General features: G+C 41.1%; 5 protein-coding genes and 1 non-coding gene across 8 annotated transcripts; 2 read left to right on the top strand and 4 right to left on the bottom strand.

Annotated features, from left to right (window-relative positions):
* Positions 1 to 269: 269 nt before the first annotated feature.
* Positions 270 to 15,485, top strand: LOC139422940 (TBC1 domain family member 8B-like). Of its 2 annotated transcripts, XM_071174433.1 has the most exons (21): positions 270 to 551; positions 4,086 to 4,196; positions 4,399 to 4,517; positions 4,934 to 5,159; positions 5,331 to 5,571; positions 5,731 to 5,938; positions 6,039 to 6,206; positions 6,991 to 7,152; positions 7,334 to 7,484; positions 7,623 to 7,837; positions 7,934 to 8,051; positions 8,202 to 8,487; positions 8,656 to 8,788; positions 8,872 to 8,970; positions 9,064 to 9,132; positions 9,292 to 9,532; positions 9,686 to 9,751; positions 11,860 to 11,952; positions 12,243 to 12,290; positions 12,410 to 12,507; positions 12,684 to 15,485. In XM_071174433.1, the coding sequence occupies exons 1-21, from the start codon at positions 425 to 427 to the stop codon at positions 13,095 to 13,097; spliced, it is 3,393 nt and encodes a 1,130-aa protein (XP_071030534.1). In that variant the 5' UTR covers positions 270 to 424; the 3' UTR covers positions 13,098 to 15,485. The 2 variants fall into 2 exon arrangements, with proteins under 2 accessions (XP_071030534.1, XP_071030535.1); XM_071174434.1 differs by lacking the exon at positions 11,860 to 11,952.
* A 1,440-nt stretch (positions 15,486 to 16,925) lies between these two features.
* On the top strand, positions 16,926 to 38,065 carry LOC139422939 (zinc finger MYM-type protein 3-like). The gene is made up of 25 exons (XM_071174432.1): positions 16,926 to 17,025; positions 17,944 to 19,019; positions 19,272 to 19,330; positions 19,416 to 19,482; positions 19,610 to 19,994; positions 20,180 to 20,360; positions 24,728 to 24,940; positions 25,044 to 25,194; positions 25,315 to 25,427; positions 26,019 to 26,105; positions 26,292 to 26,442; positions 26,570 to 26,742; positions 27,078 to 27,243; positions 27,505 to 27,554; positions 27,776 to 27,932; positions 29,362 to 29,477; positions 29,681 to 29,828; positions 29,928 to 30,077; positions 31,857 to 31,957; positions 32,548 to 32,695; positions 32,841 to 32,980; positions 33,110 to 33,224; positions 33,304 to 33,561; positions 36,022 to 36,136; positions 36,296 to 38,065. Exons 2-25 carry the CDS (start codon positions 17,951 to 17,953, stop codon positions 36,480 to 36,482), a joined length of 4,500 nt encoding a protein of 1,499 aa, XP_071030533.1. The 5' UTR covers positions 16,926 to 17,025; positions 17,944 to 17,950; the 3' UTR covers positions 36,483 to 38,065.
* trnav-uac (transfer RNA valine (anticodon UAC)) lies at positions 36,603 to 36,678 on the bottom strand. Its single transcript has one exon. It is a non-coding gene; the product is annotated as a tRNA-Val (tRNA).
* A 1,729-nt stretch (positions 38,066 to 39,794) lies between the features above and the next one.
* LOC139422941 (gap junction alpha-3 protein-like) lies at positions 39,795 to 46,136 on the bottom strand. The gene is made up of 2 exons (XM_071174435.1): positions 46,059 to 46,136; positions 39,795 to 41,434 (listed from the first exon to the last, which is right to left on the bottom strand). The coding sequence occupies exon 2, from the start codon at positions 41,383 to 41,385 to the stop codon at positions 40,312 to 40,314; it is 1,074 nt and encodes a 357-aa protein (XP_071030536.1). The 5' UTR covers positions 41,386 to 41,434; positions 46,059 to 46,136; the 3' UTR covers positions 39,795 to 40,311.
* Positions 46,137 to 49,398: 3,262 nt separating this feature from the next.
* LOC139422944 (gap junction beta-1 protein-like) lies at positions 49,399 to 52,726 on the bottom strand. Of its 2 annotated transcripts, none has more exons than XM_071174438.1 (2): positions 52,570 to 52,726; positions 49,399 to 51,097 (listed from the first exon to the last, which is right to left on the bottom strand). In XM_071174438.1, exon 2 carries the CDS (start codon positions 51,081 to 51,083, stop codon positions 50,361 to 50,363), a length of 723 nt encoding a protein of 240 aa, XP_071030539.1. In that variant the 5' UTR covers positions 51,084 to 51,097; positions 52,570 to 52,726; the 3' UTR covers positions 49,399 to 50,360. The 2 variants fall into 2 exon arrangements, with proteins under 2 accessions (XP_071030539.1, XP_071030538.1); XM_071174437.1 differs by lacking the exon at positions 52,570 to 52,726 and adding an exon at positions 51,520 to 51,607 and having other exon boundaries at positions 50,136 to 51,097.
* Positions 52,727 to 53,016: 290 nt separating this feature from the next.
* LOC139422943 (immunoglobulin (CD79A) binding protein 1) lies at positions 53,017 to 56,775 on the bottom strand. Its single transcript, XM_071174436.1, has 6 exons — positions 56,342 to 56,775; positions 55,728 to 56,030; positions 55,281 to 55,476; positions 55,113 to 55,189; positions 54,805 to 54,914; positions 53,017 to 54,657 (listed from the first exon to the last, which is right to left on the bottom strand). The coding sequence occupies exons 1-6, from the start codon at positions 56,551 to 56,553 to the stop codon at positions 54,509 to 54,511; spliced, it is 1,047 nt and encodes a 348-aa protein (XP_071030537.1). The 5' UTR covers positions 56,554 to 56,775; the 3' UTR covers positions 53,017 to 54,508.
* Positions 56,776 to 60,430: the final 3,655 nt, after the last annotated feature.

Consider the following 60,430-nt stretch of genomic DNA (forward strand, 5'->3'; position numbering starts at 1 on the left):
TTCTCGGCTGGTTTCTGGAAGAAATTACCAGTCCTCACTGTCCGAGACTGGTTTTATGCGAGACCGGTCTCGAGTATTACAACACTGGTGTTTGTTTACACTGTATATACATCATTGTGCTTGACGCTCTAGTTATTATGTCGCAGTACTTTGAAGATATGACATTTGATACTTTTCGACCGAAAAGGACTATGGGAAATCACGTCAACAGTATCAAGCGAGCTCATTCTTGTGCATACACGCACCAATGTCAAGAAACTACAATCCCCAGAAGCCCTTGTATCGTTGACTTTGGCAAGGTTTCTGTGGACGTGGGAAAGGGTCTGCTCAGCGCTCACACAAACAAATGTCCATGGGTAAAGGTTGCAATCGAAATGAACAGCTTGACATGCACATTTGATTCAACATATATATGTGAATTAAAATGTGGCTTAAACCTGAAGAGATATTGCTGAAAAATGCATTAAAGTTATGGGTGGCAGAAAAAGGCAACGAATATTTCGTATTACAAAGGAGGCGAGGATATGGAGAAGGAGGAGGAGGTTTGACAGGTATGTGTTCTGTTCTTTGCTGGGCTGGTAAAACCCAGTGCCATTCTAGCAAAGTGTGCATGCCATCGGACAATAGTTAATATTTCCGGTCTATTTTCTAACGTCTCCCTTCAGATTCTGTCATGTAAACATAGGGGTGGGAGGCAGACAGTTCCTCAGATCCTCGTGTCAAATGGACAGGCTGGACCCCAAACGTTAGTTTAGATCGCAATAGGAATTGCAATTTAACAGTTTACAGCTGGGATATTCAACCGAGGGTTTGCAGCGCCCAATGGGCCTGCGTAGGTACTGCAGGGGTTCGCCAAAATGTTAGATTTTTTTGTGTGGATCCCCCCCCAATTATAAATATTGCTAGCAACAACAGAATAAACACATTTTAAATGACATACCTACTGTAGATCTAATTTCTTTTTCCACTCCTAATATTGACCAAATGACACTAATTGGTGCCATTTACACTCACTGGAGTAACTGACATAGGCTACCAGTGCGAATAGGCTACCAGTGCTGCTGGTAAGCTTTCTTGACTTGGACATCTTTTTTGGCCAACACATGGCTAACCTTTACTTAAACGGCTGCTCTTAGCGAAAATGTGTTTAGAGTTGCCTTTCTAGCTAATAGGCAATGTTGGAGTCCTATTCCAAACTATCCACCAAATCTATTAATTTGAAAATGTTGATTACATCTCCTTGCCATTATCATTCACCTGCGTGAACGTATGATGGGGTTCCCTGGGTCGCTGGTTTTCCTGGGATGGTGTCCCTAGGCAAGAAAAGGTTGAAGATGGTATAGCCTGCCTACGATACAGATGATTTACTTTGTTACCACTAACTAAGCCATCAAGAAAATTGCCTCTGTTTAGGCTGCAAACCACTGTCACAACACTTGATGATGCTGTCAGATTTGGTACACACACACACACAAAATGACACAGTAGTGTCATATTGGGTTGCTGACATTTGCTTTAGCTTTATAGGTGGAGCAGTAGGTTATACTGAGGGCACACAGCACTTCTGTATGATAATGTACTCAGGCATGATGCCCTAGAGAGGCAGAAGAGCCAGGTCAGTGCTCATCCGTTCCACAGTCCCTGTCTGTCTGGTCTACTGATTCCTAACTTTTGAAATGGGATGGTCCTATTCTACATAATGAAAATAGTGTTTGTTGATCTTTGAGATCAATGCTTCCCTATTTTATAACACATTGATCCTCCTTAAACATGCAAGTCAGCAGTCCGTGAACACGTTTACATGTGCCCAGTGTTCTGGATAGTAGCTCATATCCCGCTTAGTCTTATCTTATTCGGGATAAGCGGTTTACATGCACCTTTGATATCCCGCTCACGACTATCCCTGTATCCATGAATAAACAGAATAGTCCTCATTTCAGTTCATATGGGGTACATGGAATAGTAACTGAAATATGGACCCCTGATTGTAGGCCTATAACCTCTCACATGTAGCATAAAATAATATTTAATTTCTTACAGTAAAATTCTACAACAAATGTAGATTTTTTTCTTGGGACAGGAGTTGAGAAATATTATTTCTTTCTTTCAACATTTCTTGAGAAAATGCAAATGCACATGTAATGTGTTATCTTTGACACTGTTATGCAAGCAGACAGTATTTCAACCACATAAAATATGTGCCCAAGATGAACTGAGATCTTTTCATTTCCCTTAATGGTTAAAACCAATATTTTGCACATGACCAATCTTTCCGCTGTTTTGGAGTTTTCTCCCTGGACCCTAAACAAAACAGACAACTTTACTGGTGTTAGATTACTAATGCATTCATTCTATCGATGGAAGACATTATTCTGGTGAGCACTACTTTATTTACTCTTTTAGGGCAAAACGTTATGACAGAAGTGAAGCTACATGTATCTAACTATAGTTGACAAATGGCCTACCATGTCCAAAATTATAATATGGCCTACCAAATGTCCAAAATTATAATATGGCCTACCAAATGTCCAAAATTATAATATGGCCTACCAAATGTCAGAGATTCTAAGAAGAAACGGTTCAGTACGGAGGAGCCTACCAGCAAAATAAATTATGAAATTTATTGGTTTGAACTGCACAGGTAGCCTACTTTTTGAAGTGATTTGTTTAACAATCAGATAAAAACATCACACAATATGTGAAACTGAGCCTGCATAAACCGCAAAAAACATCAAACAGGATAAGATGTTTACATGCCACAGTATCCCGTTTATGATCAGTATATCCCAGGCATGTTATCCAGGTTTCTCATAACCGGGATACAAGCCTTTTCGGGGTTATTGTAAACAGGATATGTTTATACCCGTCAATACAAAACAGAATACTTGAGTATCCCGAATAATAGTGGGATATTGGTGTGCATGTAAACGAGGTAAAAAAAATGAATAAATTACACCAAGAGTGAGTAGGCAGGCTAACTTGTCTGCAATAATGCAATCAGTGAATGCCAGTTGTCCGTTTTCCAATAATAGTAGTTTCCCAATAATAGTAGTTTTTCTTGCACATGGTCACACAGCCTCCGACAAGCCAATTATCAGCTGTTGATCACAGTAATCCACTTGACTGAAACAGAATAGCTAACTTTCACATTTGCCACATCTCTAAAACAAAAAATGGCAATCTGGTGTCCTTCTAGTCTATTGAAGCTGCCGGTGCCAGTGGCTGTAGTCTACCGATAGTATTGGTACATGTCTCCGTAAAAAAGAGGGACACTGAGAACACCATCTAGCTCTGTCCCTCAGAACATCAGAGCTATAATTACAGGTAAGTAATGTGTTTGATGAAGTGGAACACAATAGCTTTCTCTTCTGACTGGGCTAATGATGGTGGAGGCCCCCCAGGGTCTGCTCTCCTCCTGTTCAACGTCTCCCCTGAAGCCCCCTCTAACTCAAGGACCTTTTTATCCTGAAGTATCCAGATGTAAATCTCAAATGGCCACAGGGCAGAGGACAGGCTATTATTTAGGGATACCTGCTCACTTAATTGGGCCCTTGCAGATGCACAGGTTTTTTACGTAGCAATTCTGCCAAACTTTTATAATGGATGATTAACAGAGGAAATGAACTCTGTGTCATCAGTTCATAGATGTGGTCTAGTCCACCAGCCAGCTCTTGGTAGCAATTAACCTGGGGGCGAGGTTAAGGCCACTGCACAGCTGTGTCATGATCCCCCAGACCAGCAGCCATAGATGCTGCTGATGCAGTCGGGCCGGGATAGCAGTAAAGGCCTAGCTCTGACCTTGTTAATAATATATGAAGGCAACTACGGTCCTAGATAGATAACACAACACTGTTGGTTTGAACCACGACAGGCAGGACACTTGAATGTGATGATAATCAGCACAATGAGTTATCCACTATTCTATGTTACATGATTGACAACCCAGGTGGGAGGGCTGTTTTGTTTGCTAGATACTGTAAAATCAATAGGCATGAAATTGCCTCATGATTTTAAAATGTCTTACCATGCATGTCTAATGTCTGACTGTTAATGGGAAGTATGATTGTTACTTACTTTTTTGACAGGTCTTCTGGTTGGAACTCTTGATACGATGATGGATTCCACGTCTAAGGTCGCTCCATTTCGCATTCTACACCAGACACCGGACTCTCAGATCTACTGGTCAATAGCATGTGGTGAGAGTTTTTGCTCTACATTTTCTCAACTATCCCCATTGTCAGAATAGCCACAAGTAAACATTAAAGGCTACAGTCATGTAATAACTACAATCATGTAATAACAACCTTTTCGAATTGTATTTTAGTCAACACTCATTTCCCATTTTGTGACAATAGATGGCTTAGTCATGCATTGTGACTGAGTTTTCCCTGTGATTAGGTGGCACCAAGGAGGAGATCAACCAACACTGGGAGTGGCTGGAGAAGAACATCATGAGAACCTTGTCTGTGTTTGACTCCAGCGATGACATCACCAGCTTTGTGCAGGGCAAGATCAGAGTAAGTAATCGCTACAGATAATTAAACACACAGTTTACACAGACACTACTATTGTTGATCTCTGCCACTCTCACAGGGAGATGGAGGCCTCCTACAGACTTAATGATGTATTAATATAGTGAAGCCTACTGATGCAGCAAGCGCTTACTCTTTGAAAACAGTTGGTGGTGATTATGGTCTTTCACTGATTACTGTTTCTGATATGAAAACCTTTGACTGTTTATTGAAAGCTAAGAAAATGATAGTAGGTTTGTAATAAAAATGTGAATTTAAGAAACGATATGATGCAAATTTTTATGCCTTGACATAAATGTTACAGAATGGAGATGGCATGCTGACGTGTTTAGACTGCTAATTATATTTGTTTCCTTCAGTGACCATGAGAGAGATGTTGTCCTCCTCTTCTCTCTATAAAGGGGCTGATTGCTGAGGAAGGGAAGGTGTCAGGCGTGCAGGAGGACGACCCTGAGAAGTTCCGTGAAGCACTGCTGAGGTTTGAGAAATGGTTTGACCTCCCTCAGAAGGAGAAGCTGGTCACCTACTACTCCTGTAGCTACTGGAGGGGCCGCGTGCCCTGCCAGGGCTGGCTCTACCTCAGCACCAACTTCCTGTCCTTCTACTCATATCTGCTGGGCTCTGAGGGTGAGACGAGACAGAAACCTGAACAAGCCCTCACTGTTGACTAACAGTCACTTAAATGCAGGAACTGTCAGGCTTCATCCATTTACTTGTATTTAGATACAGTATTATCATTCCATGTCATGACAGAAGGGCAGCGAGTTACTAATTAAAGATAATCTTTTTACACTTCAGTGAAGCTTGTAGTCTCGTGGAATGAGATCTGGAGGCTGGAGAAAACGTCCAATGTCATTCTGACGGAGAGCATTCATGTGTTGGCCAATGGGGAGGACCACTACTTCTCGATGTTCCTACACCTCAGTGAGACCTTTCTGATCATGGAGCAGCTTGCTGACTACTCCATCAAACGCCTATTTGATAAGGAGACCTTCCAGGAAGAGCCCTCCCTCTCAGACCCATTACAGATCACCAAGAGGTATACTGCCTTTCACTGTTCTTTTTTTACTCATATTTGACAAGTTATTTCAGGACATCATAGTGAATGGAGATGATATTTATTTTTATTTTTTTACTACCTCCATGCTCTCAAGCTGTCCTCCCTTTTTCACTACTTTCCTTTTTTGCTCTCCTTCAGAGGCTTGGAAACTAATGCTAGAAATGAGCAATTCCGGGCCTTCTTCAGGCTGCCTAAAGAGGAGAACCTGCTGGAGGTTTATGAGAGCTTCCTATGGGTTCCATTCAGCCACTTCAACACGCTTGGGAAGATCTGTCTGTCTGAGAGCTACCTGTGTTTCGCTAGCCAGGATGGCAGCCAGTGCCACGTCATCATCCCCATGAGAGAGGCAAGACACAGCACACTACCTTGACACTAAACTAATTTAATAACCTTGGTGGCTCAGTGATTTTGCTCAATGTTGTTGACCCAAACACCTATCCTTGCAGGTGATTGGTGTGGAGAAACCGGACCGTAGCAGCAGGGCTTTGACTGTGTGTGTGCGGGGTAAGAGAGCTCTGAGGTTCTCTGAAGTTCGGGACTTTGAGCGTCTCGGCAATGCAATCCGCAGGAGGTGTGGGATGACTGCCAGTCCTCAACACTCTGCATCAACTGAGGTGACTAACTTCCTGTTTTGGACCTTCTTACTGCTAGGTCTCTGCCCCAAGGGGACAATTCCAATCCGTCTGCAACCCTCCAAATGTGTCTTAAGGGGGCTTTCACATCAAATTGGTTAAACCGTTTTTTCCTCACTCTGGTGCGTTTACCCTCTTGGTTCGGTTAATTTGAACTGGTGTGAACACTCTAACTGCACTCTGGAGCGCACCAAACAATGCACCTTCTCTCAAAAAGGGTGATCTCGGTCCATTTCCATTCGTACCGTGGTGTGTTTCACTGCAGGTGTGAACGCAGTTTGGACCAAGCACAGGAAAAGAAGCAGAGATGTGCAGTATTATTGGTTGTTTGACAATGAGCATTTGATCAAATGCACGCATTATCAGAACTTGGTTTCTCTGAAACATTTTGTGAGTAGCAGCACATTTATGAGCACATCCTATGCAGATTAGGATTAGACCGGGGCTATACATGGGATATAGGCTACTGAATACATTCACTGCACGTCGTAGTTAGAGCAACTATTGCACAATTTCCTCCCAAATGTTGTTGGAAGACCTAAGCTAAAGTATTATAACGATTGGCTGGGACACACAAGTGATGCTCCATGATGATCATAGATGGATTTAACATGAGCATTTTTGCCCAATAAACAAAATACTTTCATGAACATGTTAGTTCGTTTGACATTTGGCAGTGTGTAACCAACTGGACCAAATGAAAAATATCTGCCAGGCTATAATTGCTGCCATTGAAAACAAACTGTGGGTTCACTGTGCCTTGCAGGGCATCAGAGGGGAGTGCCAAAACCTCATCAATCACTTTGAGGACAACCCAGAGGAGGTGGCAATGATGGTGGGACAGAAGGAGAGCAGCAAGACTGTCAGCAATGAGGCCCTCATGACTGTGTTCCACCCCCAGGATGCTGAAAACCTGGATCCCAAAATGGTGGGATTTTACTCTAAAATATGACCTTCTCTCCTAATATGAAGAAATATACCATTTCTGGTTTCTCCAGGAGTGCTGTTTTTTCCACCCAGTGTGAGAATGTGCTCTCCTTGTACTGTCTAGATGTCTCAGCCTTGACAGCTCATTTCTTATTCCGCTGTTTAATCTCTGTGCCTGACAGCTAAAGGAGAAGATGAAGGAGCAGTCATGGAACATCCACTTCTCAGAGTATGGCCGTGGCACCAGTATGTTCTGTACCAAGAAGACACGAGACCTGATTGTGCGTGGTGTCCCTGAGGCCTTAAGAGGAGAGCTCTGGATGCTCTTCTCAGGTTCTGTTTGATATGGCTCTTTCACTGTTATTTGGCTCATATGTCTCCTTCACTGATGTGTAAAAGTTTGGTATCTTTAATGTTTTGCAATATGTGTTTTATTTAAATATGGTGTTGTGTTTTGCCTTGGTACCATAGGTGCAGTCAATGACATGGCCGTTAACCCTGGGTATTACAGTGAGATAGTGGATAAGTCTCTGGGGACCAGCACCCTTGCCACTGATGAGATAGAGAGAGACCTGCACCGCTCCCTACCAGAGCACCCTGCCTTCCAGAGCGACACAGGCATCTCTGCCCTGCGCAGAGTCCTCACTGCATATGCCTACAGGAACCCCAAAATCGGATATTGCCAGGTGCTAAGCTAGAAACCCCTATAACACTTCCCTGCGTTCGTTCTCTCAAAAAGCTCATAGGCATCTTTACATCTATCCTCCTTTTCTCTTGTGAAGGCCATGAACATCCTGACGTCGGTCCTGTTGCTCTATGCTAAAGAGGAGGAGGCTTTCTGGCTGCTAGTGGCTGTCTGTGAGAGGATGCTGCCTGACTACTTTAACCGCAGGATCATTGGTGAGAGACGCAGCTGAATAACAATATAATTTTCAGTGTTGCATCACGTTAAATATATGTGTGTATGTGTGTTTGATACTGAATACCTGGCTTACACTTTCTCCCATAACTGCTATAAATCCTGTTTACAAATATTTTGTATTTCCTCAGGTGCCCTGGTGGACCAGGCGGTGTTTGAGGAGCTGATCCGAATGCACCTCACCCAGCTGACGGAGCACATGACAGACCTGACCTTCTTCTCCTCTGTGTCCCTGTCCTGGTTCCTCACCCTGTTTATCAGTGTCCTGCCCATAGAGAGTGCGGTCAACGTGGTCGACTGCTTCTTCTACGACGGCATCAAAGCCATCCTGCAGCTGGGCCTGGCTGTGCTCGACTACAACATGGAGGGTTTGATCAGCTCCCATGACGACGCTGAGGCAGTCACCATCCTCAGCAAGTGAGTGTCAACACAGAGAGGGCGAGATCTGAAGGTCAACTGAATTGGTTATTTCAAAGTACTGTATTAGGTTTATGATGGATTGTGAAGTAACAATCTCCAAAACAGTGAGTTAATTCTACAGGAATGCCCATCTTGTTCATGTTACTTAACTGTTTGCCCTGGCAGGTTTTTCGATAATGTGACCAATAAGGACAGTCCTCTACCACAAACAGTGCAGCAAAACTCAGTGGGGAACAACGACAAAGCATCATCCCTCTCCAAGGTGGACATCAGTGATCTCATCAAAGAAGCCTATGAGGTACTGTAACGGTCAGTGTTGCTAGGACTGACCCCATGTCTCAATGTCAGGCTTGTCATTTAGCCTTTTTAATTTGCTTATAGAAATATGGAGACATGAAATCAGAGGAAGTAGAGCGCATGCGGAAAAGAAACAAACTGTATGTAATCCAAACATTAGAGGATACGACTAAACAAAATGTGGTGAGTGGCACATCCTCAAACTTCCATCGCAACCTTTTGGCATTGTTTACAACAATATGATGTAGGATTAATTGATATTTACTTTTTCCTCAGCTACGGGTAGTGTCACAAGAAGTAAAGTTCAGTGCTTCCCAGCTTGATAACCTTTATGCATTGTTCAAGGTATCATAATCACTACTGCATACTGCTGCATACTGTACACTACATGCATTAATATTCCTTCTCATAGACACAGAGTTGACATGACTGGCATGAAAAATTGAAATTTGTTGAAAAGACAGATTTAACTGCTGGAAATTGAGTACTTCAATGTGTTTCCAGAGGCAACATTTCCTCAGCTGCTACTGGACGATGAACAGCCCAGTGCTGCTACACCACGACCCCAGCCTGGCCTATCTGGAGCAGTACCAGCTGGGCTTCCATCAGTTCAGGGTGCTCTTCTCCCTCCTGGAGCCCTGGTCCCTCTGCAGCGGCAACGATGCCCTCTTCCTCTGGGCCTTCCGCCTGCTGGATGAGAACCAGGATGGCCTTGTCAACTTCAAAGAGTTCTGCTGTGCCCTGGGTAAGGCTAGACCAGTGCTCTGATGCATTGCTACAGGTCTATGATCGCTGTGCCCATCCTCCGTTTTCACCATTATCTGTGTGAACGGTATGTCACATCTAATTCTGCATCAAACTCATACAACCTTTCATGCAAATGTTGTTCTTTCTGCAGACATTTTGTACAGTGGCACTTTCACCAACAAACTGAAATTCCTGTTCAAGCTTCATCAGTCACCAGGTAAGTAAGATCACCAGAAACTGCATAAGCACCTTCTCTCTCACTTGTCATTCTAAATCCATGATACTTTTGATCTGTATTCCTTCTGCTTGAATACATCATTTAGAATAAAAAACGAATCTAACTCCAAATTCGCCAGGTCGCAGTTGTAGTTGCTGTGTACATTTGCAAATACTGTGCCAAATCATATGGGAAGATTGCAACAATGATGCAGAATCATCTGGCCAAGTGTGTAAAGTTCCCTCAGCGCTCACAACAAGCAACCTCTGACAAAAGTCCCTCTACTTCTATTCGAGGTGAAAATGATGAATCAGACACCTTATCGATAGCAACAGCTCATGGTTCTCCTGGAATCAGAAGTTTGGATGAACGTAGTCAGAGAAATGGATGAACGTAGTCAGACAAATGTATTGGAAGAGATTTCTGAATGTTCTTCGCCCAGCGTACACCTCTCCAACCAGATATGCTTTATCTACTCATTTGCTGGATGCAAATGCACTTCAACCGAGTTCAAGTGAAGGTCAAGCAAATCATAGAGAAAGCAGCCTGTATTGCAATCATCTCTGATGGGTGGACGAATGTTCGTGGGCAAGGAATAATTAACTACTTCATCTCCACCCCTCAACCAGTATTCTACAAGAGCACAGACACAAGCGACAACAGACACACAGGTCTCTACATTGCAGATGAGCTGAAGGCAGTCATCAATGACCTTGGACCCCAGAAGGTATTTGCACTGGTGACAAACAATGCTGCGAACATGAAGGCTGCTTGGTCTAAAGTGGAGGAGTCTTACCCTCATATCCATTGGCTGTGCTGCTCATGCATTGAATCTGCTCCTCAAGGACGTCATGGCACTGAAAACAATGGATACACTCTATAAGAGAGCCAAGGAAATGGTTAGGTATGTGAAGGGTCATCAAGTTATAGCAGCAATCTACCTCACCAAGCATAGTGAGAAGAATAAGAGCACCACATTGAAGCTGCCCAGCAACACCCGTTGGGGTGGTGTTGTCATCATGTTTGACAGTCTCCTGGAGGGGAAGGAGTCTCTCCAATAAATGGCCATATCACAGTCTGCTGATATGGACAGCCCCATCAAGAGGGTCCTCCTGGGTGATGTATTTTTTGGAGCGAGTGGTAAGCAGCCTGAAACTCCTGAAAACTATAGCAGTAGCCATTGCACAGATTGAGGGAGACAATGCCATCCTGTCTGATGTTCAGACTCTGCTTGCAGAGAAGAAATCCGTACTGCCCTGCCCACTTCACTGTTGCTCCAAGCAGAGAAAACTGTAGTTCTGAAATACATCAAAAAGCGTGAAGACTTCTGCCTGAAGCCCATACACGCCGCAGTGTACATGTTGGACCCCAAGTATGCTGACAAGAGCATCCTGTCTGGTGCAGAGATCAACAAGGCCTATGAGGCTTTTTGAGCCTGACAACGAGCCATCCTCCTCAAGGTTGGAAAGTGACAGTGAAGATAAGGCCTCAGTCTGATGTTCAAGAGGTGGATATTGAGGAGGTCCAGGGAGAAGACATGGAAACCTGAGAGGAAGACAATCAAAGCTTTAGTTTCTAGACTATCATTTTACAGATGTATGTTTAAAAAAAGAAATGGGAGATGTGATGGATTATTGGGGATCATTCAATATTCCCTTTTGTTGTTCAGTGAAAGCATCCCATGTGAAGAGTCAACTCATTTCATTAAAGCTCAATTCATAACTAATTTTTTGTTTTTTTTCCTATTGTAAGGATTTAATAATTTTCAATTATGTCTACTTATGATAAGGTAGAAGGATTATGTTTGTCTCCATATGATATGGTAAATATATCCAATGCAAAAAAACATCTACATTTTAAATGGTATTAATATGAATTTGCATATATTTCCATTAATTCCCACGGAAAGTTTCCACCTCTGAATATTCCCCAAAATGTGCAACCGTAGTCCCAGTATAGTTTTGCTGTGGACTGTGCCCTTCTAATTTCAACTGTACTGTATATTTCGTGCTACTCTTCTACTCACCAACTAATCTCTTTGGTAACTGTTTCTTACGTCTGTCCCTACAGTAATGTTGCATGCTCTCACAGACAATGTCTTCTTCTAGCTTTCACAGGGAGTCCTTTCCACTCAAAAGGCCAAAGACTTCCTCACTTTATTCCAATGACTGACGACCTATCCCACTTGAGTCGATTGACTGGTCAGCTTACTTTGCTATTTTCTTTCTCTGCTATAACCATTTCACTATTGGCTTCTCTGTGCTTTTCTCTTTAGTAAATGGTAATCTGTCTGTTTGTCTTTAACAATTTCTTAAGTTGGTCTCTTTTTTCATGTACAATTTGTTTCACTACGATCTAGATATGTGTTCTTGTAGACAAGGTTTATATATGATATAATTTCTAACTGGTTATGGTTTAGAATAGCAAAATGTACTTTACAGTTACTGTATGACTTCCTTTGACTTATATGAATGTACTTTACACTATGTAGTGTCTGATCTCCCAGAAGATGGCGTGATCAGGAAAAGCCCTGAAAGAGGTAATTTATTTGGCCTGTCTCTTTTTTTCTTTTACCAAGCTCTTCACAATATTGCTAATTTAAACAGATGATCGTTGTACACATGACCCATTTGTGTCTGAAAACTGCACTTTCCACAGGCAAAGGGAAAGTGGATCTGCAGGCCTACCTGAAACAATGGCAAGATGAGATACTAAAGAAAGAGGAGAGCATCAAGGATTTACCCAGAATTAACCAGGTAAATACACCCATATCTAGGTTAACATTTAGTCAATCAGGTGAATATGCAATGCAGATATCTTTCCAACAGATCAACTTTGAACAATTTAATCCACATGTTATGTCATTACTTTATGCAAAAAGAAACACAATGACGAAATCTTAATTGTATTCATCCCTTTTTTTTTGTGTCAGGCTCAGTTCATCCAGTTCTCCAAAACGCTCTACAATCTGTTCCATGGTGACCCAGAAGAGGAGTCTCTGTACCGTGCTGTGGCTCGTGTCACCAGTCTTCTGCTGAGGATGGAAGAAGTAGGGCGCAGGCTCCAGGAGCCCACTAGCCCCACCCAGGCTGCCCCAGAGGGGGCTCTACTCAACAGGGAGGCCTGCAGCACCCCTGAGAGAAGCTCAGACACCCCTTGCGCTACCATCACTCTGGAGTCAGGCTCCATCCCACAGGAGGTGGAGTGGTCATTCGCCTTTGAGCAGATCTTGGCATCGCTGCTCAACGAGCCTGTCCTTGTGCGCTTCTTTGAGAGGCCTGTGGACATTCAGGCCCGACTGGACCATGCCAAGGGTGCTCAGTTGAAAGCTAAGACAAACAAGTGAACTGAAGGATACACTGTGGTTCTGAACTTCTCAAAGCCAATAAGTCTCTATGTTCACCATTCTCTACTGTTCTTTCTCCGCCTGGTTAGGTAACAGGAGTAGATTCTAAGCCAAACCTGTTCACTGTAACCAAACGCAAGGAATACACACGTAGAGAATACATTCACACCTTTTAACGCCTATAGATTCCAGTCGTATCTGGTAGATTCATTGTTTTAGTCCTGTCATCTGCACCCCAGCAAACCTGCTCAAGCATCTTGCTTCTATGTGCCAAAGTGTTTTTTCTCATGCAGCCTTAAATCGCTTCGCTAATTTTTAGAAACACCAGGCTTTCAAATTGGGGTAAGTGTGATCAGTTGACCTGTGTGGAATATGTAGGGAGCAGCAACACTCCAGGGTAATCACTTGAAGTCAACAATGGAAGTCAATCATTGCATGAAACCAGCACATGTAGATGGGATAGATAATTGTATATGATACCTTTACTGTTGCTCATCCATAATTATGCAATGAATGAAACCTAGAATGGAGAGAGGAAAGAGACATCACCATGTTATTGTATTTCTGGGTTTACTTTGTAATGACGGGAAATGGCTCATTTATTTCTGTTAATTTTGTGGAGAGGGGCTTTTGAAAACGATGGGGCCACTACTTGTTAAAGGCCCAAGGATGATTGTCGGAATTCTACATTTCAGTTTTTTTACAACCTATATTATGCTTTTGACTTCAGATTCCATTTGTTTTGTTGAAGTATCATGAGTGAGGGAAGAAGAGGATGTTGTAATTGCCATTTCAAATCACTGTCAGGACACAAACTAAAAACAAATTGGATAGTTGCAGTTGAGGCAACCAATGTTGACAAATGAGGACATTGTGCAATATTTTTTATCTGACTACTGTCTTGAGTCTTCAAGGGAAATTAAGTAATGTATATATCATTTGATATACAGAGGAATGGACAATAAACATGTCTTTTGATTGTTTTCTTTTGATTGATATTGTATAGTTTAATTGATTTTCAAAGGGATTACTAAATATTTTTCAGAGTAAATGTTATATTCATATGTTTGTTTATCATGTCTTGTAAAAGGAAATTCTTGTTTGATTATATTTGTGAGACTGAAGATGAAATGATTTGATAGGTGTAACTGGTAGTGTGGCCTGTTAAACATTCCTTTGTATATGGTTTTCCTTTTTTGAAGTCCTTTAAAGCATGAAACTGTGCATGGGCATGGATACCTTATGATGATAACTAATCATTCCAAATGCAACACAGTTGGTTCTGAATGACTTTATTTCTTGGTTTGATGTGGACTGTAAAATGCAGACTTTTTGTCATTGTTTATTGAAAAAACCTGCTTTAATGTTCTCTGTGTATTATGGATATTCATATTTTACATAAGCAGTTATAAATGTTTATTTATTTTCAAAATTAGTCTGTCAGGAAAAGGACAGCTGAGCAACTTTTACATGGTTTGTATTTTCTGTATTTGAGCGTTCTTCCTCAGTGCCATCTGCGTGCAAAATCAAACCTTGCTGTTATATTATAGTCTCATAAATAGACCCCTTATCCCACACCAATAATCACTTGGCTTAGTAAATATTTCTAAAATGCTGTTCCTTGTTATAATAGTTGCTAAGATGAATATACGTATTTGTCACTTTAAAGCCTTTACTTGACAGCACAATATTGTAAAATATCATAGAGAGGTAGCTAAAAATCAATATAGTAAAGTTATAAGAGCCCATATTCATTGGAGAACAAGTGTTAGTGTTGGAAATTAGCAGTTCACTCTTTACACTGCATTAGTGGTGACTTGAGTGGGAAGTTAAATTCACCCGTGAACAAGTCTATTAAAATATTTGCAGGGCAATTACCTTTTGAAATGCCACAATTCTCAATTTGTCATGATAGATTGTTGTGGACTACACTCACATTTAGAAATAAAGAGATTGTGTATAGGCTTTATTGGTTACGCTCTAGATGTGTAATCAGATCTTTATCAACTTGATGCAATACATAGGATAATTGCGTATTACCAGTGGAACTATATTATGTTACCTTTTATTTTACCTTTAAGCTATTTACACTTTAAGATGACTCTCATAGCACAAATGTATTTGGGCCTACTTATTGTAAATGTAATTGCTTAGTTGCCAATTAATGGTCTTAATTACAATAATCACAGCTAACGTAAATATAATTTAAGTCTATACTGCCTGTTTTTGTTGGGGGAGGGTGCGGTTCTGGAGGAAAATTAATCCTTTGGAATGTTATGTAGTTTTTGATCTGCCTGTGCCTACCACAAGTGGCACTTTATGTGAATGTCAAACATCTTGAAATGAAATAAAATGTTACAATGTAATAAAATAATCTTAGACATCAAATGTGTTTCTTTGAATGAAAGAGTTGTTTTACAAATAGACCAAGTGAATGAATGGAACAGCCAGGATGGGTTTGAACCACTTCTTCAGGTCATAGTTTGCTATGCTTACGTAGAGAGATACACCTACCATGTTTCCCTCTTTATTGCGCCTTGCCTATGACGCTCATCCATATATCGATATGTACATATTCTTATTCAATCCCTTTAGATTTGTGTGTATTAGGTAGTTGGGGAATTGTTAGATTACTTGTTAGATATTACTGCACTGTCGGAACTAGAAGCACAAGCATTTTGCTACACTCGCATCAACATCTGCTAACCATGTGTATGTGACCAATTTTTAAAATTGTTATTTGATTCTAGATACCCGCATTATCCCCTATTCCCATGTTGAGACTGCTGCTACATTTTTTGACAGGGTGGTTGTCAGCCTCTGCTACCAACACCCATGACTAGTTAGCCTCCATAAGTCAGAATACTGGAAGTGCGTGAGAAAAGCTAATAGGTCTACAAAACTCTTCTAAAATCTCACTGACATGAAGATGACCCTAGGTACAGGACCAAATGACCATAGTCAGATAGGGCCTTTGATAATTGTGATTGGCTCATTTGTTGTAGCGTAGAGAGCTCACGAGAAAGCTGTAGCTTGTGGATTTCCCTCCGTGGTCACTTTTGACACCTGTTGTTGATTTAACATTGGTGGAAAAGAGAAAAGATTGGTTGAAAATGACATTAGTAGTAGCTTTCATGCTAATTTAAAAAGTGTTTACAGATGGTTCCAAGGATCCTGATAGTGGATACACGGGAGCGGGAGTTTACATTGCTGAATTTGATGTGCAGATATGTAGAAGACTAACAGATGGACTGTCTGTATACTCTGTCTGTATGCTGAACAGTTGGCAATGGTAGTTGCTCTCCAGTGGGTGAGGACGCTCAACCTATTAGAATTGTATTATGCTCAGATTCTTTGTCTGTACTGTGTAGTTTATCCTCTGGTAACTTTAATATGAGTGATCTACTATTGGAGGCATTGACTCTATTAAGGAGACTTGAGAGAGTGGTTGTAGTAGTGTGTTTCTGCTGGGTCCCAGCCCATTCAGGTGTGGGAGGGAACGGACTTGTAGACCAAGTGGAACAAGATTCAAAAGGCGGGACAGGGTGGGGGTTTGTTAGAAGTTAGTAGGGCTCTTTTTTTCATGTTCTTAGGTTGGCATTTATATGTCCTCCAAAGAAAGGTCAGTGGAACACGATTCAAAAGGCTGGACGGGGACGGGGGTTTGTTAGAAGGGCTCTTTTTTTCATGTTCTTAGTAGTACATGATTAGGTAGAAGGGTTTCGTGTTTTTGTTTGTTTTGATCATTGACCATTGTTTTTTGACAATACACTCCAGTACAGTAGGTGGCGCTATGCACTTCTAACGTCTGTTTGCAGACCGCCATAGAAGAAGAGGAAGTTGTAGCTTGAAACTAGCCACACACCGCAGTTTGGTGGTGGTTGCATGCAACATTTTAGCTAGCTACAGCAACATTTCATATTTACAGGTAAATGCACCATACTTTGTAGAAGTCTATCATAATTTATGTTTGAATCATTAATATTATATTTTAATAAAGTTACTGTATTAGAATTAGTTAGCTAGTGATTTAGTTTGACTGCTAGTTTGCATAAGGCAACGTTAGCTTCGTAACGTTAGCTAGCAGATAGCGTATTGGAAGCTAGCTAGCTATTAGCTAACGTTAGCCAGTAACGTTATTAGCGGTCTCTTTGCAGAGTCATAAAACATTATATGCTTACCATGCAAATAGCGAGTTATGTCTATTGTATAGATAGTATTGAGATTCTATATATAATAATGGGCTAACATGTACCTATCTAGCTTTCCAGGTAGTTAGCTAAATAGCTAGCATTAGCTAGCTAGCATTCTAACTTGCAAAAATGGAGACGCCAGGTGAGGCGCGCCAAAAGGCAGCAACGTTGCCATAGCCAAACTAGCTAGGGGTTATTACTAGTTACCACAGCCACAGAGTAAAAATGGCTATATCGTAAAAAATAATGAAAACAAAAATGAACTTTTTGGGCTTAAATTAGGGTTAGGCATAAGGTTAGCAGTGTGGTTATGATTAGGTTTATAATCAGATTTTACGAGAAATTGTATAAATAGGCGGGGTTTAGCCATAAATGTAATTATTCCATTGTGGCTGTGGTAACTAATGACAACTGCTAGCTAACGAGTACCAAACTTTAGATAAATTGACCTAGCTAGCTAACTAGATATATGCCTTCACTCGTGTGATCTCGTGGTCTAGAATAGCGGATCCACAATAAACTAGCAACTTGTGGCTGTAATTTCTCAAACCTACCACCACATTTGATTTGACATGAGTACAAATCGGTTGTCATGTGAGACTGAAGCAAACCATTGTTTTTGTTGTTTCGTTTCTCTTAAATTGTGATGTTAGGTGCAGTATGGAACCCTCAGAGCATCCAGAAACCTCAGCCACTTTTCAAATGGCCAATGAGAATGTACATCTAGACCTGCTATCCACACAGACTGATATGGACCTGTTTTCTGGGCACACTGATATGGGCCTTCTGCCTGCTCAGACTGATGAAGACCTACTGTCTGCACCGAGTGATATGGACCTGCTGCCTGCTCAGACTGATGTAGACCTACTGTCTGCACAGAATGATATGGACCTGCAGCCTGCACAGACTGATATGGAGGTGGCCTACTCTGGCTCACTGGGAACAGAGGGACACAGTGGGGAGCAGCAGGCCATTGACGAGTTGACAACCTTTCTCACCCAATCTGAAAGAGAGAGGCTGAAAACTCAGGACAGTCTGAGCATCCTGGGGGACCCAGACTCACTGGAACTGTCCAAAGTCCAGGTGGAGGACTTTTACAGCCGCACAGTCCTTCCAGAACCATCAGACTTTCAGGAACCCTCAGTCTTTCCAATGCCCTCTGTCCTTCCAGAACCTTCCGTCCTTCCAGAATCCTCATACCTTCAAGAACCTTCGGGCTTCTCAGAGTCCTCAGTCTATCCAGAACCCTCATACCTTTCAAAACCCTCAGGCTTTTCAGAGCCCACAGGCCTGCCAGAACACTCAGACTTCCAAGAGCCCTCCGGTTCAGCCACAGGCCTCAGTCAGGATGAGTGGGGCAGGCAGGGTCACACAGAAGCCTGGTCAGAAATGGGAGCTGTGCCTGGAACAGACAGACTGGAGGTCACCGAGGGAACTCCGACTGTAACTGGGACACAGATGCCAGAGACAGGAGAGGAGCAAATGGACATAGTGCATGAAGATCCCACTGCATCTGTTCAAGATGAAGTTGATCCAAATATGCCTTCTATAGTCAGCGTAGAGAGCTCACACTCTGAGGATGGTCCAGGCAAAGAGGAAGCCTTATCATTCTATGGATTGGTGCCAAAGGTAGAGGGCACAGCAGAGAAAAAGAGTGAGAAAGAACAGCCTGTGGGGGGCGGTATGTCCCCACTATCATCCTGGGCCCAGCCATTGACACCAGGTGAAGGTGTGTAGTAAGGAACTTTAGGTTTTTAGGCTCATAAGTTTATTAACTTATGTCACACATACATAGAAGTCTCAGTGCCACAAATAGTTTGAGAAGGATAAAGGGAAATGCAAAACTTGATTTAGGCTTAATTACACATCTTTGAGAAACGATTAGCAATCACCTCTTCAAATAGCCATGTCAGTTTACATATAGTCTGCATCTACTATGTCATGAACAGCCTTTAGTTACTGATGATCGATTGTGTTTCAGCTGAGGAACAACCTGAAACTGAGGTCGCCGTCGAAGATCCAAATGGTCAAAAGACTACGGTAAAAAAAAAACTTTCCATGAATTCTAAACATTTTCTGTAAAATTAAGTTAATTACTGTTAGTTACTCTTCTCATTTATTGTAGGGGAGAAAGAGAGGTCGTCCTAATCGTGGAGAAGGGAGGAAAAATACGCAAAACATGTCTGATGGAGGTAAAACGTCTTTCGTAAATCTGCTTAGCTAATTCGTTTTACCTCGGTCTCAACTATCATTTTGTAGGACTATTTTTCCAATTATATGATTATCACGCTGATCTAAATGCGTTGTCTTCTGCTGCAGACCAGCTAACGGACAGCGGTTCTGACGATGCAGCTGATGATCCGAGGGACACAGACTTTGACCCCGCACGGTTTGGCCTCCGGCGCTCCACCAGGGTCTCCCAAAGGAGCCAGAGCACTCCGCCCCCCCGCCTAATTTCCCCGAAGTTGTCTGGTCCTGCCTCTACCCCTGCGTACACTCAGAGGTCTGGAGGACCCCCTCCACCCCGGCCGCCACCCCCTCGCCAGCCTACTAGGGTCCTCTGTGCCAACTGCAGTGGGATTCTGCAGAGCGGACAGACTGCCTACCAGCGCAGGGGTCAGCCTCAGCTCTTCTGCAGCTCCACCTGCCTTAACTCCTTTGGCAAGAAAGCCCCCAAGAAAAAGCCCTGTGCTTTCTGTAAAAGGTAAGCCTCTCAATAGATATTCAATGAATGTGTTCTTAGTTTCTGCTATTCCTTCCAGTAAGGACAGTGGATTTTATAACATTCCTCATGCTATTTCATAGTAAAGTAAGTGTTAACGTTGTGCATCGTTTTGATCTCAACAATATTTGTGAAATTTACCTCAATGTTTGTGTCTTCTATTTTAGGGACATGGGGAATAGAAAGGACACCATGCTTGCACAGGTTGGCCAGTCACAGTCCTTCCAAGAATTCTGCAATAGCACTTGTCTTTCCCTGTATGAGGCCCGGCTGGAGAAGGGCCCGACACAGCCCCCAAAACCAAGTGCCCCTGCCCAAAGATGCAGCGTGTGCAACCACATGCGTGAGGTACCAAAGCTTTCGCCATAACATTTTAGATGATGAGCTCCCAGCCATAGCATATCTCTTAGTTGTCAATCAAATGTATTTGGCTTCAGTCAAATGGGTGGGCAGGCAGGCAAGTTCCCATTCAGTTGTCAAAACGTGGGTTGGGACAAGCATGCGTTGACAGGCAAGCTGAAGAATGGTGAGCAGGTTACTTTTTCCCCATCGTTTATCTGTGCAATTTTGACGGCCAACTACAAGCTGAAAAAGTTTGAGGGTTTATCTACTGTTCCCTCATTAGATTTTTAGCTCATCTCGCTCTGGCTAACATTAGTTGTTGATCTGGTTGTTTTTGATGTACATAGGCACTTGAGGGGGAGAGAGCCTACCTTTTCATGGTTGTTTGATCAATAGGGCTGTAAAGTTCACAAATGTAAGAGGACTCCCGTCATGTTTACATATTTGCAGAAATCCATTCAGGTGGCTTTTGGCGAAAGCTTTCTAATAAACTTAAGTCTCACTGTTGCTGCTGCCTGTAAACACACAGTCCAGTTCAAAGTGAATGATTAACCTTTATTTAACTAGGCAAGTCTGTTAACCTTTCTAGCGCGCCCCTCGACAACATTCCGCTGAAAGGGCATCGCGCAAAATTCCAAAATATTTTTTAGAAATATGTAACTTTCACATATTAACTTGTTATGGCTGCAATCCCACTAACGGGATAAGTGTCATCAACAACCGCTGAATAGCATAGCGCTACATTCAATAAATGGGGTGGCAGGGTAGCCTAGTGGTTAATTAAGAGCGTTGGACTAGTAACCAGAAGGTTGCAAGTTCAAACCCCCGAGCTGACGAGGTACAAATCTGTCGTTCTGCCCCTGAACAGGCAGTTAACCCACTGTTCCTAGGCCGTCATTGAAAATAAGAATTTGTTCTTAACTGACTTGCCTAGTTAAATAAAGGTATAAAAAATGTACAAAAAAAAAATAATACTACAAATATTTATATTCATGAAATCACAAGTGCAATATAGGAAAACACAGCTTAGTCTTTTGTTAATCCACATGTCGTGTCAGATTTTGAAATTATGCTTTACAGCGAAAGCAATCCAAGCGTTTGTGTAAGTTTATCGATCGCACGACAAAACATTAAGTACACTTAGCATCAGGAAGTTTGGTCACGAAAATCAGAAAAGCAATCAAATTAATCGTTTACCTTTGATCTTTGGATGTTTTCACTTAACGAGACTCCCAGTTATACAACAAATGTTCCTTTTGTTCCATAAAGATTATTTTTATATCCAAAATACCTCAGTTTGTCGCGTTATGTTCAGAAATCCACAGGAAAGAGCGGTCACGACAACGCAGACGAAAATTCCAAATAGTTTCCATAATGTCCACAGAAACATGTCAAAAGTTTTTTGATAATCAAGCCTCATGTTGTTTTTAAAATATATAATCAATAATATATCAACCGCAAATGTCTTTCACAGTAGGAGAGGGAAAAGCAATACCTATTCAGACTCTGTTGCGCGAGCAAAACTCATATGACCACTTGACGCGATGTTATCGTTCTGGCTCATTTTTCATAATAAAATAAACTATGTCTGAAGACTATTGTCAAATGAAAGATAAACATCTTGTTAATCTACCCATCTTCTCCGATTTAAAAAATGCTTTACATCTAAAGCACAGCATATGATTATGTTAGGTCACCGCCAAGTTGAAAAACACACAGCCATTTTTCCAGCCAAAGATAGGAGTCACAAAAAGCAGAAATATAGATAAAATTAATCACTAACTTTTGATGATCTTCATCAGAAGGCACTCCCAGGAATCCCAGTTCGACAATAAATGACTGATTTGTTCCATAAAGTTCCATCATTTATGTCCAAATAGCCACTTGTTGTTAGCGTGTTCAGCCCAGTAATCCATCTTCATGAGGCGCAGGCACTTCATCCAGACAAACTCGAAAGATTCCGTTACAGTCCTTTAGAAACATGTCAAACGATGTATGGAATCAATCGTTAGGATGTTTTTAACATAAAACATCAATAATGTTCCAACCGGAGAATTCCTTTGTCTTCAGGAAAGCACTGGAATGAGAGGTAACTCTGTTGGGAGCTCTCGTCATGAGACCAAGGCTCTCTGCCAGACCACTGACTCAAACAGGTCTCATGAGCCCCTCCTTTTATAGTAGAATCCTCATTCAAGTTTCAAAAGACGGTTGACGTCTAGTGGAAGCCCTAGGAAGTGCAACCTCATCCATATCTCAATGTGTATTCGGTAGGCCAAGCTTTGAAAAACTACAAACCTCAGATGTCCCACTTCCTGGTTGAATTTTTCTCAGGTTTTCGCCTGCCATATGAGTTATGTTATACTCACGGACATCATTCAAACAGTTTTAGAAACTTCAGTGTTTTCTATCCAATACTAATAATAATATGCATATATTAGCATCTGGGACAGAGTAGGAGGCAGTTCACTCTGGGCACTCTATTCATCCAAAAGTGAAAATGCTGCCCCCTATCCAAAAAAGGTTAAGAACAAATTCTTATTTACAACTGCGGCCAAACCCGGATGATGTTGGGCCAATTGTGCGCCACCCTATGGAACTCCCAATCACGGCCGGATATTATTCAGCCTGGATTCGAATCAGGGACTGTAGTGACGCCTCTTGCACTGAGATGCAGTGCCTTAGACCGCTGCGCCACCCTGGAGCCCATATTGCTATAGAATATTCACAAACGTCATTACCAAACACAATGTTTTAAAATATGAAAATGACCATATCTGAGTAGTCAAACCAAAGTTTATTTGTATTGTGCGCCTAATACAACAGGTATACCTTACAGTGAAATGCTTACTTACAGGCTCTAACCAACTGTGCAAAAAATGTATTACGTGAACAATAGGTAAGTAAAGAAATAAAAACAACAGTAAAAATAACAGTAGCGAGGCTATATACAGTAGCGAGTCTAGAACAGCAGCGAGGCTACGTATAGGCACCGGTTAGTTGATTGAGGTAGTATGTACATGTATATATGGTTAAAGTGACTATGCATATATGATGAACAGAGTAACAGTAGTGTAAAAGGGGGTGGCGGGACACAATGCAGAGAGCTCGGTCAGCCAATGTGCGGGGGCACTGGTTGGTCGGGCCAATTGAGGTAGTATGTATATGAATGGATAATTAGTGACTGCATATATGATAAACAGAGAGTAGCAGGAGTGTAAAAGAGGGGTTGGTGGGGGGCACACAATGCAAATAGATGGGGTAGCCATTGGATTACCTGTTCAGGAGTCTCATGGCTTGGGGGTAAAACTGTTGAGAAGCCCTTTTGTCCTAGATTAGTAGCTTCGTATTCTTTCTGGGTGTGTGTATGAACAGATTTTAATATGATTTGATGTTGCTAAAACGCTGTCAGTTCCATTTAAATAGACCAACAAGAGTTCCAAACCTCTCTGCCGAAACCAGTTATTTTTCAGTTTTCCCTTCCCACTCAGACCACTCCCAGACAGTCCTATCATAATTTTTGCTTGACTATTTTATTTGCAAACAATCAGTAAGGTACTTAATTGTTACATGGAAATGATTTGATATTGAGATAGAAATGGTGGCATTGGACCTTTAACACAGTATGACTACACTTCCACAATGCTTTGCTTATGGTTTAAAATGCTGTAGGCATTTTTGTTAGTCATACATTATATTGAAGCTATTTTAAAGACTGCAGCGTCTACTCTAGCAACAAGTCAACATTTTATGCTTACATTGAAAAGCTGGCATAAGCCTTACTTGTTCTGATTTGAGTTTCCCCCACCATCTGTTAGTCATTTGTCAATTTGTACAATAAAATGTATTAAAAATAAGTAGGCACTTTTTAATGCCAAGCACTGCAAAACCACACAATAATGTGATTATGGTATACCTTCTTTAAAGTTGTCTTTCTGTTGGAAATGCTGGTTAGAGATCTGATCAGCACGCTTCAATTCGAGCTCAGTCAATGTAGTGTATGTGAAGTGTTTGTCACGTCATGGGCTTTTCCCAGAAGTAGTGACAAAGAATACTTAAACCCTAGTGACACACATTCCACGGTCACCTCATGTTGATATTTCATAATTGAAAATATTTTGTGTGTAACTGGATCTATGCTGGGATTATGGAGTCTGCATGAGACAGGAATTCTGTCAAACTTTGAAATCAATATCGACAAGTTTATGCTGCTATTGAGTCTTTTTGTATGCTATGAGCATGCAGCAGAATAAATTATAACCAACTACAAGATTTTGGTCGACTAATGGGAAATGAAAAAGGGTGGCATTATTTGAAGTTAGGATTGATAGAATTCAGCCCCGAGTTTCTTACTTTCCTTCCCTCTTCTGCCTCAGATCAACCATGAAGTAACCATGGGCAACATGATTCACCTGATGTGCAGTGATGCCTGCTTCAACCGTTTCCGCGCCACCAAGGGCCTGAAGACCAGCTGCTGTGACGCGTGTGGCACCTACATCAACACCTTCACCTCCCGGGCTGAGTACCTACTGCATGAGGGCCAACAGAGGAGGTTCTGCAACTCCTCCTGTCTCAGGCTGTATAAGATGGTGGGTGCTTATATCTACTTGAATGTACAGTCCTGTACTATTGAGTGATACGAGAGTGATTTGTCTGCTTTGTGTTTAATCAAAGTGTCGTCTTTGATTTCAGAAAAACACTAAGGTGCTCTCGTGCCAGTGGTGTAGGACTCTGTGTAAGAATTTTGAAATGCTGTCTAAAGTGGATCAGTATGGCAAGACCAGACACTTCTGTTCTTTGTGCTGTATCGCCTCACATAAAGTTAAAACTTCTGGGGACACAGGTACATTCTACTCTTCTTGTTTACTACTGTATTAATTCACCTTTGCTTAATCTGAATGTATTAACGTGATGTCTGACTGTGAATGGCTTTTCACTATTATTACATCTGCTTTTTTTCCAGTGCCCAGTGAAGCCTGCAGTTCCTGCAAAAGAAGCCCCTCTGAACCTTACTACTGTAAAACAAATGAGGCCGTGTACGTCTTCTGTAGCCCTAGCTGTTGGAGCAAATTTCAGGTTGGATAAATCCATACCCTTAATAGAGTTTGGACAACACTACAACCTACAGATGCATTGTCCAGTATTTAGTCACAACATGGTCTGCCAGATGTTTATACAACACTTTATTTTGTATTAAATGTACATTTGAGTACCTCAGTTGTTCAACAAAAAAAAGTGGTGATGGATTCTGAAAGTGAAAAAAGGGAACCGTTAATATTTACAGTGTGATGCACAGGCTTGGCCGTAGGTGCCCGTTAAGCAGAAAATGCTAGTTAAAATGCAGACCAAGCAGCTGCAGTGGGGAGTTCAGCCTCACTTCTGGAGCCCGTTAAAATAAAAACTCATCATTAAGCTCTTTAGTGTGGAGAGGGTCACCCTTTGAAAGCTTTTGCCTTTATTCTACCGAAGAACCTATGAATTAGGGCTTGGTCTGTTTCTTCAAAAACCTTGCAATAAAATCTCTGAGAATGGGCTGAGACATTCTTGAGTCCCTCTTTGATACTAGTTCTGTGGGGTTGCTTGTTGTTTTTTTTGCCTTGGCTTAATGTTTGCTGCTCATTCTCTTCTTGTTAAATCTCCAATTAAGAAATATACTCTTCTTCACAGAGCAACAGTCCCAATGGAGACCTCTACTTCAACTGTCTCTCTTGTCATAACATGTTCAGTGGGGTACCAGAAATCCTAGACTGGCAGGTAATCAACATTTGCATTTTACATGCATTGTGCCAAAAAAAAGTGGTTTAGTGAAAACTGTTATTTTTTTCAAGACTACTTCAAAAAGTACATCCAGGATTCTGTGTGGTCCTGTATGGCTCAGTTGAGAGATAATGGTGCTTGTTACACCAGGCTTGAATATATTATTATTTTGCTTGCTTTCAGGACTCAATATATCAGTTCTGCTGTAAGGAGTGCTGTGAGGACTACAAGCGTCTGAATGGTGTGGTTTCCGTGTGTGAGCACTGCAACCAAGAGAAACTGCTGCATAAGAAGATAAAGTTCTCTGGGGTGGAGAAAACCTTCTGCAGTGACGGTTAGGATGATGCATGCATTTCTGTGCTCATTTTTATATGCAATAGATTGTCGATTTACATGGAAACACTTTACTGTGTCTCTAGGCAGAGACTTATGTTTTTTTGTTGTCTCTTTTTTTTACCAAGGTTGCATTCTACTGTACAAGCAAGACTTTGCTCAACAACTGGGCCTGTGCTGTATAACCTGTACATACTGTTCTCAGACCTGCTCACGGGCGGTCACGGAGGAACAGGATGGCAACACATGGGACTTCTGCAGCGAAGATTGTAAAAGCAAATACCTCCTGTGGTACCTGAAAGTATGTCCGAACAATAACAATGCCATATTTACATCATGACCATATGACTGACACTGAGAAGTTTTAAATGGCTGCCGGTACACAGGCTGCATTCAGTTCACCCTCTTTTCACTGCATTGTCTGTTGTATGGTAATATAGACACTTTTTGTTTGAGGAATGATAGCTTCAGAATGTATGGGCTAAACTGGCACAATATTGTCATCATGACAGAATGAATCCAGAATGTGCATGATTTGCGATCAAATTGTGTTAGCAGTGTCCTCTGTTACCAGGCTACAATGTATGTGCTGTATGTATGGTTTTTGTGTGTTTTTTGAGCTGTGTGTTCTCTTAGGAAGCACAGTGCCATGCCTGCAAGCGTCAGGGGGAGCTCCTGGAGACCATCCACTGGAGGGGAGAGATCAAACACTACTGTGACCAGCCGTGCCTCCTACGCTTCTATAGCCAACAGAACCAGCCCAACCTAGACACCAAGCAGGGCCCTGGGAGCCTGCTCAGCAGTGCGTTTGCTTCACATATAACAACACATGCAAACACAACACCCATACTGTATTGATCATAAACCCAGTCCATACATGGGAATTGTTTTTTCTAAGTATGCTGTGTTGTAATATAATTGTTTGTTTGATTTTCACTGTTTGACATAATGTTACAAAGTTACTGCTATTGTTTTTGTGATTTCCCTAAAATCTGTAAAATGTAAACACATGTTCGTCTCAGTAATTCGCTGTTAAACTTGTATATGTTTACTGGACTTACAGCTCATTCCCCAGAGTCTACACCTCCCCCTGCAGCTATAAAGACAAGTGAAGTAAGTGTGCTTTTTGACTTGCTGCTCCAAAAGTTGGGGGGAAATGCTACCGAAAGGACACAAAAATAAATTTGAGCTTGGCTTTTACCACGCATACAAATGTATTCTCTGCTTGGAAAAAAATGTGATTGGATTTTGAAATAAAGCAAAGAGCTACTTTTCTCAAATTTCTGCTGAGTGAACATCCAAACATTTATTTATGTCAATGTTTGTTATTTCAGGCCACAGGAAGAGGCCTGAAGAGGACTGTAGCCAAGCCTGCTCCTCCCTTCACTCTACCTCTCTCCCAAAGGAACAAATCCTCCATGTGTAAACCCATGATGGCCACTACTGGTGTTGCATGTAAACCTGAGATGAAGTCCCAGAGTTGCCAGACAGGTAATGGCGAATGTAATCCCATGTCCCTTTCTGTAGACTGGTTGGCTGACAACATAACGAAAATGATGCGCAGCAATCAATGATTCTGAATGGTCAGCTAGCAACAATGACAGGAAGATGCCAAGTGGGGAATCGTAGGTGGTTCGTTTCAGCCCATTGTAGACTATATGACCAAAAGTATGTGGACACTTCCTCGTCAAACATGTCATTCCAAAATTATGTGAATTAATATGAAGTTGGTCCCACATTTGCTGCTATAACATCCTCCACTCTTCTGGGAAAGCTTTTCACTAGATGTTGGAACATTGCTGCAGGGACTTGCTTCCATTTAGCCACAAGAGCATTGATGAGGCCGGGCAGTGATGTTGAGCAATTAGGCCTGATTTGCAGTCGGCATTTCAATTCATCCCAAAGGTGTTCAATGGGATTGAGGTCAGGGCTCTGTGCAGGCCAGTCAAGTTCTTCCACACTGATCTCAAGACACCATTTCTGTATGGACCTCACTTGGTACATGGGGGCATTGTCATGCTGAAACAGGAAATGGGGGCCGGTTGCAGACGATTTTTACGTGCTTCAGCACTCGGCAGTCTCGTTCTGTGAGCTTGTGCGGCCTACCACTTCGCGGCTGAGCCGTTTTTTCTCCAAGACATTTCCACTTCACAATAACAGCACTTATAGTTGCCCGGGGAAGCTCTAGCAAGGCAGAAATTTGACGAACTGACTTGTTGGAAAGGTAGCATCCTATGTTGTTGCCATGTTGAAAGTCACTGAGCTCTTCAGTAAGGTGATTCTACTGCCAATGTTTGTCTATGGAGTTTGCATGGCTGGGTGCTCGATTTTATACACTTGTCAGCAATGGGTGTGCCTGAAATAGCCAAATCCACTAATTTAAAGGGGTGTCCACATACTTTTGTGTGTATGTGTGTATATATATATATATATATATATATATAAATATCTTATTGATACCATGTCTTATTTTGTCTGTCGTGTCTAATTTAATTCTAGCTAGCTAACCAACAACTGTAACGATGTAGTTGAGACTGCTCATTGTAAGTTTTCAATTAATGTATGTTTTCTATAAACATTTGGAGACTAAATATAGTTTACATAGTCAACATTCTAAGCCAACCCTGTCTGTTTTGCCCCTTAGTTGCTCACACAACAACCAACCCATCTATGGGACTCACTAACACTGTATTTAATATTTAAGATCTATTCTTTTAAGAATCAATAGGTGTATATATCATTAATTTATAAGTCCAAAAATGGATATTGCAGCTAAGGATTCTAGCTTTAAACATAATATCCCTATGCATATGCTAAGAGCTTTATGTTAAATCAGGCCAACAATTATATATTATATTAGCAATTGCAACAAAAAAAAAGCACCTTCATGGTTTTAATAAATTTTGTCTGGTTGTTTCAGATGATTTCTTGCAGTCCCCACCTGTGGTGTTGCCAGTCCCTGTACCTGTGTTTGTTCCTGTACCTTTGAATATGTACTCTCAGTACACTCCCATACCAATGGCCCTCCCTCTGCCGGTGAGTTGGTTTTGTCTAGGTCCTGTTGTGTATTGTGCAAAATTTACTCTAGGCTTATCGTCATTCATTTAGAGTCTAGAGTAACTCTTTGTTTCCAGCCAAACGTGTTCCTTATGGGTGCCTACACACGGCTGCAATCTGTGGTTCTCTAGAGTGATTGTCCTATTTGTCTGCTTATTGTTTTTCTCTTTATTCTCTGTTAGATCCCTGTCCCCATGTTCCTACCCGTCACACTGGATCATATCGATAAACTTGTGGAATACATAAATGACCTGAAACTCCAGATCCCATCTGATCCACTGGAGGCTGACATTCTGGCCATGGCAGACATGATAGCAGAGGAAAATAAAGGCAAGGGCTCCTCCGGATCTCTCTCTACTTAGTCAACTTGCCATTGATGTTCTAGATATAATTATTGTAACTATATGGTGGCTATATGTGTTTATTTAGATCTGGACAGTGATCAGAAAGCAGGCCCGTTGCTGAGGGACTGCACCTTATTTGATTCTTCATCCCAAGATGACATCCTCTCCATGGCCGTCAATATGGCTGATGTACTGACTGAGCCAGGTCAAGACCCAGTAGATGAGCTCACCAAAGGCAGGTTCAAGCTTTATAATATGTCATGTCTAATGCAGGGGTCTCATACAGATTGATAGCTCGCCAAACAATTCTGAAAGTACATGCATTTTTACATGCACGTTCCACCGCAAACTGTCATAAACAAATCGCCCAAGTATCAGACGCCGCAAGCTCCTTGCTACTATCTAATCAATGCAACATTGACATTATCCCACCCCTGGTTAGCAACTATTGGCTTAAAAAGACAAACCTAACACAATATCTGCCAATTCATTTCCAGTAATATTTCCCCTGTCTGTGTGGTGCGCGAGCTTGTCTACCACATATGTGTTGCCAGTTGATGTGATACCGTCTACTGGGTTGAAAGAAATACTTTCCCCAGAACCTTCTCAATTAAATGTTAACTGCAAAGCAGGCTTACCTGGCAGAAGTATTTCATGAGTTAGTATACCATTTGTTATTTGCCAACTTTGCCATGAAATGAGCAGCAGCGGTACAGAGCCATCCTAGACGACACATTCCTCACTCGCAATTAAAGGCCCATTGCACTCAATCCAAATGTATTACTTTTCTTCCAGACCTAAAAATGTTATTTTGGTTTGATTTAAGCATTGACATGGACTCCGAACATCCAATGTCATTGTTTTCTATGAACAATTGTAATTTTGAGATTAAAAAATATATAAAACCAGAAAAAATAAAACCAAGGACATAATTTGGGAAAATATAAAACAGAATTTGGGGTGGGGGTCACAGATTTGATAGGGCCCCACTTAGTGTTTTATTAAATCCTTAAGTCTATTGACGCACCTGTGCTTCAATCTAAGTAACACAACAACAAAAAAACATAAAAATCTGTCAGTTTAAGCTTTTACATGGGTTTTTATCTTAATCCACTGCAGTCGCACATGTCAGCCTTTCTGCATCTGCGGTGAAAGGTGGCCAAGCTACATCGGTGTTTGTCAAACCATGAGACATCCTGAAAATCGGTTTTCTCAAACGGTTTGGCCTAGAAAACTAATATGACCACTCTATGGAAAGATGAGACTCACAAACACGATGGTCTTCTCCATTTTGCTTGAAGTCGGTAATGCTGATGTGCCAACTTCTGTCTGTCGTGTCAACCGTTTTGGCTAAAAACTAATATTACCCCACTGTGGAAAGGGGAGACTCATGAACACGATGGTGGCTGAAGGCAACCCATACAAATTAAAGGAAGTTTGGAGGTAATTTTGTGCCAACAAAAACAAGGGGTTAGTTATGTGTCCAAAAAACATATTTCCTGAGGTTTCTTATCTCCTAGATATAGGACAGACACTTCAAAACCTTAATCATTATTTATTTTTTTACTTTTTATTATATATATTTTTTTGCTATTTTTGAATGTGTTATTAGGTGCATTTCTGTGGGCTATAGTAGTAAAGGCCAAATTCTATATTTTATGAATGTTTTTTCATCCCTAAAGGGGTCTCAAAATTCCAAATCAAATAGATAAATGATCCATATTCCATGTTAGCTTAGTAGAAATGCCCCCAACGACTTACAGGACCCCGGGAAGAGTTGCAGGGGAGAAGAACAATGTGCCTATTTGAATGCTATAAAAAAAAAAAAGGAGTAGCTCGCGAGATGTTTCGTTTTTTTAAAGTTGTTCTAATGCGGTAAAAGGTTGGAGACCCCCCCCTGGTCTGATTAGTTTGCTTTGCTTCCTGAGATGTGTAAACGTACACTATAATTGCACACACTCTGTCAACAGTCTATGATATATATATTTTGTGTCCATTCTCATGTGTTCTTTAGCTTCCCTGGACCTGAACCCCAATGTTGATTTCCTCTTTGACTGTGGGATGCCGCCTCATGCTACTTCAGCAGAGCAGAGCGCCGACGTCACTGTTCAGAAGGTATAAATAAACACAGCCTATAATACAAGCGTATTTTGTCTGTTTTTTTCTAGACCTTACAATGACTATCATTTTGTATTGAATGAAATAGTGTCATAAACGTTCAACTTATTTGAGAGACGCATAGGATGCTGGACATCAGGAAAAAGCTGGCACCAACATGGAATGTCTTGGTGTCAGACTTACTGGGGAAAAGTGCTCATGTTCTGCATACTTAAACAGCTGCAACAGGGTCCCAAAGGTGAAATGGCTGAATAACAAATATATCTCTGGCGGAAGGCAGGCAGGCATGGTCCCCAACATGCAGCTCATGTAACATAAGGCAACAGTCACAAAACCGACAAGATGGACTGTTTACCAATGAACAGTGTCCTTAAAACAAGAGAGTATTTGACATATATACTGAAATGTTTACTTTTGCGCTTTGGCGGTCTCTTGGACCAGACAAATTCTTAATGATCAATGCACGTGTAGAATTTATGTAATGGGTGCACTCGGAAGAGAATATGAGTAACTAACTAACCAACTACAGTAGCTACCCCTTAACAGGTCATAGCAGTGTGATGTCTAATATAGGCTTTGTGTCACAGGGACCCAAGCGTCAGGCCATGTCAGAGATGACCCTACACGATCCCCTGGACAGTCAGCCTCTCGGCGCTGGTTTGAACAGCTCCCTTGGGGTTAAAGCCTGGAGGTCATGGGCCCAAAGCAAGCACTCGGACACTGACTACAGAAAACGTAGGATATCTCTTGACTGGAACTTTAAATGTACCTGTCTTTGATAGCTCTGCTTTGAGTTTGATAGATATCCTTTGAGTAAAATGGGCTGTAATGTTTCAATGTAATCCTGATAATAAAGTGCCTGTAATTTTCTCCCTTATAGAGAAACCATTAGACCTTCTCGTGTGTAGTCCTGAGGAACTGAACCATGGCCTGTCGCAGTTTGTCCAAGACATTGTTCATCCTAGAGGGCCGTGCTACAAACCTGACAGTGTATTTTACCTCTGTCTGGGGATTCAACAGGTCTTGTAGTTAATATTTGCAATTTGTGGAAGAGGGGCTTATTCAAATCTTACATGATTTTATTTTTTTATTATACAGTGTTCAACTAAAACATTTGAGCACAGTGGTCTTGTCTTCTATATTTTCCAGTATCTCCTTGAAAACAACCGGATGGTGAATATATTCACAGACCAGTTATATGTCACCTTCGCTGAGGAGCTGAATAAGATTGTCAGCCAATGGCTACCTTCCATGTCACCTAATGGTGAGTTCATATTTCTATTTTATTTTCACACATTTTGTCTGTGTTGTATTTGGGGTGTAAGTAATGTGTTTGGGTGCAGGTGGTCTCGGTTCTCGTGTCCTGGAGGAGCACCTGTGGGAGTGTAAACAGCTGGGTGTGTACTCTCCCTTTGTCCTGCTCAACACTCTCATGTTCTTCAACACCAAATACTTTGGTCTGACCACTGTGGAGCAGCACCTCCAGCTCTCCTTCTCTACAGTCACGCGCCAGGCCAAGAGGAGGTCTACACCACATGGCATGGTCAAGTCGTCTAGTGTCTGCTACCACCCAAAATCACAACACAAGAGAACAAGTAAAGGTAAGAGTTTGTGTGACTAGCCAGGTTTCTATCTAATTGATATATGCGAATATTATAAAATCTGCATAAAGAAAATGTGCTTTTTCCCACCAGTGTTGTGTTTCCACCAAACAGACTTGTTGCAGATAAGTCAGTGTGTGTGTGATGGCGTAGTGGACACAACATACTTTTCTGCTTAAATTTTCATGTACCGAATAAAAATCTAAAGTTCAATGCGTTTCCATTGCATTTTCAACTCTACTGATAGTTTTGTCACAAACTGTGCCTACTCTGGTCTTGGCACGTGTGCTGTAGCCAACAGCTCTCAGATACAGTGCAGGTAGGCTAGTCTACATGATGAGATTGCTATGGATAAGAGTGAGAATATTTGTCAAGCGGCAGTAAAGCATTGATCATCATGTCACCAGAATAAGACCCTCGATATTTATTAGAAAGGGGCATTAAGATCACCGTGCACTTTAACCACCCTGTAAAGTTCATCATAATTTATTTCATCTGTAGCCTAATAAACTGCATGCTTTTACTGCCCGAGTTGTAGTGAAAGGACCACACACCATATCATTGCGTGACTCTTAAGTTTACTTCTATATGATGGTTATTATGTCAATATTCACACATGAATGCGTTTCCACGGCCATTTCTCGCATAATTAATTATACCAACATTAAAAAGATCCTACCATGTCGAATGGACAAATTATCTGTCAGCATTTATAAAATTGTTTCGAAACTACATGTCTCCATCACAGCTGTTGTCAATTTTAAAAAATATACATATATATAATTATGGTACAAGTCACAACACAACATTGGCGTTAATTTGTCATTTTCATGTCTGAGATTTGATTTGGTATAACAAAGCCCAGTGAATGAGAAGTGTTAATATGCTCCTTAGCCCAATGGATGATTGGCTAGTTGTCATTCCCAGTAACCAATGAGAGATTGTGTTGCTTTGGGTCATGGGTCATGACCCCAGCTTGGGGTGGGGGGAGCAGGTTGCCTATCTTGAGTTGTACCACATTTCAGCTGAATGACAGGGGGCCTGACCAGGGCTAGGGTATGGAGTCATTTTACATGAATATCTCCAACTAGGTGAAATTCAATCTTTGCCTTCATATTTAGAATGTTTGAAAGTCTAGTATAGTGTTATGAGGTCCAGTTTAGTGGTAAGAATGTATTTTCCAAAACATCCTTAGAATACTGTGCTTGTAGATATCATACGCTATTTTCAACTTCAGTAATTTATATAATTTGTATGTATGCATTGTAGGATCTTTGCCTTTATCTGCTGAGGAATGATGGTTGACATTTGTCTTAAACCCAGGTTGTAAGGTTATTATTAAATCCCCTTATCACTACAGTTTTATTTAAATGCAATTAGATGGTGATGGGCAATTCTCTTAGGCAGGACCACCACTCCTAAACATGGTCCTGCTGACCTCAAAGAGCTTCCATTGAAGATAAACTGTTAAACTCTCTTCCAGCGATCAAATAACATGGTGCTAATGAGTTGTACTGCTTGGAGACCAACTCCTGTGAAATTGTCCTTGTGCCAGTTGTTTATTTAAAACATATAGGTTAGCCTAGACCCACATCTCCATCCTACTCAGTGTTTTTCTGATTACTGGCATGTTCTGACTGAAACATAATCACGTGTTTTAACGTAGGTCTATTTTCAACTTGGCCTGACCATTCTCTGGATATCAGTGTCACTAGCTAGATTCCTCTGGCTTTGTAGGTCAGTTTGAAATGGATCAGTTTGGTACTACTTTGGTGGTTTTATGCTGATGTATAAAATTAAAAAGAGGATTTTAGTGTGACATTGTCACCTGTTGACAGTTGGTGTTCTATGAGTGCTTGTCTTAACTATTCCAAATAACAGTGAGAGAGCTGTTGATGTAGGAGAAGGAAGTTGTTGTGCCCCCCCCCCCCATACTGCTATTTGCAGTGTGTCGGACGGACAGCTATTTATACCGCAAAGTGGAGTTCTTTGAAGAGCTGCTAAGCATGGGAGGTGTACCATGGTATGCGTCTTAGAACTGGCCCTGGCCATACACACTACAAACGCCAACCCCTGGCCTGCCACTGTTTGGGAAAACCAGGAAGCTAAAAGGAGCAACTCTTGAGTTGTGCAACATGATATACGAGTAGAGAATCACTGACCGAATGTCTGAAAAGTGTTTTAGATGTAAATCAACGTTGGATGAAACGTGGACTTGTGACCTTCATGACAGCCAAAAGTACCTTTTTATGTAGGAAAGACCCTGTCCATTGCCAAATCATATTAATTTTAATAACATTTTTATAGTATGACAGACAGTGACATAAAAAACTAAACTGTTCCCCATAACTGTCTGGCGATCAGCTTAATCAGTTTAGCTTGGCACTAACTGTAGCCAAGTGTTAAAATAAACACCAAGGGAAGTGAAGTGAGCGTGTACTCTGTTCTGTTTACACACAGAGGGCGGCTTGGGAAAGAGGAAACGGGATGAGCCTTCTGAGCTGGAGCAACAAGAGAACCGGTTGAACCCTCTCAGATGCCCAGTCAAATTCTTTGAGTTCTACCTCTCCAAATGGTAAGCAATGTAGACTGGCCAGGTACGCACAACTGAAACGCCAGTTGAAGGACTATCCCTGGGTGTCATAGATTCTGAATGGGTTTGATACATTGCAATGAATACATTTAAAGTGTATAGTTTATTTTGTTAGATTCACATATGGCTGTGTTCCTACAGCTCAGATGGTGTGCGGAGCAGCTGCAGTGCGTTCTACCTGCAGCCAGAGAGCACATGTATGGCTGAGAGTCCTCGCTGGTATTCTGACATCCCCATGGACAAGGGCAGGCTGGGAATTATGCTCAACAGGATCCTGGCTGTCAAGGATGTCTATGATGAGCACCCGGGACAGGGAGACATGGACTGACAGCCACGCAACAAGTTTATATATTGATGCCGCTAGCACAAGTTACTTTTTCCATTTTTTTTATTTAGTAATTTAGACGCTTTATCCAGAGCGACTTAGTGAGTGCATACCTTTTCGTACTGATCCCCCGTGGGAATCGAACCCACAACCCTGGCGTTGTAAGCACCATGCTCTACCAACTGAGCCACACAGGACCCACAACCCTGGCATTGTACTAACTACAATGCCTTTAGTTGTTCCATGGTTGTTATATCACCCCTACACAAATAGTTCATTGAGCATTTCCCCCATAGAATTACCATTGTAGCTAGATCTGTATAGAAACTATATTAGCACTGCCGTATACCACCCTCAGTTCAGATAATGTATTTGGAACGCTTAGGTACTTTGGGCATCGTCAAAGACAACTAGTTGAAAGGTCTGGTTTGTATTGGAAACCCATATATTTGTTTGTTATGAAGTGTGCAGAACAGCTGTATAAAAGTACTTTACTTTAGTTCATAAAACTATTTAATTGACACTGCATTTAACTCCCTATGCCAGCCTCACTGGATTTTGTTTCATTCAAAAGCTTAATGTTCATACACTGATAACATAAACAGTAATGTTCAACTTAAACACTTTAAATCTGTGTTTACCCTGTGGCCAGTGAGGTGGAAACCATTTATTGCTGCAGGAGATGTTCACATGTACAGTATCAAGAAACTCATAGTCATGGTAGACCTTTTACTTCATAGCTAATGTGTATATATATTGCCCCTCATAATTCCTTATTGTTACAATCATATAACCAACCGTTCATTAAACCACACAAAAGAAGCCTAACTTCATGATAGAAATCTTTTATTTTAAACTTTTTGATCCTGCTTAATTGTCTTTCATTTACAAACTTACGGTATAATGCATTTTATGTCCTGAATGTCTTGAGAAAAGTTGATTATGTACTATAAAGTTTATTTTCTGTCTTTTTCTAATTGAAGGAATCAAGAATGAATGTCTTGTACAAATTCTTCATAAACAACAGTTCACTATTCATGGTTGTAAAATCAAATGCATGTTTTATCTTAACAGACAAATGTAAACTTTCTAGTGGGTAGTCTGTGCCAAAAGCATTACACAGACGAGCAATTGCTTTGGTATTATTACCCGTCAGAATAATCGGCATATTATGGGTTCATAAGGAAACAACTTGTTTTGGAACACTGAAATATTATACTGTGCATGGCAACTGTTTGGCTGATGAGAGAGAACCTCCAACAATTACTGTTTGCATACCCAAACTAACTCGTTTATGAAGATTTGTACTTCGATTGGCCTCTCTCTTTGCAATCAGACTCACTGGCAACCCTCTCCAGTTAGCATTATGGCACTTGTCCTTTACCTCTGGGAGTTGTGCAAGTCAGACTTGGGTCTTGTCGGTTGACCAAGGGATTGTTCTGTACAGTAACATAACAGGAGCCCACCTCTGTTTCTAGCACAACACATGGCATCTGACATCCTTTTCAGTTGAAGTTACATTTTGAGGAGTGAAATGTTTCATGAGAATTAACTACCTTGAACAATTAAACAAAATGATCATATGCTTTACAGAAGGTTTTTGTTACTGGCCCCTGATAAATGAGGTGAACTATCCTGTTTTTTAAGTCTGTTTTCACCCCTCAAATTCCCACTTTAGAAGGTTTCTTATTCACGTAAAATCTGGTATACAGTAGGGCAAAAAAGTATTTAGTCAGCCACCAATTGTGCAAGTTCTCCCACTTAAAAAAATGAGAGGCCTGTAATTTTCATCATAGGTACACTTCAACTATGACAGACAAAATGAGAAGAAAAAATCCAGACAATCACATTGTAGGATTTTTAATGAATTTATTTGCAAATTATGGTGGAAAATAAGTATTTGGTCAATAACAAACGTTTATCTCAATACTTTGTTATATACCCTTTGTTGGCAATGACAGAGGTCAAACGTTTTCTGTAAGTCTTCACACGGTTTTCACACACTTGCTGGTATTTTGGCCCATTCCTCCATGCAGATCTCCACTAGAGCAGTGATGTTTTGGGGCTGTTGCTGGGCAACACGGACTTTCAACTCCCTCCAAAGATTTTCTATGGGGTTGAGATCTGGAGACTGGCTAGGCCTCTCCAGGACTTTGAAATGCTTCTTACGAAGCCACTCCTTCGTTGCCCGGGCGGTGTGTTTGGGATCATTGTCATGCTGGAAGACCCAGCCACGTTTCATCCTCAATGCCCTTGCTGATGGAAGGAGGTTTTTATTCAAAATCTCACGATACATGGCCCCATTCATTCTTTCCTTTACACGGATCAGTCATCCTGGTCCCTTTGCAGAAAAACAGCCCCAAAGCATGATGTTTCCACACCCATGCTTCACAGTAGGCATGGTGTTCTTTGGATGCAACTCAGCATTCTTTGTCCTCCAAACACGACGAGTTGAGTTTTTACAAAAAAGTTATATTTTGGTTTCATCTGACCATATGACATTCTCCCAATCTTCTTCTGGATCATCCAAATGCTCTCTAGCAAACTTCAGACGGGCCTGGACATGTACTGGCTTAAGCAGGGGGACACGTCTGGCACTGCAGGATTTGAGTCCCTGGCGGCGTAGTGTGTTACTGATGGTAGGCTTTGTTACTTTGGTCCCAGCCCTCTGCAGGTCATTCACTAGGTCCCCCTGTGTGGTTCTGGGATTTTTGCTCACCATTCTTGTGATCATTTTGACCCCACGGGGTGAGATCTTGCGTGGAGCCCCAGCTCGAGGGAGATTATCAGTGGTCTTGTATGTCTTCCATTTCCTAATATTTTCTCCCACAGTTGATTTCTTCAAACCAAGCTGCTTACCTATTGCAGATTCAGTCTTCCCAGCCTGGTGCAGGTCTACAATTTTGTTTCCTTTGTGCCCTTTGACAGCTCTTTGGTCTTGGCCATAGTGGAGTTTGGAGTGTGACTGTTTGAGGTTGTGGACAGGTGTCTTTTATACTGACAACAAGTTCAAACAGGTGCCATTGATTCAGGTAACAAGTGGAGGACAGAGGAGCCTTTTAAAGAAGAAGTTACAGGTCTGTGAGAGCCAGAAATCTTGTTTGTTTGTAGGTGACCAAATACTTATTTTCCACCATAATTTGCAAATAAATTCATTAAAAATCCTACTATGTGATTTTTCTGGATTTTTTTCTCTCTCATTTTGTCTGTCATAGTTGAAGTGTACCTATGATGAAAATTACACGCCTCTCTCATCTTTTTAAGTGGGAGAACTTGCACAATTGGTGGCTGACTAAATACTTTTTTGCCCCACTGTATATTGTTTTAGATAATACAGATATGGTCCATTCTGATCAAGAATGTCTGAAGAGGAAATAATCTTATCTTCCATATTGTTCCTTCCCTAACCTTGCTCTCCTGATACAATGCTTTCCATCAAAGGCACATTGTCTATTCTGGTACAGGGTGAAATGAATATTGTACAAATTTGACTGTGACACTTTTTGACTATGATGAGGTGTTACGCTTGTGTATACACCCTGGTATTATACTACGGAAATTGTTTCCAAAGCTACAATGAGGACTTGTGCAGAGCAGAATCAACAACCTCTGAAAACTCATTTGTTTTTGAGAAGGAAATGGCTCAATTATTACGTTAACTGTTAACCATTATTTGAATGCATCTCCAGAAGTCCCACTCTGGACACAAGTCAGTAGGTCCATGGCCCAATACTTTTTCCCCCCCACCTCAAAGGTGGAAACACAAAAGTTTGAACCTTTAGGCCAAGCACCTCTATAAAACCCAGTGGTGGAAATGCGCCATAACTGTCCCTCAGATCTTCAGATCGTCTAGTCTGGTCTTACTATTGCTGTGCTTGCTGGATCGACTGGGTCGCCGTTGTTTCTCTGAAGGCGACTCTGGAGCAGAACTGGAGCCTTTCCTTTCTGTGGTGTCACCCCCTTCTGGTTTACTGTTCATCTCTACAGCCAGGTTGTCTCTGTTCTGCTTGTAAGCCACTTTGCTGTTGTAGGGGTGGTAGGCAGAGTCAGGCTCATTCATGATGTACTGGTCTGCATGGTAGGGCTCAGGAGCTGGGTGGTGCCTAGGGAAGTAGTTATAGTTTGGGACAGAAGGCACCACTGCCTTGCTGGGGGCCTTGGACCCTGTCTCACATGGGGTCTGGACGTGTCTGTACCGGCGGCACTTGGTGAACCCCAGGTGATACATCTCCACTATGTTCAGCACCAGAGATATGCATGCCACTGCCAACATGAAGAGGATGAAGATCGTCTTCTCTGTGGGCCTGGAGATGTAGCAGTTCACCACGTTGGGACAGGGTGAGCGGTTACAGGTGTACAGAGGTTTCAGCTCAAACCCATAGAGCAGGTACTGAGCTATGATAAATCCCACCTCGAACAGGGTTTTGAAGATGATGTTGAAGACGTATGTGCGCAGCAGGACCCCCTGCAGGTGGACGCGGCCCAGGTCGTCCCGGACGGGGGGCTTCTTGGGTTTGGCGTCAGGCAGCAGCTGCTGCTTGTCATTGTGGATGGCCAGTTGCTCAGCCAAGTCTTTCTCCTTCTGCTTCTGTTTCTCCTCCATGCGCACCAGGTGCAGGATGTGGCCCAGGTAGATGAGAGTGGGCGTGGACACGAAGATGATCTGCAGCACCCAGAAGCGGATATGAGAGATGGGGAAAGTCTTGTCATAGCAGACATTCTGACAACCAGGCTGCTTGGTGTCACAGGTGAAGCCAGACTGCTCATCACCCCACACTTTCTCAGCTGCAGCTCCAAGCACCAGGATCCTGAAGATGAAGAGCACGGTCAGCCAGACCTTGCCCACTACAGTGGAGTGCTCCTGGGCACTCTCCAGAAGCTTGCCCAACAAGTTCCAGTCCGCCATAGTGGCTCACTCATAGGCTCAGTCTTACAGAGAGATTTGAAACAGGAACCTGCAATCAGAATAAAAACAATATAAACGAATGTACTGCATCAGACAAACATCACAATTGGATTGAAAACCGTTGCATAATAACTTGGATAGTTTAAGGAAAATGCCTCAACCATACTATATTATTACACCCAGGGTGGCATAATAAATGAACCTATACTGATGCATTTTCATTTATGATCTATTTGGTTGTAAAAGCTTGCATTTAAAGATAAGAGCCAAGTATTTTTACTGTGGCTAAACAGACCTCTACAGCTCAGTAATGTGATTGTAGTTTGTTTGTTTTTGTTTTTTTAGAGTGTTTCTGTAAATTAACCAGATTCACTTTTATATATTAGGTTCTGCCCCAAGTTTCTGTGGTTCTGTTTCTTTTAGCATGAAAACATTTGTTCAATACATTAATCTGGTCCCTGCAGAGGCCAACTAAATGAGATTGGTGCTTCCTGGCAATAATTTGCCATAATTTCTCTACGGAGAAAGTAACGCCCATGCTTTAACAAGTTAGCAATCTATGGCCTTGTCCTAATCCCGAAAATGTGAGACGTTCTGAAGAACATGAAGAGTATAATGTTGGTCATGTACCTAGAGTGTTGCCATATGCTTGTGAAACGTCTTGTAGAAAAGCTCAGGGTGCAGTGTGCATCTTTTTTGGTTTTACCTTAATTATTCTGAAAGAAATAATTTCCTCAAAGTTCCTCTGTTTTTATTATTCTTTTAACGGAGTGGCTGCGGATCCTTCCTTTAATGGACACACCACAGGCAACAGCAGGACATAACACCTGTTTCCCTGAGGAGAAACCGCCTTTCAAGTAGACCTAGGGTTGCAAATACCAGGAACGAACTTTCAATAAATCCCTGGTTTTCTAGAAATCCTAGAATCCTTTTCAAACCTGTTTGAAATACAAAAACTATACTGAAACTGTTATGTTTGACTCCAAAACTAAATACAATTCAATAAAATACAAATTCTCAACTTTGGGCATTCAAGCTTTTGGGGGATTTTCAAGCTACTGAATCTGGCTGGTAAATGCGGCAATGAGATGGCCTTCTTTCAAAAAGGCCTAGCTCTGCATTACTTTCGCTAACTATCACTAGCTAACAAGGGGGAAACCAGGTAGGTAGCCAACTTGATTCTTCTTACATGTACTACTACGGTTAAAAAGCATTGGATTGGTGTAAACATGGGCGAGAGAGAGTTTCCTTCTACCTTATCGTTTTGCACCATTCTATTCCTTTAAAAACCAAGTCACTTTGAGATTAACTTTGTAATTTAAACCTAACCATAGCTCTCGAGAACCCAAGACCATACAGCCATAGGGTTCTCATTTGAACAATAGATCAGAGCAGGGCAAACGTTTACAACTATCCCGACACTCTGTCTAACCGTTAATAATCACTGTGTATCACTGTGCAATACGATTTTGGAAACCTCAGAAATTCTACTATCACATCAACCCAAAATGATTGTACAAAGACAAAAGATACATTTACTGTGTGCCGTTTTAACACAGATTCCCACAGATGTGTTTTGCATTGCACTTCCTGAGGTAATGGCGACAGAATGTCGGCTCAAAGCGGTATTACACAAAAAACCTCTGGAAATCTGCGGTAAAACAGCTAACAGTAAATGTATCTTTCGTATTTGTAAAGTTATTTTTTAATGATAATTAAGTTGTGTTCAAGGTTTTCCAAACCGTATCACAAGCAAGAATCAACTGTTTCTAGATAGAGCTTTTCACACTTAACTAAATCTCCTCAGCTAATCAAAAGGGATGTGTAATGACTCCAATGTAGCATGAGAAGGGCTTACATAACCTACTGTATGACCTGACCCATCCATCACCTTATGTATTAATGGCCCCCAGTTGCAAGAAGTGGCATCCCCAAAAACATAAAAAACGATACAACCCAAATGCCTCATAGCCTCTCATGTATGCTTTCGGTCCCTAAACCTAAAACTGAAACTAAATAATATAAAAACGAAATAGAAATATTTTATACAACTCAAACTAAATAAAAACTAGCAAACCAGGTTTGAAAACTAACAAACTAAACTGAATTCAAAATAAAAAATAAACTGAATATAAAAACACAAAACTATAATAACCTTGGTCTACACAACAGTCTTAACATTTTGCTGCTTTAAAATTACATTTGACAAAATCCTACTGAATTACACAACCTACTTTGAATAAGATTCTACTAACTTTTCACAACTCTTAGTAAATTTGGTTGGGAGCCATTGATGGACAGCAATATTTAAACCGTGTCTCTGATTTTCAAGCAGATTTAAGTAGGACTGAAACTGGACCATCGAGGAACACTCAACATCTATTGGAAAGCCATTCTGGTGTGTCTTAGGCATTAACATTTGTGTAATTTCCCATTGAAAAATAAAACCCTATCCCAAGGTTCGGAATTCAGAAGACTGAGGCAGGGTTTCCTCTAACTTTTTATCTGTGCTTTGCTCCTTTCATATTTATTTTTGTTCTGATCAAGTCCCCAGTCCATGCCGGTGACAAGCATACAACATGATGCTGCCACCACAATATTTGAAAATATTACCTTTTTAGATTTCCTTTTAAAGCATAAAAATGTGAAGAATGTGCAAGGGCTGTGTAGACTTTCACTAGCGACTATGTGTCCATTGAATGCATACTAAGTACTGACTGTACCCATAGTATGCACTGGAGCAGGTAGTGGCCTGGCCACTGTATCCTACTGCCAGGCAGGAGCTCCAAGACAAACGCACTGACACATATGGCCTTGACAGGGTGTAGCTCTCTTCTCCCTAGATATAGGTTTCCAGGGGTTGAGTTGTCACTTTAGTAAACATACTGATTGATGCCAGTTGGACTTGCCTATGGAAGTGGCGGTCAGGTTCCCAGATGAGTTTCACTTTCCATACAGGGATTTTAAAGTTATTAAAACCTAGGATGCTGTTACCTAAGGGCCTTCCATGACAGTGTACTGTACATGTGGATGGCCAAGAACTTGTATCAATCTAGGAATTCTCTAATTACATTCCTCATAGTCCATGGTTTAATCATGGTTTAATCATTGCACTGCAACTACACTCACTGTAATGGTTGACTTCCCTCATAACAGTTTGAAGTTGAACCATTTCAGAAATTCAGAGACTAATATCCCAGCTAGCACATTTGGTTCCTTGGAAGTTGTGGGAAAGTACATTTCTGGTTTCCCATTGGTTCTGGGAATTGAAGCCATAAGTTTTTTGAACGGAAGTGACATTTGTACCTATTCTGGGAACGTACATTCTTTGGTCCAGAGAACTATGGTTCCCTGAAAATTTTCCTGGGAGGTTTTATTAACGTTCTGAGAACATGTTTCAATAAGACTTTTAATAAAACAAATAGCTTAGTTTAACTGTTTGGAACTCCAAGCATAGATAGAACACTTTTGCTTAGGCATTAATCTTAGGCATTACTGGAATGTGTAATGGGTGTACAGGCTCCTGAGTGGCGCAGTGGTCTAAGGCACTGCATCTCAGTGCAAGAGGTGTTACTACAGACCCTGGTTAGATTCCAGGCTGTTACACATCTGGCTGTGATTGGGAGTCCCATAGGGCGACGCCACAATTGGCCCAGCGTCAGCAGTCTTTGTAAATAAGAAATTGTTCTTAACTAACTTGCCTAATTAAATATAGAGGAAATGGTTGAATGTATTATTATTTTGTGAAATGTATGATGTAGAAAGGGAGAGGTTGTTTGAAAGGGTCAGAGAGGTTGGAAGGGAATGAGCGGGTGGTATTTTGGGTGGGGGTGATGGGGCTAGTGAGGTTATTATTTTATTTTATTAGAAATTCAGGGTTAGTTAAGAGAATATAGTGATAGGTTGTGACTGGCCTCACACTCCAGTACAGTAAGTGGCGGTGTATGCACCTGTCAGTTGGTTGCGATTTGCCAATAAAACTTGAAGAAGATTAATTTTATTTTATACTGAGAAGATCTGAATGTATATGTTTTTAAATAACATTCATAGAACGTTCTATGAACTTTATTCAAGTTTTCTTGTGGTTTTTATGCAAAGTTTTCTTAATGTTCCTTGGAACAATTTGAGAACATTACTTTAAATACAACTGAGAGGAAACCTGTACAGTAGGAAACATTATGCTGAAGTACTGAAATTCACATAGAAAAACTTTGTTTCTTAACGTTCTCAGAACAAAGTGAGAACATGACTAAATTGAAAAGAAATCCATCTTTGAACTTTTACGAAACGTTCTGTTAAAGTAATGAAATGACAAAAAAACATTATTTTCTTGGTAAGTTCCTTAAATGTGCTGAGAATGTTCAAAAGCCAAGCAACTATCCTGCATCATTCCCAGAAGTTTTGGGAAGGTAGTACGCAATAACAAAAAAATATATACATGTATAAGTTTCATGTTTATGAGGAAACATGTATGGTAGGAAATGTTATGCTGAAATACTGGTTATGCAAAATAACCATAGAACACCCACACTTTCACCAATTTCTAAGAAACATATGGCTTTCAGAACATTATGTGCTAGCTGGGTATTGACCGTATTACTGACCATGTTAATGATTTCTAATGTATGTTTCTTCAGTTGAAACTTCTATAGACACAGTGCGTCAAGACCCACCTTCCCATAATGCTCATCTCCAGTGAAATTGCAGATCCAGTAGTGGCGTCTCCACTTAGGTCGCTATCACAGTCTACACGGCCATGCTCTTTGATAGTGATGACACTACACTGCTAATGTTAAGCACTCTTGTTTCCAAACGGTTTCAACGAGTTTTCAGCTCTTGTCCTGTAAATGTGTCCTGTAAAAGTAACCAATAGGACCTATGTAAGCACCCTCTTTCACTGTGTCAGTTAGCTAGGATGAGAACACTCACTCTCTGTTGAGAATTATAAGGCCCACTGCTAAAGTGATGTTTCTTTACGACTGAGTGGCGTCTAAGTAGTCCAATGGGTGGGTGGGTTTAAGCTCTAAATATAATTCACTGTGAAGGGAGTGGCTTTGCTATCACACTCAGGGGGTTTGGGGGGGTTGGTGAATTGGAGTTGAAAGGTAGTGTTCCAAGGCCTGTGGCTGTGTGGAGCGGGAGAGCATCAGAAAATGATAAAGGTGGGCCCTCCCTTCATTGTTATGGTTGTCATTGACTGGCACATACTCCAGTGTCATTGTTAACAGGCTGACAGGAATCTCATAGTCTGTGGTGGTTGTAAATTCAACAAGAGGACATCCTTCCAAACAGAAGCAGTTAGCTATATTTACTTTACCTAAAACAGAAAAAATGTTGTTTGGTTAAACTGACTGTTCATTGTATGGATTAAATCATAACCCCTTAAGCATCAAATTGCATGGTAAGATAAATCAACAGAGAAAACAGAAAACATAGAACATATGGTACATTGCAAATCTGCACTTTGAAAGGCACAGTATGAATGCTTACCATATGACTGCCGTGAAAAAGAATTGCTGTATTTATCAGCTTGTTAACAGCAAAGTGTCATGTAAAAATAATGCCAGATAACATCTACATTTAGAGAAGTAATTCAGACGGGGCAGTGATTAGATATCTCTCTTCTCAGTCAGACCTCACATCTGATAGACTCTCTATATATGGTCTCTATTGATGTGCTCCAGAAAAAGAGAAATGCCCTCACACTAGCCCCTGCTAGGTCCAGCTGTCCCCAGGGTGAATATTTCTTAGCCTCAGAGACTGACCCCTCACAAGGCTTCGCTATTGATAACCTGGGACCATGCACTCTACCCGGCCAGTCTAAGGTTTTAATTGCTGAAGCTTCGTCAGACATTTCCTCACAGGTGGTCTGACAGCTCACAAGAACTGCAGCATACAGTACCTCTGACTTTAAAAAGCTTCACGAGACTTCATTCTTTGATTGTGTTTCAATCAATAAAATCTATAGATTGGATTTTTCTCTTTCCAATTCTTACTCAATGGCACTGTCAAATGATCATAACCGCAGATAATCTAAACGCCCTTAGTACCTGATGTTTGGTTAGTTTCATATGTTTGTGCTGCTCTCCAGTGGCTTTCTGATGTATCACATAAAGACTTTGTAGCGACGTCACTTTGTAACTCAAGACAACACACATAAAGCATTCAGAATACACTCATAATAGCTGCGTGTACTACTAGCTCGTTAATATTTCCATGTGGCTATTGCACATAATATAACTCAAGTGTTTTATTAGGAATGTCTAATTATATTAGCTACAGTAACACAAATATGTGCAAGACATTCAACATAACAAGGCATGGTATACAACAAAACAGGAACTAAAATACTATCAAGGTTGGGTAGGTTACTTTCTAAATGTAATCTGTTACAGTTACTAGTTCCCTGTCCAAATTCGTAATCAGTAACGTAACTTTTGGATTACCCCAACTCAGTAACGTAATCTGATTACATTCAGCTACTTTTAGATTAGTTTCCCCTTAAGAGGCATTAGAAGAAGATAAAAATGTATGTTACTAATTGAACCACATCTATTGCAGGATAAATCTATGTTAAAGTTTACATAGCTGACCATATATGGACGTTACATTTTACTTTATGGATTGGTTATGAAGGCTTTTTCTAACCCATCGCTTTCTACTACATACAATTAAATGATATCTTTACATTAAAAACTAAAGTCTATCAGAATTCCAGTCATTCCAATAAATGTTATACCTCTTGATCTTCAAAAATAGGACTTAGAAATATGGAAGAATAGATTAGCCAAATTGTTTTACCTGAGCATAACCCCAAAACTAAAGACCTATTAGCCAGCCCTGTTGTTTATGATTTTGTTGTCATGGAGGACTGATTGGGCTCATTGATTTAAATTTAAAAATAAATGCTGCGCTCATGAAATTGCATGCTTTGAGCACTACTGAAAAGTGCTATTTATTTGTTAAAAATGAATGCCATATGCTGCATTTGCTATAGGCCTATTGTTTATTTTTTTGTTGGTGACACTTTGATATCTTGATAATATGCAGCTGTTCAAAGTGCAAATTCACAGATGAAACAATAACCAAACAGCCATCCCGCCTCAATTTTGGTAAAAAGATGAGGGATGGGCCTGGAGAAATGTAACCATGCTCAGATTAATAGACAAGAGCTATGGATGCAAGGACTGACCACCCATGATATAAAATTATTGTTTTAACCATGTTATGAGGCTATAAAGCATTTGTTTACATGTACAATGTTTACAAACACAAGGTAATATTTTGGATTCACATGGAGTGTGACAGTTGAACTAAACTCATGAGGCATTTATAAATTATATTCTTCAAGAATCAATGGATATATATAATTTATAAACCCAAATACAGATTGCCCCTTTAAATCAATCAAAAGTCTTCGAGTTTGAACGTGTCCATTAGGTCTATTGATAAAAAAAATTATCAGCATGAATTTATTTGAGCAACGCGGCAGGTAGCCTAGTGGTTAGAGCGTTGGACTAGTAACCGAAAGGTTACAAGATCGAATCCCCGAGATGATAAGTTTTTCACTGGCTGTCCACTGTTTTCAAAAACAATGATTGATAGGCAGCTTAAACTTCTTGAATTCAACCATTATTGGGTTCAAATACACATTTAGATTTGCGAACAGTCATCCACAGCAACCACAATCCGTAAAACGCAAATAGCTAAATAAGAGAGCAGCAGTGTGATTCACATCAATGCGCTACGCAGATAACAATAATTTGTGATATCCGTATCGCAGTAGACTACACCACTGCTGTCATCCTTACCTCCAAACATTTATTCAAGTTAGATAATCTTTGGATGCCGACAGAAGTTGCACCATTGGAAAACATAGCTTGGACTGTAGCCTACAAAAGCCTGTTCCTGCTCTTTTACAGCGATCCATCAAACCCATTTGGTTTGTTATCATAGTGGTTGGTATCTGACTTCTGGTCGGACTCGCTCATGTGGAACAAACTTACATTTGCGCCTTTTTTCAATGTTTATTTGAATGTCATTGAGAAAACAGAGAAGTGTCAAATATTTTTTTCTTCTCAAATCTCTTCTGAATTTAATTTAATTGAATCATCTAGTATCTGTAATCTGATTACAATATTTTTTGCTGTTACCGTTTTTGTAATCCCTTATATGTGAAGTAAACACTTTACAGTACCACAAATTCTAAACATCCTTTCTCTCACGCACACAATAGTTTTAAAGCAGCAATGCAGTATCTAGTAAGAAAAATAATGAGATAGACATGAAAATTAATCATTTGGTTCTTTCATTTTAACTTCAACTAAGCACATTTTCTCATTCACTATTCTATTTTACTCTATACACTTGCATAATCAGTCTCATTCATAGCATCAAAACACTATGTGGATGTCTTGAAGCACTTGATATTTCACTATGAAAGTGAGGTAGTTATTAGTAGTGCTTTGGAATAGCCTCATAGTTATTAGTAATACTCCACCACAACCACCAAATGTTGGTTAAATTCATCACTTGGACAGTTTTCTTGGGTTACTATTTATAATAAACCAGGGTACCAATGCTTTGTCCTAATTATACCACATTATCAGTGATTAAAATGTCTATCATGAATTGAAAACTATTTATGAATCATAATACAGAATGGATGATGAGTCGGTTTAGTTGCTTGAATCTTGCAGAGCATATCGAAGGTGACTGCATATTGAATTCAGCTAAATTTGAGACGTTACAAGGTAAGGGACTGTTAATAAATCAGTTTACCATACTTTTCATCAGTCTCCTCTTCTGGATTTTGTTCTATATCCAAACTGAAATTGTCCTTTGAGTCATATCTATTTGAAAAGTATAGAAAAAGTGTGAACACCTCATTAATTAATGTTGTTAAGGCCATTACTTTGAGCTTTGAACATATGTGCCCAATTACAGTTACACAGTGTTGGTCCATTTAGCTTGTTCTAGTAGGAGCAGAGCTTTTGGGTGATCCATGCTCCCATGGTTGAGTCTCCAGCATTGCTTAAGTGCCTACTACAGGCCTTTCCCACTAGGAAGACGACCTCTGCGATGTTGAGCAGGATGCAGATCCCTGACACAGCCAGCATGAACACAGTGAAGACGGTCTTCTCTGTGGGCCTGGACACAAAGCAGTCCACTGTGTTGGGGCAGGGGTACGAGTCACACTTGACCAGCCGGATCATCTTATAGCCAGGGTAGATCATGTAGAAGAGGTACATGAAGGTTACCTCAAAGATGATGCGGAAGAAGAGGCTGATGATGTATGTCCACCAAAGTGCACCTGCAATCTTCATCTTCTGGGTCTTGATTTGCTCCAGGTCCTTGGGGTTGGCCCGGCCAGACAGCTTGTAGAGTTTTTTGTCGATGTGTCGGCGGTGGGCCACATGCATGGCCACCAGCAGGGCTGGGGTGGACACCAAAATTAGCTGCAGGGCCCACAGACGGATATGTGAGATGGGGAAGAAGTGGTCATAACAGACGCTGTTGCAGCCGGGCTGCTGGGTATTACAGGTGAAGCCAGACTTCTCGTCACCCCACACACTCTCTGCTGCAACCACCAGGACCAGGATACGGAAAATGAAAAGAACAGAGAGCCAGATGCGACCGATGCCCGTGGAATGTCTGTTTACACCGCTGATGACGGCATAAAAGGACGCCCAGTTCATTTTCGATTCCAGGTCTGAAAAACAAGGACGTCATTAAAATTATTTAATTGTAGAAAGATTTGAGGTCAATAATGTTGATAAATTGTTGGTAATTTTGCCTAGAAAAATAGCCCTATATATGTAAGATATTTCCACAAGATTTCTGTATACAAACACTAATTGCACGTTTTTTTACTAAAAACACAGATTTCACATAACTCGCTTCACCAGTCAACACCACTGTCTGACCAGCACTGGTCAGCGACTGAGATATTGGGAAATCTCCATAAAGCCATCAATTCTCAAAAAGCAGAATCCCCCAAGACTAATTCCATATCCGTCAAAGCCAACGGCAACTGAGGTCTCTCCATCTTGTTATAATTCAGATCTATTGAATGCCATTGTTTTAGTCATTCCTGCCATGGCAGTAGAAGAGACTTGGAGAGGTGGAAGTTACCAAGCTCATCAGGAGGTGTAAGAGGCATAGGCAGCACCCAGGGTGGAGGACAACGTTGACCCGCCGGTGTAGCGTGGACATTGATGTGCGGCCAGTAGAGAACCAAACCTCTCTACATGCCTTGACGTTGGTGGGCGGCTTAAGAGCGCAAGCCTTTGGTCTGGCACTACACATCAGGTGACCATTTTCCCAAAGTCACTGGCAAGGGAGTATCTGCCCCAATGTGACCAGTGTGCCATGTTGACACTGGCACCAGCCTGCATGGTATATCTATGCCCCTCCCCAAGCCAGACTGACCACAGAGTGGGGTCATAGTGGGGACTTTTATGAAATGTTTTATAATATGTAAAGTCACAACAAAGACTATGATAAGCCAATGCCAAAAGAGTCTACAGACAACATGGTTCAGGTCTATTTCACTTTAACTCAGTCAAATCAAGATATAAATGAAAAAACATATTTCAGGATTTTTTTTAATGGCAGATTTTTTTTGATAAAACGAGAAATTAGAGGTGATATGGTAAGAGAAGATTAAAGGAATAGGATTCTTGAACATGAGATCGCAAATTGAATGGCTAAATTAAGATTTCCACAATAAATCCTTTAAGTATAGTTATTATTTAGGATTAGCATGTTTTCTTTATTCTTACAGTGTGCACCCCTGATTTTCTAAGATATTTCACAAGCAGCCTATTATGGCTGTCACTGGAAAGCACAGCTATGGTTATCTAAGCCACATACAATAGGCTATCTATGTAGAGGAATGAGTGAAGAAGAATGAAATACAACACAACTGGTGCTTTTAAATGTGAATACATCAATTACACTTTTATAAGGATACTTTTTGTTTATTAGTATTAATCCTAAATAAACATTTCCAGATCATCAGTACAAATGTTTGTTTGACTAGGCAGAAAGATGACCAGGGAGAGATCTCATCCCCTTTAACATGAAACCTAATCACAAACATGTAAATCATGACAAAAAAATGATGTGTATACTTAATTTAGATTTCATAGCTGTAACAAATGATTAAATTCGTGAAATTACCTTCAGTAGAAGTAGTGCACAAACACGCCCAGAAACAATTGAATTACCATCAGTATAGATGGATTTCTTCCCATTAGTGAATCTGTGAACCAGAACACCAGGCGTTTGCATTGCTAATGATTTCTCTCACACTAGCCACTGCCCTGCACAGTCGGAGTCATATGCTCTTGTGTGAATCATTTACATACAATAGCTGCTTTTATTAGATCCAACAAGCCCCTTTAGAATTCAGATCAAGCGCCTCAGTTTCCGCCTACCCTCAGCAAAGGAAAGAATCTGTGTGGACACAAAGAAGCCTGCCCTATCTATTGTGCACTGTACTGCAAGGGAAGTGAAGGCTGGTTTTGACACAATATGGAGTAAAAATTACTAAACCCAAACAAAGAAAGTCTAACCACATGCAGAGGGAGTAGGTCTTATAGATAACAGTAGAGAAATAAATGCTTGTTTGTTCATAATTTATTTGGTGTGTGTGTGCATCAGTGTGTGTGGTATTTTCAAAGACATTCTAACCTTTCCTTGTTTACCCACCTGCTGTCAAAAATGTAACTGACAATTCCAGTACAATTCTGAGGGATACTTTGGAGAGATAATTTTAAATAATCTTAAACAAGCCTCGGACAGATTAACATCTCATCTCTAGAGGGTGCTAGGCCCACTGAAGACACATTATGAAGCGAGAACTAGGTGACCCACAATTGAGGTGGTCTACTGGGCATCCTTTTCACAGTTGTCCAATGGGTATAAAATAAAATAAACGTTTAGTGAGGATGTGCAATACATTCATTTAATTGGCTGGGAAACAAATACATTGAGATCATAATTGATGCTTTCACCAAACGACATTAAGTTACATGGGAGCAATAGTAATCATGTTCAATATATGATTTTGATTAATGCACATTTTGTGTATGTGTGTATATCGATGTGCCAATAACAATTTACTTGACCATAGCAGCTTTCTGTATCATATTTATTCTGGACCGTATCCATATTTTCAATGCACTAGCAACTTCTTTAAGAATCAATGGGGAAAAAGTACAAAACACTCAAATAATTTCTTGTTACAGTGGAGACCATACAGAATTCCTGCTATTGTGGAGAAAATAGACCAAGAGTTATCAACTCTGACAAAGGAATCCACCAAGTCTGTCAAAACCTGTGCCTGTTCAAACTGTACATTTGTAAGAGGTGGAAAATAAATAAAATGAGTCAGCCATACTTTTGAGAAGAGCAAATTGGCTTTCACAAACACAGTTCTTTAACAAAAAGCAAAACAAGATGAAAAGTGGTAGCTACATATCATACCTACATAGCAAACTATTATTCAGTTTCACAATGGACATTGATCAGAGGAAACATCTTTCAATATTGGAGTTTCTTGTGATGCACATCTTCTAGGTATAAGCACATGAGCTAACATAACTAATTAGATGAAGTATGGATGACAAAATTCAATCAATTTGTTGTACCTGTAGAGTGTTACTACCACCTTCTTAGGGCATTTCACAAGTCAACAGTTTAAGTTTCGCTGGATACTCTGTATTACTCTGTTTGGGAGCAGCTGTTAGACAATATCATCAAATTCACTTACTAATCTTCTTAAGCACAGCACGGTGCTGTCTCGACAGAGACTGGGCCTTGTTGTCAATGCTTAGTTGTATATTTGCATAGAGCCTACAGATCATATTAATGGCTGCCACTAAATAATGTTCCTCTGATATGGCCACAATGAAAACTGTGATATGCGGCATCAGAAGAAAAAGAGACCATAAACAGACACTTATGAACAGTTTCTGTCTGGGATTGTATAAACCTGCCTTTTCTTCAAGGCCATCTTTCCATATACACTGGCAACTTGTTAAAATGTATTTAAGAGGGAATAAGAGCAGATGAATACTGCAGACCAGGTTGGCACTGTTGCTGTGTTTGATGGTTGTCAGCCCATGTTTTTACGGTTCCCATAGCCTCTCTGATGTGTATCCTTCCAGTTGTCCCAGTCTCTAGCTTTCTGCAAGGCCTCCTTGTCATCATTTTCAACCCGCTTCTCTTTCTCTTCTTGCTCTCGCTCTTCTCCATCAACGTCCTCTGAATGGGGGACAAATTGTATTTGGTGAATGAGAAAAGGTGTAAAAAAACATGGATCAGGACCGTTTGACTTTTCCCCAAAACAATTTATGTACATACGGTTAACTGTAAATAGAAAATAATTCTGAACATCTCTTTTAACCCTACCAGTGCTGCGAGGGATCCCCTGGTCCGGCAGGGCATTTTTCTTCCTGTGCTGCTCATACCAGTCATCCACAGACATTGTAGGCAGGCTGGGATAGCCAGCCCCAAACACTCTGAAATGAAAAATTACACATTTATTATACATTATTCAACTATTTACTTAATGTCATATAATAAGCAAGTAGCTATGTAATTTAATTTTCATAAGGGAGGTTGGACAGAGTCCTTATTTTGTGAGTAGGAAAACAAAAAAAACATTTTACATAAAAATGTGCAGAATGAGAAATAAATAAGTTTGAGCAGGTGCTTACCTGGCCTGAACAGCATCTTTGGTGAGAATGAAGGGTTTCATGGGAGGCCTTTTAGATTGTGATGGCTCTGCTGAACTCTGCACATGGAAAATATAAAGAGCATCAGAAAATCACCCTTTCAATTAGTCATTGGTGAATAAGATTAGTTACATCTTCAAATCTATGTACCTGTTTTAGAACATCCATCCTGGTCAAAATCTCAATTTCCTGATCAATGCTCTCAATCTCCTCCAGGGATACAACAATCCATTTCCTCAAGTTGAGGAGGTAGAAGTCTCTAACTATCTCGTCATCTGCCTGCCCACTGTCCACTGCTGCCTTGATCTCTGATAGCTTGGCCTCTGTGTTCTTCCTCTGGGTGTATCTGCAGAGTATAGCACAATAAATAAGAGTCATCAGACCAATGTGGGTGCAGATGAATTGCCATTATAAAATAAACAAGAGAGATGTTTAAGTTGTTAAATAGCTGAGGGACATAACATATTTTAAGAGGCTCGTGACAGGTACTAGACCTTAAAGCATAGGCCTAAATATTACTTGTGCAGTGCTGAATCAAAACAATGCGTGTTCCGATTGTCAAAATTATTGTAATTGAAAAGCAGATGTTTCTGATACCTTTCTATCTTTGCCGCTCTTACTGTCGCCATTGCAATCAAGTCCGGAGGTTTGGGGGGCCCATTTGCAGATTCTTCTTCCAGTGTGCCAGCAGAGTTTTCATTGGTTTTGGGTAGTTCAAACTTTGATATGTTATACTCCTTACATCTTTTCAAGAAGTCCAAAAAGTAACATCTTGCTATCTGAACTTGCTCTAGTCGTTTTGCCAGGTTCACTTGCTTCATAGTAAGAGCCCCCAGGAGGACAGGCAACATCAGATACTTCAGATCTGTGGTTGCTACCTCCTCCAATTCTTCATTTCGGCTAAAAAAACAAACATGAAGAATGAACAAGAATGAACATGCAGCATCATTTTCATTTGCATTGCCTTAGCGAACGTTAGCTAGCTAACTAGATTGTTTACGACTTATCCTAGCCAATCAAAAGTATCTAGCTGGCAAAACTGTCAAGCAACTCTAAGGTGGAATCTGTTCGTTATTTAGTTGGCTATACTCTTTGATATATAATCATGCCCAGTACATGATAGTAACTAGCTACCTGGGTATCTGGCTAGTCATCAAAGCTTGAGTAGATAGCGATCTATAGTTAGCTAGGTGCTAGCTAACGTTAGCTACCTGAACAAGTCGAGCTGGGCAACCATCCGCGTTGCCTCTTCCAGTTGCGTTATCCCACGCTTGATTTTAACCTGGATATGGGTAGCTGCGATGGGATCGTTTGTGGTGTCCACCTCCTCATATAGTTTCCATCCCCGATCTAACAAATCAGATAGTTTAGGCGGTTCTTCTGCCTGACTTGGTGACAAGCTAGTACTTTCAGCGGCTGCCATTTTTGCCTTTTTTCTATGTAATGACTACTATCGGCTTCCGTATTCATTCTACGCTCACTTCCTTTATGACAAGATTCAAAAGGTTTCCACTAGTTAGCACAGCCACGAAGTCAGAATTGTCGCAAAAATCATTATTGTGGTTAGGGCAATGCTTAGGTTTCACTCTCGCCAAAATCCGTCCAAAATAAGCCCAATGCGTTTCAATGGGCTTATTTTGGACCTAAACTTGTCGCCTGCCTTCCCGCATTTGGGACGACTCCCATTGTTAGGGCGGAGACATTAACATATAATCAATGATATAAACATCTCTGTATAACGGAAGTATGTTGCAAATACTACGTCCAAAAAAACACAGTTTTTTTTACTGCAGTAACTTTGCAGTGTAACCACAGTTAACTGCTGTTATTCTGCAATTACTGCGTCAAAAAAACACAGTCGAATGCAATTACTGCAGTTTCAAAACTGCAATCTGCTTTTGTAAGGGCGGCCACTGAGCCGCCTGACACTAAAACCTGCCTATCATTAAATGTATTATTCTGTACGTAAATTGTGCAACCCAAATTTAGTATGATCATAGATCAGATATTGCACTGGATGTATAAATGTGAAGCACCCGGTTGGCGTTTCCACTCACTACCAAATATGGTGATGAGAGGAAGCCCAGTGGCCGGCAGCTGTAGAAGATTAAGCGAGTTCGATTTATCAAGTTCTCATCGACGAAACATTTGATCTCCCTACAGTTTTCTGTTTCCAAAACTAAAACAAACAGAGTGCTCTGCGTTTTGTAGACTTTACCCTTTGCCAAAGTTTTTGAAAATTGCGTTGTTTAGAAGGAGAGCAAGGGCGATTTTTTTTCAAACAGCACCTAGCAACACATTTAGCTACTTTTAAAAATGTATTTGTAACTTTTTGCAACTTTTGAAAAGTGACTCACGCTAAAATGCACGCATTTTCCCTCTAAATGACACAACGATTTTCTCTGTCACACACTCAGTCACAACCCACGTGCCTGGCTGCAAAAGTGCATTGTGAGTGACGTCAGCAGCAGTAGGGCAGCAGCAATTTCAGCAAATTGCAAATCATTGTTGGCTGACTGCAGCAGCAGTAGCACGGGTTCGACGAGCCAAACTCAATGAATATAGTTGGTCACGAATGTTTGATCTTCAACATCAATCAACATGTCACAATCAACATTTTACAGGAAAGAGTGGGAGTCTGTACCTGAACAAATGTTAAATCATATTTTTGCCGAGATGGCCAGTCAATTTGAGTAACGTTATTGTGGATTCTACGTAATGACGCATTCGTCATTTAGCAACTTTTAGCAACAAATCAACCTGCCTCTAGCAATTTACCCTGAAAATGAGTTGGCAACACTGATCTCACTAGCTCGTGCTTGGCTCTGCCTACCTCCTTGCTTGTTCTGCCCACCACAATTAATTTGCTCCGTTAGACCAGAGCCTGTAGTTTCCATCTTGGGTTAGTTATACAAATCTTTGGTATGATGCTGCGTTCAAATGCTAGTCAGAACTAGGAAACTCAGAAATGTCCAACTTGCTAACTGCGGCACGTGTATAGCTACAACCAGTTAGTAAGTCAGACATTTCAGAGTTTCCTAGCTAGTTCTGACTAGCACGTGAACGTGGCATGATATGATACCTTACGTTTGCCAAAACTTGGCCACGCCTAGCTACCTTTTGCCATTTCCTTAGTTGTTTTGGGGCGCGTAATTAATAATAACGCGGAATGACAATACTAGCAAAGATAATTTAAAACTGATATTAGCACGTCACAGGTAAGACATAAAATATATACGAAAGTATGTGGACACCCCTTCAAATTAGTGGATTCAGCTATTTCAGCCACACCCGTTGCTACCGGTGTATAAAATCGAGCACACAGCCATGCAATCTCCATAGACAAACCTTGGCAGTAGAATGGCCTTACTGAAGAGCTCAGTGACTTTGAACGTTGCACCGTCAAAGGATGCCACCTTTCCAACAAGTCATTTTGTCACATTTCTGCCCTGCTAGAGCTGCCCCAGTCAAGTGCTGTTATTGTGAATCAAATCAAATCAAATCAAATTTTATTTGTCACATACACATGGTTAGCAGATGTTAATGCGAGTGTAGCGAAATGCTTGTGCTTCTAGTTCCGACAATGCAGTAATAACAAGTAATCTAACTAACAATTCCAAAACTACTGTCTTGTACACAGTGTAAGGGGATAAAGAATATGTACATAAGGATATATGAATGAGTGATGGTACAGAGCAGCATAGGCAAGATACAGTAGATGGTATCGGGTACAGTATGTACAAATGAGATGAGTATGTAAACAAAGTGGCATAGTATAGTATAAAGTGGCTAGTGATACATGTATTACATAAGGATACCGTCGATGATATAGAGTACAGTATATACGTATGCGTATGAGATGAATAATGTAGGGTAAGTAACATTTATATAAGGTAGCATTGTTTAAAGTGGCTAGTGATATATTTACATCATTTCCCATCAATTCCCATTATTAAAGTGGCTGGAGTTGAGTCAGTGTCAGTGTGTTGGCAGCAGCCACTCAGTGTTAGTGGTGGCTGTTTAACAGTCTGATGGCCTTGAGATAGAAGCTGTTTTTCAGTCTCTCGGTCCCAGCTTTGATGCACCTGTACTGACCTCGCCTTCTGGATGATAGCGGGGTGAACAGGCAGTGGCTCGGGTGGTTGATGTCCTTGATGATCTTTATGGCCTTCCTGTGACATCGGGTGGTGTAGGTGTCCTGGAGGGCAGGTAGTTTGCCCCCGGTGATGCGTTGTGCAGACCTCACTACCCTCTGGAGAGCCTTACGGTTGAGGGCGGTGCAGTTGCCATACCAGGCGGTGATACAGCCCGCCAGGATGCTCTCGATTGTGCATCTGTAGAAGTTTGTGAGTGCTTTTGGTGACAAGCCGAATTTCTTCAGCCTCCTGAGGTTGAAGAGGCGCTGCTGCGCCTTCTTCACGATGCTGTCTGTGTGAGTGGACCAATTCAGTTTGTCTGTGATGTGTATGCCGAGGAACTTAAAACTTGCTACCCTCTCCACTACTGTTCCATCGATGTGGATAGGGGGGTGTTCCCTCTGCTGTTTCCTGAAGTCCACAATCATCTCCTTAGTTTTGTTGACGTTGAGTGTGAGGTTGTTTTCCTGACACCACACTCCGAGGGCCCTCACCTCCTCCCTGTAGGCCGTCTCATCGTTGTTGGTAATCAAGCCTACCACTGTTGTGTCGTCCGCAAACTTGATGATTGAGTTGGAGGCGTGCGTGGCCACGCAGTCGTGGGTGAACAGGGAGTACAGGAGAGGGCTCAGAACGCAACCTTGTGGGGCCCCAGTGTTGAGGATCAGCGGGGAGGAGATGTTGTTGCCTACCCTCACCACCTGGGGGCGGCCCGTCAGGAAGTCCAGTACCCAGTTGCACAGGGCGGGGTCGAGACCCAGGGTCTCGAGCTTGATGACGAGCTTGGAGGGTACTATGGTGTTGAATGCCGAGCTGTAGTCGATGAACAGCATTCTCACATAGGTATTCCTCTTGTCCAGATGGGTTAGGGCAGTGTGCAGTGTGGTTGAGATTGCATCGTCTGTGGACCTATTTGGGCGGTAAGCAAATTGGAGTGGGTCTAGGGTGTCAGGTAGGGTGGAGGTGATATGGTCCTTGACTAGTCTCTCAAAGCACTTCATGATGACGGATGTGAGTGCTACGGGGCGGTAGTCATTTAGCTCAGTTACCTTAGCTTTCTTGGGAACAGGAACAATGGTGGCCCTCTTGAAGCATGTGGGAACAGCAGACTGGTATAGGGATTGATTGATTGAATATGTCCGTAAACACACCGGCCAGCTGGTC

This window comes from Oncorhynchus clarkii, chromosome 12, assembly GCF_045791955.1.
Source record: "Oncorhynchus clarkii lewisi isolate Uvic-CL-2024 chromosome 12, UVic_Ocla_1.0, whole genome shotgun sequence".
NCBI lineage: Eukaryota > Metazoa > Chordata > Actinopteri > Salmoniformes > Salmonidae > Oncorhynchus > Oncorhynchus clarkii.

Excerpts from the sequence above, each read along its gene's own strand:
- LOC139422944 (XM_071174437.1), bottom strand. The coding sequence starts at position 51,547 with ATGCCTCTTACACCTCCTGATGAGCTTG. Across the intron at positions 51,098-51,519 it reads TACACCTCCTGATGAGCTTG|ACCTGGAATCGAAAATGAAC; the intron begins GTAACTTCCACC and ends CTTGTTTTTCAG.
- LOC139422941 (XM_071174435.1), bottom strand. The coding sequence starts at position 41,385 with ATGGCGGACTGGAACTTGTTGGGCAAGCTTCTGGAGAGTGCCCAGGAG.
- LOC139422939 (XM_071174432.1), top strand. The coding sequence starts at position 17,951 with ATGGAACCCTCAGAGCATCCAGAAACCTCAGCCACTTTTCAAATGGCC. Across the intron at positions 25,195-25,314 it reads TAAAACTTCTGGGGACACAG|TGCCCAGTGAAGCCTGCAGT; the intron begins GTACATTCTACT and ends CTTTTTTTCCAG. Across the intron at positions 33,562-36,021 it reads ACACAAGAGAACAAGTAAAG|AGGGCGGCTTGGGAAAGAGG; the intron begins GTAAGAGTTTGT and ends GTTTACACACAG.
- LOC139422943 (XM_071174436.1), bottom strand. The coding sequence starts at position 56,553 with ATGGCAGCCGCTGAAAGTACTAGCTTGTCACCAAGTCAGGCAGAAGAA. Across the intron at positions 54,915-55,112 it reads AAAGATGCTGTTCAGGCCAG|AGTGTTTGGGGCTGGCTATC; the intron begins GTAAGCACCTGC and ends TTTTCATTTCAG. Across the intron at positions 54,658-54,804 it reads GGGGATCCCTCGCAGCACTG|AGGACGTTGATGGAGAAGAG; the intron begins GTAGGGTTAAAA and ends TCCCCCATTCAG.
- LOC139422940 (XM_071174433.1), top strand. The coding sequence starts at position 425 with ATGTGGCTTAAACCTGAAGAGATATTGCTGAAAAATGCATTAAAGTTA. Across the intron at positions 7,838-7,933 it reads CCAAAATCGGATATTGCCAG|GCCATGAACATCCTGACGTC; the intron begins GTGCTAAGCTAG and ends TCTCTTGTGAAG. Across the intron at positions 9,533-9,685 it reads AGAGTTCTGCTGTGCCCTGG|ACATTTTGTACAGTGGCACT; the intron begins GTAAGGCTAGAC and ends TTCTTTCTGCAG.